This window comes from Clytia hemisphaerica, unplaced genomic scaffold, assembly GCF_902728285.1.
Source record: "Clytia hemisphaerica strain Z4C2 unplaced genomic scaffold, Clytia hemisphaerica genome assembly, whole genome shotgun sequence".
NCBI lineage: Eukaryota > Metazoa > Cnidaria > Hydrozoa > Leptothecata > Clytiidae > Clytia > Clytia hemisphaerica.
Window position 1 is genome coordinate 25,505 of NW_027103749.1, and position 72,089 is coordinate 97,593.

The 72,089-nt window shown below is 35.3% G+C and overlaps 3 protein-coding genes and 1 long non-coding RNA gene across 5 annotated transcripts; 1 reads left to right on the forward strand and 3 right to left on the reverse strand.

Moving 5' to 3' along the window:
• Nucleotides 1–1,017: 1,017 nt before the first annotated feature.
• Nucleotides 1,018–30,830, reverse strand: LOC136805466 (E3 ubiquitin-protein ligase UHRF1-like). The gene is made up of 21 exons (XM_067062039.1): nucleotides 30,630–30,830; nucleotides 30,310–30,534; nucleotides 28,708–28,764; nucleotides 27,810–27,925; nucleotides 27,400–27,478; nucleotides 25,554–25,643; nucleotides 25,305–25,354; nucleotides 23,783–23,847; nucleotides 23,660–23,695; nucleotides 23,477–23,550; nucleotides 22,592–22,936; nucleotides 22,263–22,367; nucleotides 15,895–16,001; nucleotides 15,681–15,768; nucleotides 15,494–15,568; nucleotides 15,223–15,297; nucleotides 14,905–14,967; nucleotides 14,181–14,289; nucleotides 13,840–13,982; nucleotides 12,642–12,740; nucleotides 1,018–1,451 (listed from the first exon to the last, which is right to left on the reverse strand). Exons 1-21 carry the CDS (start codon nucleotides 30,780–30,782, stop codon nucleotides 1,305–1,307), a joined length of 2,301 nt encoding a protein of 766 aa, XP_066918140.1. The 5' UTR covers nucleotides 30,783–30,830; the 3' UTR covers nucleotides 1,018–1,304.
• A 10,735-nt stretch (nucleotides 30,831–41,565) lies between these two features.
• On the reverse strand, nucleotides 41,566–43,245 carry LOC136805463 (uncharacterized). Its single transcript, XM_067062036.1, has 6 exons — nucleotides 43,126–43,245; nucleotides 42,939–42,971; nucleotides 42,631–42,732; nucleotides 42,448–42,517; nucleotides 42,075–42,137; nucleotides 41,566–41,887 (listed from the first exon to the last, which is right to left on the reverse strand). Exons 1-6 carry the CDS (start codon nucleotides 43,207–43,209, stop codon nucleotides 41,592–41,594), a joined length of 648 nt encoding a protein of 215 aa, XP_066918137.1. The 5' UTR covers nucleotides 43,210–43,245; the 3' UTR covers nucleotides 41,566–41,591.
• An 816-nt stretch (nucleotides 43,246–44,061) lies between these two features.
• On the reverse strand, nucleotides 44,062–46,713 carry LOC136805464 (uncharacterized). Of its 2 annotated transcripts, none has more exons than XM_067062038.1 (5): nucleotides 46,056–46,713; nucleotides 45,123–45,345; nucleotides 44,905–44,970; nucleotides 44,602–44,643; nucleotides 44,062–44,299 (listed from the first exon to the last, which is right to left on the reverse strand). In XM_067062038.1, the coding sequence occupies exons 1-5, from the start codon at nucleotides 46,238–46,240 to the stop codon at nucleotides 44,081–44,083; spliced, it is 735 nt and encodes a 244-aa protein (XP_066918139.1). In that variant the 5' UTR covers nucleotides 46,241–46,713; the 3' UTR covers nucleotides 44,062–44,080. The 2 variants fall into 2 exon arrangements, with proteins under 2 accessions (XP_066918139.1, XP_066918138.1); XM_067062037.1 differs by having other exon boundaries at nucleotides 44,899–44,970.
• A 6,163-nt stretch (nucleotides 46,714–52,876) lies between these two features.
• On the forward strand, nucleotides 52,877–54,710 carry LOC136805465 (uncharacterized). Its single transcript, XR_010846405.1, has 3 exons — nucleotides 52,877–53,114; nucleotides 53,610–53,780; nucleotides 54,306–54,710. It is a non-coding gene; the product is annotated as an uncharacterized lncRNA (long non-coding RNA).
• Nucleotides 54,711–72,089: the final 17,379 nt, after the last annotated feature.

Here is a 72,089-nt window from a genome sequence, read left to right on the forward strand (position 1 = left end):
TCCACGCGAAAATTTATCCACTTAAGGTATTATTAACAGAAATAGTCAGAATTAACAGAAGAGGTCAGATATTTAGTCTAATTGTTAGTAATTAAAAATTTGAAACAAAGCTTTAACGATATTTTAATTAGCTAATTTCTGTGTTCAGAAAGGGGGGGGGGTTGGCCCTTTTTTAGTACGGTATTACGGGATTTCACGAAAAAAAAGACGGGAAAACGGTATTTTAAAATCAGACGGTGACGGTATTTGGCCTTATTTTTTGTCATTATGCTGGTATTTGAACCTGTACAAACCGGTTGTGACGGTGTTATTATTTTTTAAATTTTCGGGATTCCGGGATTCATCAAAAATTTTGACGGGAAAACGGTATTTCGAACCCCTACAAACCCAGAAAGGCAACACAAGTTAAATGAAAATTATCCAAAGGTTGATTTTAATAATTAAAAAATTAGGGCTTTAGAGCATGGGAAATTTTAAGGCACTAGGGCACTTGAGGCACGTGAGACACTAAAAAAGCTGTCAATTACCGATACCGAGTACCTATTTTAGGGCAAGTGGAAATTTTAGGGCAAGTGAAAGTTTTAGGGCACGTGAAAATTTTAGGGCACGTGACAATTTTAGGGCACGTGAAAATTTTAGGGCACTAGGGCACGTAAAATTTTAAGGCACTAGGGCACTAGAGGCACGTAAAAAAAGTTAAGGCACTAGGGCACGTGATTTAGCAGACTCCTTTGAAATACAACCTGTGAAAGGAGACAGCAAGATTTCTTTCGTACTGACTGCCAGCATGAACAAACAACCCAAACTTCTTTGAAAACAATTTCAGATGAGGTGTAGATTATCCTAAATCAATCCGATTAATTTTTTTTAATAAGAAAGCTCTTCAGATTAATTTTGCGAATCAAAGCAAATGAAAAAAGTTCGACAAAAATTTGTTGAAACTGGCAATTTGAACGCTAAAAATATACTTACAACTTATTTTACTCCAAAAATCTGGTCTTGAGAATTTCTCGTGGATTTAATTTTGAAAATGAATTTATTCCGTTAGCGCATTATTGTTTCAAAATTTTTATGTCTCACTCACTTTCTTAGAAAATAACATTGAAATATATCTTTTACAAATGTCCCTTGAAAATTTATAACATTATAATCATCACTGTGCCTCGTGTCTCGTGTTTCCATTAATCGACTGGTACCGCGTGTATAAATGAATGATATCAACTGCAAAGCAGGGTGTTTCGACTGTAAATCTAAAATACTTAAGTTCCATCAAATCATATGATCAAATACTTTTGTAGAGATAGTTATCGGCCAGCATCGTAACCAGGAAACAGCGTTTTCAAAACAACATACAACTCTTGATTGACGCTCATTTTAAAATCTTTTTCCAAACCAAAACGACAAGAAGGACAAGACCGTAATTCCGCTTTGAAAGCCCTTTGCAAGCAAGGCTAAAAGATAAACAGAAGAACAAATTTATAAACCCTCCTAATTCGGTTATCATTTTTTTAATACTCAAATAAAATTAGTATCATTCCGATTGTGGTAAAGATTTAAGGGCAAAGGAAAAAGTCTGTCTCAATACATTTCGGATACAGTTAGCCATCAAATCATTATAGTTTTTTCTGGATCACACGGTGATCGAATTGAAATGTAGTTTTGTGCTTGTCAAAAAGATAAACAGGAGTGGAACATTATCAAAAAAGAAATAATATAAAAAAACTTAAAATGAAGACCAAAAACGAAGAAGAAAAAAAAATTCAATTTCTTCAATAACTGTGCTATAATTGGCCCAGCGCTAGCGATAGGGCCTTTCATTTGCAACTTTCCGTCCGTCTTTCTGTCTGTGTAGTGTTTTTGTCTGAGGTTGCATCATACTTTCTTACATGATCAAGAGACTTTGAAATAAAGCATATTTTGTAGTGAATTTTGCTTTCAAGCCTTCTTTTCAACATTTGTCAAATCTTGTAGTCTTTGCTCAAGTTATATATGAGTGATAACTCTATTTCTCAAGCTGCTTTCTTCTACTTATGTTCTTAATTTAAAAAAACTTTTTAGACTTTATTTTTAGTGAGTGACTTGAAAGAGATGGTACATAAATACAAGTCAAGAAAAAGTTTTTCAAGTATGGTGCATGGTGTGGTATGATCGACGGATTGGATGGAATTGTAACTCTATTAGTTAGGGTCAAAATTATATGTCAACATGGGAGATAACATGGACTGTGCATGATTGAAACTGGAGTTGTCGAAATTTTCTGGTTCGCATAAATTTGACCATTTAATAATTGTTATTGGCGGACCTTGGACAACAATTACGTCAACAATTGTGTGCGTGATGGACGTGTACGTTTTTCACGATTTGTCAGCAGAGGGACTATGGTTTTTGTGAAATCAACTTTTTGCTTGTGGCGAATTTTCAAATTGATTTATGGCAAACCAATGGATTTTGACAAAACATAACTGAAAATAGCATATATCCAGACTGTATACTTTTTTTATCCATTTTATTTTTTATGTTTCTGGTTTACCGCCTGTAAAGCAATTTACATTCCACCATTAGAAGTCCGCGCATGCGTACTTTTTCAATTTAAATATACCTTTCGCTAGCACTTTTTAAGAAGCTCAGTGAAGATTAACATTAAACGCGTGAAAATTGATCTACTATTGGGTTATCATTGGAGTCCTAAATGTTTTCACCGCTTATTTATCATGGAATCAAAATGGCATCGCCGCTTAGGAAAATGTTAAAGTTAAAAAAGTTTTTTGACCCTTGGTTTTCAAGCATTTACAGGTAAATTTCAAAAACACGAAAACAAGAAAAAAATACGCCCTATGGGCTTCTTGTTATCATTTTCACACGAGTGATTCTTTGATCATTAACATGAAACTGTCGAACGTGCTAACCGCACTGGGCTCAACTTCAGTGTTTTTAAATCATTCGAAGGCCCAATTGTAAAATTGTAACCAATTTCAACTAAAAACTCATGAACACGCCCTTAAAATGGAAATTTTAAAAGAATTAAAAAACACCCACAGGGATTCGCCCAAGGATCATGTGTGCCAAATTTCAGCCAAATCTGACCATTTTTGAAGTCTCCAGCCTGCCTCAAAGTTTTAGCCTTGTTTTGGCGAAAACTCGTGACCACGTCCTTAAATTTTGAAAAAAGAAAAAACCACCCCCAGGGATTCACCCAAGTATCAAGTGTGCCAAATTTTGGCCAAATCTGACCATTTTTGAAGTCTCCAGCCTGCCCCAAAGTTTTAGCCTCGTTTTGGCGAAAACTCGTGACCACGCCCTTAAAAACGAAAATTTTCAAAAAAATGAATGAACCGCCCCCAGATATTCACCCAAGGAACAAGTGTGCCAAATTTCAACCAAATCTGACCATTGTTTAAGTCTCCAGCCTGCCCCAAAGTTTTGGCGAAAACTCGTGACCACGCCCTTAAAAATGAAAATTTTCAAAAAATGAAAAAAACACCCCCAGATATTCACCCAAGGAACAAGTGTGCCAAATTTCAACAAAATCCGACTATTTTTGAAGTCTCCAGCCTGCCCCAAAGTTTTAGCCTCGTTTTGGCAAAAACTCGTGACCACGCTTTTAAAAATGAAAATTTTCAAAAAATGAAAGAAAACACCCCCAGATATTCACCCAAGGAACAAATGTGCCAAATTTCAGCCAAATCCGATCATTTTTGAAGTCTCCAGCCTGCCCCAAAGTTTTCGGACAGACACACATACATACACACACATACATACATTGTCAGATTCTAGCTCAACTGAAGTTGAGAAAATTCATCTAATTAAAAGATAAAGCCCAAGGTTTATCACTGATTGACTTTAAAAACCATTAAAAAACAACAAAACAAGTGATACTTTTATGGACAAACCTGGTTATCAAAACTATGAAACACAAAGACCATGGAGGTATACAGAAACAGGATATGTATGCTTTTGTTCAGAGAAATCTTGAGTTCTACTAAAAAGTCGTATTTTGTCAGGTGAGCTTAGTATTTTCTTTTGATATATTTCATAAAAGAAATCAAAAGACTTTAACGAACAATTACCGACAAATTCAACTCCTGTTTTTCTTTATACCTCCATGATAAGACATAACTGGTCAAAATAAAAAATAATAAGGTTTCTTTGGGTTAAGGTAATTTGTTTATTTATAAGATAGAAGAATATTGATCTATGCTTGTAAATAGTGATTCTTTCATAGCTAGAAATTCATTTTTTGAATGATAATGATAAAACCTCGAGAAAAACACACATTTTTGAGCATATTTTGGCCAAATTTCCAAGCATGTGCTTATAAAAAAGTTGAAAACAAGTGATACTTTTATGGACCTACCTGGTTATGCATTTAACACATTTATAATTGATATCTACGTGACGTGACCATTAAACAATCATTCAGAACACAAATAGTGACGATCTATTAAAATTAGTCGTTTGTTTCTTATAAAAAAAACGTTTAGAAACCAAAATTTCATGCTCTTGAAATATTCTTTCATATTCAAGACTTTGTGAGCAAAAACAAACATCTATCTCATCAAAAAATTGAGTAATTTGGCTAAGAACATTGATGTATGCTTATTAATAGTGATTCTTATAGATACTTACAAAAATCTGCTTCAGCCATCTTTTACCTACTTTCATGCAAAAAATCAGAAAAAATTAATGATCCAATTTTTCACAAAGTCCAAAAAACCCTTTTTTTAGCCGTTTTTTGGCCCAAATTTGCCAAAAAACATTTTCTTTCGAAAATCGGGCTCCGTTACATTCGAGGGTTTATAGCTATGCATGTTTGTGCAATAAAGAATGAAAGAGCCAATCTCTAGAAAAGCTAATACCTAAGTAATTGATAATGTGCTTATAAAAAAATATCGAATTTGGCCAGTTTTTTTATAAAAAACACGCCAAGCAACCCAAATTTCCTGTCTAAACACACATACTCTTCAACAGTAAGGCCTCGTGAGCAAAAAAAAACATCTTTCTCATATAAAAATTGAGTAATTTGACTAAGAACATTGATGTATGCTTATTACAAGTGATTCTTATAGATAAACATGCGTTTTTTGAGCCAACAAATTTTTTTTGCAAAAATCTGCTTCAGTCGTCTTTTACCTATGATGGTACCCTACTTTCATGCAAAAAATCAGAAAAAATTAATGATCCAATTTTTCACAAAGTCCAAAAAACCCCGTTTTTTGGCCCAAATTTGCCCAAAAATTTTTTTTTAGAAAATCGAGCTCCGTCACATTTTGCCCACCACCATTTTGCACCTTTGTACCAAAAATCAAAAGATTCCTATGATTCATTCCCGAGAAAAGTTGGTAACAGACGGACGGACGGACGGACGAACACAGGTTAATTAATAGGACCTCCAGGTAGGTCCAAAAAACAAAATTTCCAAATAATGAAAAGTAGACCTGTAGAAATTCACCCAATCAAAAAGTACACTGTGTTTCAGCGGAATATGACAATTTTTAAGCTCTTCAGGCCAAGTAAAAATGTTTTTTTTTTCCAATGTGCTCATAAATAAATTAAGAATTTGGCCCAGTTCTCATAAAAACCATTTTAGCAACTCAAAATTTCAAACCTCCTGCTGGTTTGAAACCCACTTTGTACCCAGTCCTCTGTAGAAAGACAAATGATACTTTTATGGACCTACCTGGTTATCAAAACTAATCAATGAACATTAAAACAATGAAACACAAGACATATCTGGTCAAAACAAAAAATAATAAGGTTTGTTTGGGTAAAAAGGTAATTTGTTTATTTATAAGATAGAAGAATATTGATCTATGCTTGTAAATAGTGATTCTTTCATCTAGAAATTCATTTTTTGAATGATAATACCTCGAGAAAAACACACATTTTTGAGCATATTTTGGCCAAATTTACAAGCATGTGCTTATAAAAAAGTTGAAAAAAACATTTCCAAATGATGAAAAGTAGACCTTCAAGTAGAAATTCATCCAATATTTCAGCGGAATATGACAATTTTTAAGTTCTTCAGGCCAGTAAAAATTTTTTTTCCAATGTGCTCATAAATAAATTAAGAATTTGGCCAAGTTCTCATAAAAACCATTTTAGCAACTCAAAATTTCAAACCTAAACCCCCATGTGACTGTAAAGGTGCAAATTTCAATAGCAAAACACATCCATCTCATGGAGAAAATGAGTGATTTAGGTAAGAACATTCATCTATGCTATAAAATAGTGATTCTTACAGCTAGAAATTCATTTTCTGTGCTGAAAATTTTTTTTTACGAAAACCATTTCTTCCCTATAATGGTGCTCTGTCTATATGCAAAAAATCAGAAACATTTAATAATTCAAACTCGAGGAAATCTCAAAAAACTCATTTTCCGTCACATTCGAGGGTTTAACATTTTGATTCATTGTGCAAAATTGAATGAGCCAATCTGGAGAAGAGCTCATAAAGAACGAACGGATGAACAAACGGACAGACCTCATTATAGGACCTCAACCGGGGTAGGTCCAAAAAGCCCTTTTTCAAGTCAACCAGGAATTTTGCGTGATGATTCCAGATTTGAAATCGTTTTATGAGGGGGGTTTCAGGAGTACCCGGTTCCGAAATTCTGCCAATTTTTTCTCCAATTTCAGTCACACCGTCTTAAAAAGGACCAAAATCCTGACACCGAATATTCCTTTGAACTACAAAATTTTTGTCGAAAATTCCTCGAATCTTGAAGATTTTTTACCGATTCCGAAATTCCGGAAACCTTTTGCTAAATTTCGTTTTTCCGCACTAAGATTCTCCAATTTTCCGTCTCCGTCATAGGGCCCAATGTCCGAAATTGCGTCTAACTTATCGTCAATTTCGGCCACTCCGTCTGAAAAAAGGGCCAATTCCGCTCCTCCGCCAACCATAAACCCCCTCCTTTATCATACCTTACCATATTCGGCGGCTACCCGAAACCCTTTTTAGGAGAACCACCTTAAAGGGGAACTAAACATTTTTTTGACAATCTCTAAATCACATCACATACTTCCAAGGAATGACCTCTGAAAATATTTTTCTCTAAAAACTTCTCTATCAAAAGATATAGCTCTTTATGTTTACAGAAAATCTAATCTTTTTAAAGCAATGCGTATTTTGTTAGGGGAATAGGTCGAGCCATCTGTTGACGTAAACACGTTCAGAAAGTAATTGGAAAGCTCTTACTTTTAGTTGATAGAGAACCTTTAACTTTTTTAGTGCAGCCCATAACTTTTTATCCACAAATGGTTTAACCAAGAGACAGAATTCATTAAAAAGCCATTTTTGAGTGGAGTAAAACTATGTTTGAACTTTCGAAAACAAGTGAGTGAAAATTATTTTAGAGTCGATTGAAAAAATTGAACTTTGTATTGGAATAAGCTGAAAACCCCAAATTTAGTCCACGTAAAACTGAATCCTTCCTGAAATCAAAAATGATTTTACTATCTTCCTATTATTTCTTGTTCACGAAATATCAAGCTTTAAAGTCGATGAACATACACAAAATTCATAGAAAATATGAACGATATGACGTCACAAACATGTGTAAAGTGGAGGTTCATTTTAAACAAATTATACGTTTTTTAAAGAAGGTTTTATACAAAATAGGAAAGACATTGAGAGTGAAAATTATATTTTTCGAAGTTATACTGTGTTGTGTAGTTCTTGGAGACAAAAAAGCATGACTTCAAAAAATGTTTAGTTCCCCTTTAACCTAGTAAAAGCCTGTTTCCATCTTATCTGATAATCCGAAGGCGGCCGCCCACGCTAAAGCTTTCCAATGATAAATGACCTTTGATGTGCCGCATCCCTAGTCGGGTTCAACTGCCCTTACCCGTATAGCTTAAGAAAATTGTCGCTCTACCCGACAATCCCCTAAAACGAGGACTGCGCCGGATTGCAAAAACTAATCTTATAACAAAGCAAATTTCGAATTCAAGGAGGACAAGTTGTGGAGGAACTTTCATGTGTAGATTTTGGTTGTTTTTTGGTTTGTTTTGCTGGATTTCTTTGGCAATTTGAATTTCTTTATGCTTTTCTGATATTACTTTTAGTGTGATTTCTGTATATGCACCAACTTTAAAGAGTGTTTTTACACACTAAAATGATGATTGTTTTTCTTTTTGTTTGTTTATTTTGGTGACTGAACTTTTACTGAATTTTCTCAAAAGCAAACTCAAAGACCATAAAGAAACTAAAACAGTTAAGTCCCTTATACCTTTTCAGTAACTTTCATAATCGTGTACTGTCCTCAAATTGACTATTGGCCGCCAGACAACAGACACCAACCGACAACAGTCAAAGCACTGTCAATGTCTCTAGTAGCAGCACAAACATGTACAAAACAGACGTACTTAATTTAATTCGTACTTAGAAGATGCAAATATGGTGATGCATATATGATGCAAACATCAACTAGAACAAGCGATACTTTTATGGACCTACCTGGTTATGCATTTAACACATATAATTGATATCTAAAGTCTGTCTCAAAATAATTTGCAGCTGGAGACAAAATGGCTGTAACTTTTGATAGAATTTGAATCAAGTTGCGATTTTGTGCTCGTTGAAAAGATATTTGTGAGTGAAATATTATCAAGCAAAAAAGAAATTGAAAAAAAAAGAAACGATCATTCAGAACACAAATAGTGACGATATATTAAAATGCGTCGTTTGTTTTTTATAAAAAACACGTTTAGGAACTAAAATTTCATGCTCAAACACAAATATTGTCTCATATTCAAGACTTCGTGAGCAAAAGAAACATCTATCTCATCAAAAAATTGAGTAATTTGGCTAAAAACATTGATGTATGCTTATTAATAGTATTTCTTATAGATAAAGATGCGTTTTTTGAGGCGAAAATTTTTTTTTTGGAAAAATCTGCTTGAGCCATCTTTTACCTACTTTCATGCAAAAAATTAAAAAAAACAATGATCCAATATTTCAAAAAGTCTAAAAAACCCTTTTTAGCTGTGTTTTGGCAGAAATTTACCCCCAATTTTTTTCCCGAAAATCGGGCTCTGTCACTTTCGAGGGCTTATAGTAATGCATCTTTGTGCAAAAAACCATAAAGAATGAAAGAGCCAATCTCGAAAAAAGCTAAATAACTAAGTAATTGGTAACGTGCTTAAGAAAATATCAAAATTGGCCCATTCTTCTATAAAAACAAGTCTAGAACGAAAATTTCATTTCTAAACACAAAAAAACATCCATCTCATCAAAAAAAATTAGTAGCGATTCTTATAGATAAACATGCGTTTTTTGAGTTACCTACGATGACACCCTGCTTTCGTGCAAGAATTCAGAAAAAACTCCCCGTTTTTTAGCCTTTTTTTGTTTTTTTTTTCGAAAATCGGGCTCCGTCACATTTGAGGGTTTATAGTCATGCACCTTTGTGCCAAAAATCAGAAATTTGAATGAGCCAATCTCGAGAAAAGCTGGTAACTAACGAACAAACAAACTAACGAACATGGGTTAATTTATAGGACCTCCACCGGGATAGGTCAAACAACTTGGTTAAGTTTCTGTAAGGTATTTTGTATCATATTTACGATTTGGGTTGGAAACTTCACTTTGTGTGCCAACCAGGCGTATTTTGCAATTTTACACATTGAAAATCTTGTTTTGAGGTCCTAAAAACTATGAAGATGAGTGTAATCTTTATCCAGTATGTTCAGGTAAGTAGGAATTAGCAAGAAGTCATGTTTAAGTTGTAATTTTATGTGAATTAGGCCTAATTAGGCTAAAATAGGGTTTGCTTATATTTGTTTAAATAACTTCAAGCTAGCTCATGATCCCCACCATTTGCACCAGATTTGTTATATTTTCCGAGTAGCATCGGAGGAATTTGCCGCATATCTCGAATTTGGTGCTAGCTTGCGACTGATCCATGCAAATTTTCAAACGCGATCAAGCAATCCATAATCTAAACCTTCCAGATGTTGAAAATTTCATAAGAATATTCGTGTTTCGCGGAGTTCAATTTCGCGGATTTGTCGAAAATCACGAATTTAAATTTATTCCCTTAAGGGCTCTGACCATAGTCGAAAAATTGATTTTAGTATTTGAACATAAAATTTAGTTTTAGGTTCTTTAACACTTTTAACAAAGAATTGCCTTTATAAATTGCTTTTTAATAAAATCCCTTAAGAAATTAAGAAATTAATAGCAAAAATGACGCTATGAACTTTAAAAAGACGTTAATAATATGTTGCATTCCCTTCTTCTATAAAAAGTGCTAAGTTTTAATGGGTAATTAAGCTTTTTGTTTCGAAGTGTTTTCAAACTTTCCGCAAAGAATTTAACTGTTTGAAATTTTTCGGAAAAATTTTCTAAATTAATGCATCAAAAGTTATGGCTGTTTTTCTATGAAAAATTGGGATGAAAAGTTGGTCAAAAAGCACATATTTTCAAGATTTTGAGACAAATTAGTTCGGTAAAAGATACACCATCTACAGCAAAAAAAATAAAAAATATTTTTTCTTCGTTGAAAACAAGCTCTTCAAAGTTGAAATACTCCTCTTTGCAAAAGTCTTCATTTTCCTCTTCATCAAATTTTTTCATTGTACGGTCTAATTGTGTAAAAATTGTGCACAAAAGCGTACAAGCATGAGACTTTGCACAATTGTAGTTTAGGGGTCAAAAAATGGATTTAAATCTCAGACCCAAAATAAAAAATAAAAATAAACGTCTTTGGGTGGTCCTGGAGTTTTTGCTGACGTCAGCAATTGCGTCATTTTCTGCATTTTTCAAAAAGCCTTCCGCAATAACTATTTTTGGCTTCATTTTCAGATATGGGTTGTAATGTTTTTCTAAACGAGCATGAAAATTGCTTTCCAACGGTATGTAATATGACATACTTTGGAGAAAAAAAAATTCATTTTAGCCTGGGAACCTGTTCTGGTCTGTAAAATACACAAACAGGTGCCAATTTTTTGGGTCTGAGATGTAAATCCACTTTTGACCCCTAAACTACAATTGTGCAAAGTCTCATACTTGTACGCCTTTGTGCACAAAGTTAATGACTTTTGGCACATTTAGACTGCACTGCAATTTTCAGACTCAAGGATAATTGGCATAACAGAAAAAAAAATATCCTTAAGGTATATTTAAAATGGAAAATTTCAAAAGTGGGTTTTTTTTGGCGTTTTTCCTAAAACAGATTTCAAATACGGAATCAGCATGAAAAAAAATTTAAAAAAAAATCTTTAAACGTTAAGAAAGTGAAATTTTTGACCCCTCCTACTTTAAATCCCCTTGAAAAATATAAGTCGGCGCTCCTCTTATGCTGTCAAATTATAATTGACAAAAGTTGTTCTTTATTTTGTTTGAAATTACTGTATGAATACATCATTTTGACAACAAAACTCGTCTAAAAGCCCGAGAAAGTTAAAATAAAATGAACAAGCTACATGCTGAATGGACCTACCTGAAGAGTGATGTAATAAGACAATTGAAAAATGACAACAATAGTATGAAAATGCAGAATAATACAAGAACAACTCGAGAAATTCAAAAAATCCGGCGATTCTCGGCTGTTCTGGCGATTTTTGGAAAGTTCCTGTACCAAAATCAGTTTCATTGAAAATTGAACCATGCTTAATCGTGGACATTCTTATAAATAATTTTTTTGTCTGAAAAAAACAAAGACATAAAACGAAAAAATCCAATGAAAATCTGCAAACAATTTTTTCTCAAAAATCGAACTCGGCCATGTTTTGAGCATTTCGAAAACGCATCTCTCTGCAAAAAAATAGAAAAAAATACGAATGAAAATTCGAGAAAATGTCAAAAATCCGGTTTTTCCGGCATAATTCCGGCATTTTCGGCCGGAAAGAAATGTTTTTCGACAATCGGGCTCTGTCACATTTTAGGTATTGTCATTTTGCATCAGTGTGCAAAATTTCATAAAAAAATATAAAGTACAGCTCGAGAAATTCAAGAAATACTGTCTTTCCGGCGAAAATAGGTTGTTCCGACGATTTTTCAATAGTTCCGGCTTCGAAAATCAATTTTATTGAAAATTGAAACATGCTTGATGGTTAGCATTGCTATTAATAATGTTTTTGAATGAACAACAACCAATTATAAGGAAAAAGTCCAATGAAAATCCAGAAAAACGGCGATTTCCGGCATATTTCCGGCATTTTCGGCCGGAAAAAAATTGTTGTCAAAAATCGGACTCGGCCATGTTTTGGGCATTGTTAATACACATCTTTGAGCAAAAAATCTGAAAAAACTATTGATAAATTCTCCAGAAAATGCCAAAAAAAACAGTTTTTCCGGCATATTAAAAAAATCGGGCTCCGTCACATTTTGGACATTGCCATTTTGCATCATTGCGCCAAAAATCAGAAAAAACTAATGAGCCAATCCTGAGAAAAGCTGGTAACAGACGGACGAACGGACGAACGGACGGACGAACGGACATCGGTTAATTTATAGGACCTCCACCGGGGTACCCGGAGGTAGGTCCAAAAATAACCCAATAATATTCATCCATGTATCAAGTGCACAAAATTTTAACCGATTCGGATCATTTTTTAGAGAACAGACACAAGTGATCCACATATTCTACCCCAACTGAATTTGAAAACAGATTTCTTTCAAACTCAAAGATAAGTACCTTGCAGGTGGAATGACCGCACTCGATGGTTACAGGCTGGTGGACAACTTCTTGACAGCAAATGCATAAAAAACGATCTTCGATTTCTTGAAGAAATTGCTGAAACAACAAATAAAAATTATTTTGCAGAGTAATCGAAAGGTCCCTTGCAAATTGTTCCACAGAAGTTGTCGAGAGAGATTTTACAGATTTTTTATTATTTTAAGAAGTAGAGATTACAAAAGAGAATTAGTCTGATAACTTTAACTATCGTTCATCGCCTAAATTAAAGTACAAACAGATTTGCGATCCGACAGCAAGCATATGTCAATCCATTTTATTTATCAAAAGGTCATGAATGAACAAGTAGTTTATGCAATAAAACCGTATACAAGTTTTTTTATAAAAACTTTTCAAAATGAAAGCCTTAAAATGTTTTTATATTTACCGTTTCGTGAGCATTTTTATTCATTTTCCTAGGAAATCGAATGTTTAGAGTTCGAAAAGTCTTGAAATATTCTTAACTTGTTCTTAAAGTCTATTTCAAATTAGAAGAAAAAAATTCAAAAAATGGAATTAAACGAACATGAAAAATGAAGAAGAAGAAAAGCAACTTCTTGTAGAATAATGCTACGATCTTCATTTTTGTATCACAAACTTTTCAATCTTAGAACGTCATAAATGCGAAAAAAAATTAAAAAAATATTCATTTAATCAAAAAATACAGCTTAAAACTTTGCCCTGGTTGACTTAAAAAAATCGCTACTTAACATTCGAATTCTATCAAAGGTTAGTAAGGTTTGAAAAAATACTGCCAGCTAATTTGAAATAGACTTTGATATTTTGGACATCAAAAACCTTATGTTCTTATAAAAAATGTAAAAAAATGTGTAATCAAATCTAAAAAGTCAAATCATTAAATTAAATGTAAAAAATCTGTAAAAAAATGTCACGGAATTATGAAAAAACGGAGACTGAGAACATATTTCCGGTTCCATAGACCGATCAAACTTTCTTTCAGGAAACTATTTTCGACACACTCACGGTAGTACTGATACGCATGTAAAAAAAGTCTGGAAAAACTAATGATAACATTTTGAGAAAATCTCAAGAAACTTCTCTTTCCAAGACCTTTTCGGATCTGATAACCGGAACGAACGAACGGGTTAATCTATAGGAACTCTAGAACAATATAACAATAGAACAATAAGCAACATACACGATGATTTGCGACATTCTTAACCAGTTCCAACCAGGTTTTCTCATTCAGTTGGTCACTCTTAATGAGCTTCATGTGTTCACTCGATACTTTGTAATCGGCTTTCACTTTCTTTGATTTCTTGTCTTGATCTTCAGTTGAAACTGAAGATAAACGAGACAAAAAGATATTTAGTAAACTATCGTACGCTTTCATTTTACAATATTGATGATTCATTGCGGTACTAAAGCAAACTAAAGTGGTCTTATTTACATTGTATTAAATTTCAATTTCATGTTGGTGGTACTCATAAAAAGCCATAAGACTCTTGTTGTTATAAATCACGGGGTAGCAACTCAAACCTGTCCCAGAATCAGCACTCTCTTCGTCATTTTTTCGTTTCCGTTTTCCTTTATTTGCGTTTTTTTCCATCTCCTTTTTAGCTTGAGCTTCCAAATAACCGTCAGGGTACTGAATATGCAAATAGTATACCATTGTTCTAAATGCCTATATCTAACATACCTACTGTAGTCGGGGGTAAATCCAAGCGAGCAGCAAAAATGAAAAAAAACTTGACGAGAACTAATTTTGGTAGTGTAAAAAAGACTATTTTGTAAGATGACAAATTTACGAAAAATGGGTAATTTTAACGTGAACTTATTTTAGCGAAGGGTGTATGTTTTGAAATTTAATGTAATTTTTCAAATTTTGGAGAGGCAGCGATTCGCCAAAGTATTAAAAATTAGTTCTCGCCGAAATTGGTTCCCTTAAGGTAATTCTTATTTGAAATTAACTTAAACTCATTAAGTGCCACTGGCATGAGATGAGATCGCTCAATTTGTTCGGTTTTGTAGGTGTACTACCTAGGAGCACAGCGACCCTGTTTAAATGATTGGAGTTTGGACGCGCATTTGAAATCAAAAAATATTTAAAAATTTGACGGCACTTAATGTGTTAAACGAAAATTAAGTGCCATTGGCATCGTATGAAATCGCTCGAATATTTCGGTTCCGTACGGGTGGGTCTTGAACTAGAAGCGATGCGATTGGCTTTTTTACTTAGTTGGGGATGAACCAACCTACCTACCTGGATTTCAAGTCCAAGTTCAGCAATTGTCTTTTTTCCAGCTTCCGTCCAAGGTGCAGGATTCTAAAAGAATGTTATTGTTGTTGTTGTTGTTGTTGTTGTTGTTGTTGTTGTTATTACCGTTGTACCGTTGTAAATTCAAGATCAAAGTAGTTTCAGTTTTTTTAGTTCCATAGCACGAATAAAAATCATTCAAGTTAAATTTTGAAGCCAGAAGACACCTTGCATTATTTCCCACTTAAATTGGTTCACTGGACAATCACAATTCTTCGCAAGCGCTTTAAAGTGAAACGATCATACCTTAAAAGATTAACATACCTTATCGTCCCGACGAAGACGATACCTCCAAACGATGAAACCAGATTGTCCCTTCTCGGGCCAATACTTTGTCACCTAAAAAACGTTTCACACGGAACTTTAAGTCTGAGATGACCCTCCTGCTCCTCCAAAACTGCTCAAAACTAGTTTAAATTTGCTGAAAACCTTGAGCTAACAAGGAACAATATTGATGACAGCAAATATCAGTAATAGAAATACAAACGAAACAGAACGACCTAGCTTTATTTTCAACTTGGAAATGAAATCTCACCTTATAGATACCATCGTATCTGACGCCTTCGTCTGGAGCAAACTCTGAATGCTTTGCGAACTTGTAACTTCGTAACTAGTGTGTAGAGTAAACATTTATATTAACTTGAACAATGAGTAGAAGCCATAATTTCACATATTTAATAAAAAATTCTTCATCGCTAGCTACTCAACAGCTAGCCACCTACCACTCGAATAGGCTTTCCTTTCTTCCAATCCTTAGCTTCGCCACCTTTCTTTGCATCCACTGGACAATCACAATTCTTCGCAAGCGCTCTAAAGTGAAGACACAACCAACTGTAAATTACTCCATTATTCCTTTTCGTAAGCTATTATTAATATTGACAAATGAATTTAAAAAGTAAACAAGATCAGGATGTAATGTTAAGCGAGATCATTTACCGATTGGTCTTAGTCAAAGTTTGATCAAAAGATTGTTCAGCTGTTCGTTTGTTTCCAGAAAGATCACGTCCGCCACTCCCTGTGTAAGTGAATTCCTCTCCGTCATCCTGGTGGTTACAAAGAAAAAGAAATTTCACATTTTTTCATTTTGTTGCACTTTTCCCATCAGCTAAGAAAAAGGTTCCTCTTTGATCGATCGATCGATCGATCGAGACTTGTCAGATCGTTTACCTATCGCCTCTAGGCCTTAAAATCACTATCGACGAAAGTTTGTCCTACACAAATCCTGTGCGTCGTATATCCTAAGTCTTTTCACAGGGTGTTCCCTTACGCTAAGATCGGAGACAGGGGGGGGTACCAAGAGTGGTACTGGACCAGTGCCGAAAAGTTGTACTTTCTTGTATTTTGAAATTTATCCACCACCACTTAGTACCCTGGTACTAAGTTGAAATTACATCTTAAAATAGGTATACCACCCCTTAGTACCCGGTACAATCTTGATATCACCATTGAGAAACGACACACCACCGTTAAGTAGCCTGTACTTAGTTGATTTTTCCCCCTCAAAATAGGTATAACACCCTTAATTCTTAGTAATGGTACTTATTGGTACACCTCTAAGTTTTTTAAAAAACTTTACAACTCTGTATTAAAAAACATACCACACCACTGTACCACCCTTAATATCTCAGGAAAAATTTCTGTCTGGTTAGGTCAAATCAAATATCATTTTCAAGTCAATTTCTTTTAAATCAAATAAAATAAAGTTTCAAATAAAAACAAATTTAGCTCTAATTAACTAATTAATTAATTAATCTTTAATTTGAAACATTATCAACATAAACTTTAATCAAGCAAAGTTGATAAATACCTTATTACACGAACATTACTAGTCATTTTATTAACACGAAGTGAAAAATTTTGTGTTAATAAAAACCCCCTTGATTAAAACCAGCCCCTGCTTCTTTGAAAAAGCAGAAAAATTTGTGTTAATTTCAGATCGTGCAAATTTCAAGGCCATTGAATACTTGCCTACAGTAGTAATATTCGTGTAATAAAGTAACTGTTTTTTCAGTTATTCAAAGGGTATGTATTCTAGCTATCACTGCAAACCGAATTATAACCAAATGAAAATTACTGAAATAAAAACAATTGACCTACATCAAAAAATAAGTTCGCTGGAAAAAATTTATTCACTTAAATAATTAGAATTTACCTAAAATAAAAAAAACAAATTAAATCAAACAAATGGTGACCACAGATAGCATGCTGTGAAAACAGCAAAAACCTTTAAAAACTTTCTCTTCAACTCATTTTCTTGCATTTTCTTAAAAATTGGATGAGTCAAGAGAAAGTGAAAGAACATTTTTTGTGATTTTGCAGGATTTTGAGTACCAGATACTAACTTGATGCCTCATATTTGGTATTGAGACCACCATTTAGTCCCTTGATACAAAGTTGCAAAAATGTTTTTTTCAATTAGGACCACCACTTAGTACCATGTACTAAGTTGTTTTTTACTTACCTTATCAGACCACCACCCGGCACTGGCCCCCACAACTTAGTACCGACCCCCCCTGTCGGAGATGTAGATATATAACATTACTAAATCAAAGGAACACTTAATATATTTTATCTAGTATATGTAAGATACCCCCTCGGTTTTTTGTGATCCTTTTTTCTGCAATTTTTATATAAAATATATATTTTTATAAAAAACGAAAAACTTTATTTCGTAAAATAACAAGAGGGATCATACTTTAGGCGTACAAACTTTCGCGAGCAGAAACTTTCGCGAGGACGAAAAATCGCGAAATTCACGACATTTACTTTCGCGAATTTAACGGAAAAATATTTTTCGCGAGCATAAACTTTCGCGAATCAAGACGTAAAATTGAGAATTTTCACATGAAAAAAATGGCTTAGAGACACAAATACTTCTTGGGTTGGCTTGAAACATTTGTCCTTTGACTTATTAGTCTTTTAACAGGCTAAAAAGTGCCATAAAAGTTACATTTTATTCAAAGTTTGAAGTTTTACAGATTTTCTATTTTGTCAAGAATTTTTCGCGAGCATAAACTTTCGCGAATGGCCCTTCTTAGAATTTTTAAAGATATTTACTTTCGCGAAAAGAGCCAAAATTCGCGAGAATCGCGAAAGTTTCTGCTCGCGAAAGTTTCTACGCCTAAAGTAATTGGACCAACACGATGAAAACTGTCAAAAAAGACAAAAAGTAGAGGAAAAAAGGCTCAAATAAAGAGCAATCAACCGAAATCTCGAGAAAAAAATAAAGAGAAACGAATTTAAGGGCGATTATCGGCTTTTCCAGCTACTTTGGCAACACAAATCGATTTTATTGGCAACTGAGCCGCTATAGCGTCAGCCTGGGTTTAGGTCCCAGCCAAATTTAAGTCCCCCTGAGTTTTAAGTCCCCCCAAAGATTCATAAAATTTTTGGTAGCCCCCAAGCGGGCTTTCGACCCTCGACACTTCTAAAAGTTCGTTCCACGAAAAAAATGGAAATTCAATGTCAATTGTGTTGCAGTTTGAAGTTAAATAAAATGTTTTACTCATTTTATAAAAAGATATTGCGCCGTGGCGAAGATTTTTCAGCTTCATGAGCTTTAATTGGAGTAAATAAAGCCAACCATGATGAAGTATTCAGCCCCTATGTTAAATGATGAAATTTTATCAGGGGGGTTAGGGTCAGAATTCGCCGGAAATTTGGCCGTCGAAATAGTTCCTCGCCCGGCGGAATAGTCGTCCGGCCGGCGGAAATGTTATTCCAGCCGGCGAAAAATTGCCCGTCGGAAATATTATCCGGTCCGGAAATTGAGGTAGAGTTATTTTTTTCAGAGTTATTGTTTTGAGCTACGAAAAAACGAGTTATGATAACATTTTTCGTAAACTCTGGTTTAATTATGATGTCATCATTAATTTCATTACTCGGTTTTCCTTTTGCTTCCTTTAATTATTCGAGTTGTTTTCTGTTGGTAATTCGGTTATTATGTTAACTCGGTTATTTCAAACAACTTGTTAGATTAGCTATTCAAATTTCCTTTTAAACTATTCTATAAGTCAGTTCCCTTTAACTTTTCGATTTACTCCTGTTTCATAAAACTCCTATTTCATAGCCCATATTCCTCTCAAACTCGAGCTATTTCATAACTTGGTTCGCACGCAAGAACTGGTTTTTCATAACTCAAAAATAATAGCTCGGAAAAATTAACTTGGCCTCAATTTTCGCGGACCGGATAACTTTTCCGACGGCCAATTTGCCGCGGGCCGGATGACTGTTTCGGCGGCCGGATAACTGTTCCGACGACCGGATGACTATTCTGACGGGCAATTTTCCGCCGGCCGGACGATTATTCTGCCGACTGAAGTTTAGTCTAGCAAACTAGACGACTAATTCAGATATAGTAGAAATAAAACAAAAAGCAATTGAGAGAAAAAATTTTAGTCGTCTAGAAATCTTTGTGCAAGCCAAAAGCTTCACATTAATATTGGTTTGCTATTGTTAATGAAAAAAAATCTAGGGGGCTTGTTCGGAAAAAAACGGTTTGTTTTGATTTCGTAAATCGATTTGATTGGTTTAGAAAAAACAATCGAGACGCACACCGTTGGTCGAAACACATAAAAGGAGAAATCAGAACACACAACAATTTTCTCTCTCGAAAAATTTTTCTCGTTTGTTTTAAACTAACTCCAAACAAAAGAAAAGTGTCATGTCTATGGTGGCATGTCAATATTGCAATTATAATTCTTTTCTGTTCAGTTGTTGAGGTTGTTTGGGGGGCGTCACTCTCATTGTGAGAGTCTTTGCCCATTGGGGATTTAGATAAATTTTGGAGTATAGTTCAGTTCTGTATCCAGCTTACTGAGCAGAAAAGAGAGCTGATTGTTTATTAAAGACAAAGATGGGAAGAGGTTACATAGTTTATTTATTTATTTAGAAGAACAAGGTATAACACTAGAACGTGTAGAAGAGAGAGGTGTCAGTCATTTAACCTGGATTTATAAAGGTTATAAGACAAAAGATGATTATTTATTATAAGAAAGAAAATTATAGGTTAAAATAAAGAGAATCAGTTTTATTAAAAAGGGCAAACTTAATATAAGTCAATAAAATATGATTTATGAGCTATTTCTTAATTATATATGACCATGAACATATAAACGACTGGACATCTATCTTTTATTGTCTCTTTGAAGCGAGCTTCGTTGCCGCCTGTATTTCAAAACTGCTATAAAAAAATCCGACAATAATCCGTCGTAATTTTATTTCTTTGAATTGTTTAGGTAAAATGATTGATAGAGCTTGAACATTACTCCTAATGCACAAAAAAATTATTTTCAAATTTTTTCACGAGTTTGTAATATATTTTATCAACATTTTCAACTCTGAAATGCAGAATTTCAACTGCGTGTATACTTTTGAATCCCTTTTGTCACTCCAATAATTTTTTTTATGACTTGAAAAAAATAGCTTGCCAAAGTTGAGAGCCTGTGTCATAAGAATATCGAAATTAGAATGTGACACTCTCTAAAATTATTAGACACTTTTAAGTCAAAATTTGGAAATATTAGTCGGAGTTTTGACAAGCTGACGATGATTTTGCCTCTGTTATCTTTGTTATGATATAGATAAAAGACTTGAGAAAAGTAGAACAACAGAGACTTTTGTCGAAATGTTGACGTTGTTAGCAAGGTATTCCCAAGAGGTATACCATCAGAATTTATTGTTTCATTTGATGATTTTAACGAGGCGGCAACGAAGCTAGCAGTGTTATCTTCAAAAATACAAAGGAGATGGATGTCCAGTCGTTTATATGTTCATGATATGACTTAATGTAAGTCTATTACGAATTAGGAAAGAACAGAATTATTAAAAAGGTCAATTTTTTTTAATTAGATAAAGACTTAATATAAGTGATTATAATTCTTTTCTCCGCTCAAAAAAAACTTTTCTTGAAAAAAAAGTGTGTTGATTTGTTGTGTGCTAAATTTTTTTTTTTCATCTTTCATTTTGTTTTGAGAGTTTGTTGTTGCTTGATCAAAAATTAATTTCTCCTTACCTTTCGCGCGCCAAATTCTTACGGAAGCACCCCCGTCCGAGAAAAGCTTTCTTTTGTTTTCAGAAAAAACCCTTTGTTTCCTCGCTACGCAAGTTTCTGCGTAGCTAGCCGGGGATTCTATAAGGCCGGAACACCGGATTCTTCCAGTCGTTTATACAAACTAATATTATCCAGTAACAGTTATCGTATTATCATATAACGCCTATACTACTGTATTACACGCATTATAAACGACTCCAGTCTAACTGAAGAACTATTTTGACGGCCGAATTTCCGGCGAATTCTGACCCTGACCCCCCCCCCCCTTGCTAATGCCTTGCAATTCTTTGGGGTTACCTATTCATTAAGGGTACCTAGCTGTCTTGATGGAAGCTCTGGGGGCTGGTTATATTTTCCAAATTTTCCAATATTTCAAAATATTTCAAATTATTTAATTTTTTTAACCCAGCACCTAGTTTCCCATCCAATTTTTCTTTCGTTTCCCATCACGCCATCTTTTGCTATATTTTTCTAATGTGGTTGTTTTGATTTACAGCCGCCATCTTTATAGCATAACAACAAAGTTTTATTAGCAGGCGTTCATGTGTGAGCGCTTCCCACGCTATAATAGAGAAGCTAAAACGTCAGGACATAAGAGTAAACAAACATGGTAGCTAGTTTTGTTTTTGGTTCTGTTTCACACCCATAACATAACTGATAACAATCTTCTGTAGACGTTTTGAAATCTTTACTGGTACTAATATTTATTCCTTGCTGCATTCCTGTATATTATATAATAACACTATAGTCTTGTTTCTTTTTCATCATTAGAAAGATTTAAAAATCATTAAGATTTTAGGAATGACAAAAGAGCAAAAAGGGTCAATTAAAAAATTATCGGCTGAATAGGGGTACATAACTCAAAGCAATTTCTCAAGGGGACCTAACTCGTTGGGGGCACCATGCTTCAATGGGGGCACCTGAAAAGTGGGCTGAAACCATGAAATAGAAAGATTTATAAGGAGAAATTTCATATTCAAAATTCGCAGAAAAGGCGATTTTCGGTATATTTTTGACATTCGGGGTCGGGAACTCGGACTCGCCAATCATATATTTCCTGAAAAATTGGACTCCGTCACATTTTCGGCGTAATTTGCATATTCGTGATAAAAATCAGAAAAAGTAATGATAAAATCTCGAAAAAAGAGAACCGATTTTTCGGCATATCTCCAGCATTTTTGACGAACGGACGAAATGACAAAAGTTCATTTATAGGACCTCCAGTTAGCTCAAAAAATAGATGAAAGCTCACCGTATCATCTTCATAGCCACCTGCCAAAACAATGGAATAAGCACCTTCTGAATCTCGTCCATGCATTCCACTAACGTGCGGTCGATGGACACCTGCCTCGCTTGCCTAATGGATAAATCGATCCAAATTTCCTAGAATTCCTTCTGAAGGCTCTTGAAGACAACTAAACTCGCATATGATAACTATGATGAAAAATGCTTTCAAAATTTGACTTCCTATATTTCAGATATATTAGATTTTTCTTAACTGAATTGCAATTTTACGAGGCGACAAGATCTGTAATTGTGAGCAGAAATCGTAAGCAATTAAATAACACCACCCGAAATCACCTGTACACGATATTTCCAACGAGAGCCGACAGGAACGCCAGGTATAGGTCCAAAGTGATTAGGGGGGACAATAGTACAGACTTTGGTTCGGCCGACACATGCCATCCCTTTGCCCCAATCTCTATTACTCTTTGAATTAGCTGAAGCCATTTTTGCCTTCTTTGAGCTTTCCTTGAGCTTTTGACCGGCTTTGATGACAGCTGAGCCGTCGTTTTTACACTTTGGACAATACCAGTCATCTTCTTCGGGAAGACTAGTTAGAGGGGGGTTGAGACATTTCATATGGTATGGCAGGTCGCATTCATCACACATCAATTGACGCTCGGGCTCGTCTTTTTCTCCACACTAGTAAGAAATACAAAATCAGGTTTGAGTTGGAAGCACTTTGAAGGTAAGATAACTACCTTATCGGCCCTTTCTTACGCCGGCCCTAATTTAACGCCGGCCCCTTTTGAGAATGTTTTGCGAACATAGTCTAGAGCATAACGGACAGAGAGACGATCAAGAAGCTGATATGATTCAAACCAGTATGATTCTAATCAGATGTCAGTTATAACACACAGCATTAGCACTATAGGAAGACTATCTATACTAAAACATTTATGAGGAAAAAAAACAACAAAAAACCCAGTTTTTGGGGCAAGTTATTTTTGGACCCAAATATCTCCCAAGACTTTTTTTAGAAAATGGGGTTCCGTCATTTTCTGGGCATTGCTATTTTGCATCATTCTGCAAAGAAAAATAAAAAAAAACTTATGTGCAAATTCCGAGATAAGCTGGTAACAGACGAACAGACAGACGAACAGACAGACGAACTGACAAACATTGGTTAATTTATAGGACCTCCCGGGAAAGGCCCAAAAAAGTAAAAAAAAAAGGACTAACCACATGACATCCGCATTGTTTGCAATTTTTTGTTGGCTCGTCTTTACAGTAATCACAATCTGGCTTCACCTTCCCTAAAAAATAAAGATTCCCCTCCCTTCTTAATCCCTTTGGTGTCAACAGAATCTAAAATTGGGCGAAACAAGTAATTTGAATAGTATAGGGGGTAGGAATTATGCTTACTTTTTTCTGGAGCAACCTGATTAACATCTTGCTCTCCTAAAAGTAAAAACCAAATTGATTGTTACTGCTATTCTTTCTCAAGAATAACACAAAGTTTCGAAAATAATTTCCGTAAGTTTATACCTGTTTTTTCAATTTGAAATATTTCATCCGTGAAGATGATTTTGCATTCTTCAGCAACTGCTTTGCTAGAAATATCATAAAGAAAATCCAAATTAGGTTATTCCGGGTAGGCAGCGAGAAAATTTTAGGAAATTGGCCTAAATCCTAAATGATAAGTCAATAAATTGATGAATTAGATCCACATTAATATGTATTTCCACAGCGGAATAGGTAGGCATAATCTAAATTGTGCCATTGATATAAATAGATTCCACAAGTTTCATTCATTAGCTATAAATTTGTTTGGTGAGCTGTCAGTTAGATTGAAATAAACAACTCGTTGCCACCCGTATTCAAAGAAATAACGAGGACATGACTCACTATCTTATTCCCGAAAAGTATTACTTAAGAGTTAAAATAACTCACATTAACACAAAGCAAAAGCTACCGGGATCATTCTACAAAAATGTGGCATCAATGGTTCGAAGGGTAGTTTGCAGTGGTCAAAATCAAAGGCATCAAGTTCAAAGGGTAAAAACAATTAAATATTGTAAAACTTAAGTCTTTTTTATCAAATATATGACTATATAATTTTAGGTACCGGGTGTCTCTGAAAAAACTTCCCCCTGTTTGATTCAAAATTGCGAAAAAGTGAAAAAATATATTAGCTTGATTTTTTCGAAATCGTTTAGAGGAGGGTTTAACTTAAATTTTGGTATATCAAACTTTAAAATTGCTTCATTAGATCAAAAGTTATGGCAAAAAGAGTAAAAAAGTTTTTTTCAAAAAGAGCGAAAAAAGACGAAAAAACAGGGTATCAAATCTTTTGTTAAGAAAAAAAACTCAAATAATCTTTTATTCATTTGGAAATGTATTTCCGTTAACTGTAATACATTTATTTACACGATCAATCATACCAGCAAAAGCAGACCTTATCATTTGAGGGTCAAGATTGTTTGCAGTAAGACGAGGCATGTTTTTCTTCAGCTTACTCAAATTTTCTCTTCTCCACTCAAATAGAGTCGCTAAGCTTTGGAAACTTTTGGAAACATTTTGATAAAAGTTTGTTGCTTGTTGAAACTTCATGCTCATTAATGAATCCCAAAGGAGCTCTAAATTGGCAATAAAAATCATTAAAAACGAATAATGAAACAAAAAAGATGCACAGAAGCTCAAAAGTAAAACTTTACTGCCAATAAAGTACAGTGTTTTCTTGTATAATTTGATACCCTGTTTTTTCGTCTTTTTTTGCTCTTTTTGAAAGAAAATTTTTTACTCTTTTTGTCATAACTTTTGATCTAATGAAGCAATTCTAAAGTTTAATATACCCAAATTTAAGTTGAACCCTCCTCTAAACGATTTCGAAAAAATCAAGCTAATGTGTTTTTTCACTTTTTCGCAATTTTGAATCAAAAAGGGGGAAGTTTTTTCAGAGACACCCGGTATGATGGTCTTAAAAAAGAAATAGTTAAATAGTTATTGGCAAGCAAACGACAGCCCATAGTTAGTTAAACTTATCAGAGCAGAGAGACTGCAGACTCACCCTAGAAGAAGTCTACCATAAAGTTCGTTGTTTCGCCGTTTGTTAGTTGGCTAAATATAAAAAAAGAAGTTTCTAAACAAAACCATAATTGTTTTTCTAAAATAGAAAATCTAATAAAACCAAATAATGACCCCTATGTCGCAAGATTCTCACAGCCCCTTCGAAACTGGTATCTTACTTCCAAATATTAAGTGCAGATTTTCAGATATATAATTGTTGTTTTAATACAAAATCTATGTGATTGCCTACCTTTCTTGTGACCTCTATATCATACCAAAAGCCTCTTTCTTTAGGTTCATCGCAATTATAATTGACCATAACGATTTGACCCACCTCAACCTTAAAAAGGATATCAACATAATCATACTCCTCACTGACATATTTTACAAAGAATTGCACAACATTTCTTTTACCGTCCTTTTCGATAGAAAATTCGTCCTTAAAAGAATTCGTCGGCAAAAAATATTTGTCGACAAGAAACTTGCCATGAAATTGTCCGGCGAATTATTTAGCAATATAACTATGGCTTGAGGGCCATCCAACGCTTTTTCATAGACTGGATAGCGCTGATAAGTGACCTGGTGTAATTTTGGCAGACTTTATTTTAGCTTTGCTTAAGTATGAGCATGTAGCAAATCCAGACCACTAGATCCAGTCCCTTTTTGGAGAAAACTAAACAGAAAACATTGAGCGATCTTTTCTTCAAATTTTATATTTTTAAATGTAAATAGTTTAAAACAAGTGTGGTAGATCAATGCCATAAGAGTTCTCAATTAGTTAACAACCAGAGCCATGTATCAATATTTTAAAAAGTTATCTTCCATTAAAATACTAAAAAGTACATCATTCAGAGTTTAGTACTTACGCACTAATCGACGTAAAAAGTTAGAAAAACTGTGCAATAAAACAAGGTAATGAAAACAATGATGGTAATAAAAACAATGATGAAAGCATTAAAAAGTATTGAAAATAAAATTCATGATTTGTCCGGGGGGACCGATTTGAAGTTCTTTAGAATAAATTTGTTGTTATGGCGACATTTGGAAATAAGTTCAGTTCTTTTGTTTACGAGATCGAGCTCTGACGTAACCTCTGTGAGACAGAGGTTGCATTTTTTCGAGCCGTAGACATACGGGAGGGTATGGTCGCTAATTTCCCAAGAAGAGTTTTGAGAGCTTTCGAATGGTATGCATGATACTGTCTGAAAATGAGTTTGAAATTTTCAAAAGATTTTGCCCTTTGGGTTTTGCCTGGGGAAAAAAGAAATTGCCCAAAAAAGGGATGTTCCACCAGTGGGATTTTAGGGGATTTTTTCCTGAGGCATAAGCATCCTATAGAGAGGGTCTGGAGAAAGTTTCAGCTATATGTTATTTTTTTCCTGTAAATTATGCTAAACGACCCCACTATATATACATAACTAAAATACCTTGAAATAATCTGCAACATATCTGTAGAACTGACAAAACAATTATCTGGAGCCAAAGTGATCAACGAATCCAGTGTGGTAAAAATTATACACTCATACAAGTCAAAATTCAAGCATCAAAATTTAGTTTTATGAAGCAAAATTTTGTTGGTGCACACAGAAGATACATCAGAGCACTTAAATTCAATAAATCTATTTTCTAATCGTTTACAACATCTCCACATTAAACAAGAAAGGAGGAAGAAAAAGAAGCAAACTTCCTTCCGCCTACTTTTTTTTCGAAATCTAAATATATTTTCCAATCCATGATTTGGTGCCTCACAGAAAATTTAACCATTACATAATATTAAATTGTAGACACTAGCCAGCTAAAAATATCTTTACCCGTATATCGGCTAAAGGCGGCAAATTTATTGGATGCCAGCACGGGAAAAAATAAAGGCGCCTAAAAGAAAGAGGAGACTCTAAGCTATCCAGCGAGCTATGAACAAGCTTCTAACTCCTTCTAGATCTGGAGCCTTTAAAGTTTGAACTAGCGATTTTCTTTAAAAAAAATTAGAAAAAAATGACTGTGGCACTTAAAGAGTTAATATAGTATTACTACAGGCTGAAAGAGAGTATCCAAATCCTTTTGAAACAGACTTTAAGTAAGTAATCCAAGAAAGAAACCTTTTCAATTGGGATCTTTCTTCGTGCTCTTGGTCGAACATCATCTTTACAAAGTTGAACTATTTCATCCTCATCATACCTAACAATGAAGGAGCATAAAAAACACAAAGTTCTGGAATTCTTTTGCAAATATAAATTATTGCAGAACCATGAAAAAGACGTACTATTCTAGGACGCAAAGTTTAGCTGGAACTTCGAGCAAAATTTCTGAAGAGTTTGAATGATATTGTTTGTTGATATTTATTTGAATTTATAAAAAAAATTCACGCATTCACGCAGTTTTAAAAAAAAATTCAGTGCTTGTGCTTTTCCTCTGAGCTTTTATTAATTTATTAATCATTGAGCTGTTAACAAGAGAGTTTAAGGCAATAAAAAGCCTTAATCCCAAACAAGTCAGCATAAGGACTCACCCTTCAAATACGACATAAAGAATGACGTGGTTATTTTCATCAGCAGAAATCTTTTTTACAATTCCTTCAAACCATGCACCCATAGTCAAATCTTTTGCATCTACAAGATCGCCAACCTAAATTGTAATTCAGTATTAGTCTCGTTATAGATACTAATAGAATAATAATAAAACAAGTTAATAAAAGTTTATCATTGGAATCTCCGTTGTTGACCATGTGGATGGTCTAGGTGATTGTCTGGTCAAGTGGTTGGATGCTAAGACAGATCCTGTTCGATACTGTTACGTGCTGATGCTGTGAAGGTTGGATCCTGTTACATTTGTGTTGATGTGGATGCTGTGCCCGACAGATCCAGTCGCGATTGTGTTATATAGACTGTTCCTGTTGGTCGTGGCTTCATGTTTTCATGATCTTCTGTTTGGTGTTGTTGCCGCATGCTTTGTTATCCATTGGATCGCATAATCATCAAGAACACCTACATCTGGTGAGTCAACCATATTCAACATTCAGTTAAATTGTAAGTAGATTAATTGGGCTTTCCCAGAAAAAAACCGTACACCCCCTGTTGAGGAGGTCCAACTTTTTGTATGAGCTACCCCTGGAATTCCAATTTAAAATATTGTACCCCCCTTGGAGTTCCAAGAAACTTAAGGGTCAAAACCCTCTGAATTCCGAATTTTTGTGGGTTTTCAAACAATACCTCATGGAATTCCGCTTATTTTTAATGGATTTTTGTAAACCCCTATGGAATTCCGCAACATTTCAAACCTTACCCCCTAGGAACGGAAATTGACCTCCTCAACATGGGGTACGTACGGTTTTTTTCTAGGAAAGCCCATTCCACCCTATTTCCACCACTCTTTTAGATAAAAATTTGAATGATTCATGAATATTATACCTTCCATGCACCGTGCTCTTGTAATCCTTCTTCAGGTTTCGATTTTGGTTCATTGACCTAAGACGGCAAAGTCAGAAACATTTCCATATAGATACTTTGTACAGAATTTTACAGCATTGTGCAGCATTGTGTACAAAAGGGTCCGAATCTCCCATTTTGATTTCATCTCACATAAATATACATATACATGTTAAAAAATCTTTCTCAGTAAAAAGGGTTGTAGAAAGGCACCACAGGCAAAAACTTAGCCATTGACGTTGCAACTTAATTTACTAATATACCAAATCTTTTAAACAAATATGACATATGATAATTTTTTACTATGACATTATTTCTAACCTCCTTATTTTATAAGCAGTATAAAAATTCAGTCTCCCATATAAAGCTTTCCTTAATAAAAGGTTAGCCTTTGATTGTTCGCACTTTTCTTGTGGAAAATTTATATGCCTGAGTATTTACTGTAAAGGTTCACTGTTTAAAATTTTTAAGTGATCACCGCTTACACTTTGCAAATTCTGTAATCAAACAAAAATTGTGTGAAAACGTACAGAACATTATTCAAGATCTGATGATCGTCTCTGGCGTGAAACAGCCTATAATGTTTTTAATTTTTTGAAGAAAAATAAATTTTGAATTATAGCTCTATCTTGGTATAGAGCACTTTGTCACCGCAAATTACTGATGTTGGTGAATTGATTGATATATATTATGTCGGGCAAGGGTCATACATACAACATACATACTACGTGAGCACTATGATACTTATTACCTGGTGGTGTGACATAGAAAAATGAACTTTCTATCCTTTACTGCTTGAAACTTTGTTTTTGGTACGTACTTTGAAGCCTCCTAATTTCAATCAGATATGCTATTGTTATTAATTATTGTATAGAAAGCTATTAGCTGTAGAAGCAGTGAAAAAACAGCATGAAACAATCTTTTTCGACTCAAAAGAGCCATCTTGTAAAGGCTGTAACCCTCGATACAAAAACTTTGTACAGGAAAAATAACTACAAAGCTGAAATCACAAGTCTACAAAGTACCACAAAAATTGAGTTTCTAGCACCAAAGTATAAAAAAATTAATTACTTTCTTTTCCACAAAATTGGATAAGAGTGAGGAAAATCCTTTTCGAAAATCCAGAGAGGAAGCATAGGGCCGGGGGTAGAAAAAGTTGCTTCAAAAAGTAAGACAGGGGAGAAAAATTATGTGGAAAATTTCTATATCTCTTCTCTTGTAACACAAAATAGTTAACATTCAAGTTGCAACATCGTTAACTTTTTATTCTTTACATAAAAAACTTTTTCATTTCATTCTGTGGAAGTTTTTTAATTTTTTCATTGTATTTACAAAGATACTACTACTCACGTTAGAAGTAGCAAAGATTAATAAACACTAAAAAAAACTAAAGTGGGGGGATTTTTTTCAATTTTCAAGAGGGGAAACCAACCTTTGAGTTAATTCTTTTACAATATAAATTGCTCTGAATTATTTTTTCAATGGTATAAAATGTGTTGGAATTGAATAATTTGTTTAAAAATGGCGAGCAAAATAAAGGTTAGTGCACACTTTAGGGCAAACGGACTTCAATAATCTCAATACCTGATTTGTGTCTTTGTTGTTTTTGAGTTCTTCTTTGGTATCTTTATCTTTGCTTTTTTCATCATCAGTGCTGTTATCGCTGATATTTGTTAAAGTTGAAATTTCTTCGACCTTGTCCAACTCCTTCTCTTCAACATTTGCTGATTCAATTGGGGGCAGGACCATCACTTGGATCAAACAGTTTAGTTTGACATTGTAATCGAACAAAGTGTGGCCATCTTCAAGCTAAATAAAAAGAAACGACATAAAAAGTATACAAAGTCTAATTTTACTTTTAAGCATTGACAGTAAGAAAAATTCTGAAAATTCATTCATCTAACCTGCTTCCCATAGAAGAACAGCTTTTGTCGAGAGGGAGGGACATTCAAAGCTTCTTCCAACTGGATTCTCAAATCTTCTATTTTAGTTAATTTGCTAAGGTTGTCAACTTGGTGGCTGCACTTGCCATCCATCGTTCGAACCCTTATCCACATGGTTATTGATTGAATTGACCTTTTTTAGTAAAAACACATATAATATATATATATATATATATGATTATAATGACAATAATGCCTGATCACAAGCCCTGTTTTCAAAACTAAACTTCTGCAAGCAATCAAATTGTTTTTATAATCCATTTATGGTAATGAATTATCTCTGTAACTGTAATAAATTCACGGATGAAATATTGTTAGGGACCCTGGTAGACTTTCCATACCAAATATTGAACAGTTTAGTTTAGTAACCATTATAATGTTTGAATATGCTTTGCATATTTTCCTAAAAAATATTACCTGCAAATTTGCCATCATTTTTTTGCACACAATTCAAGATGGCAAATAGAAAGGTGAAAAAAACCCAACACGCTAACCACTAAGCTACCAAGCTGTAACTGTTTTCGGCAATAATTGCCGAAAAGAGCAATAATTGCTGTTTTTATCTTAAACACCCAACTGATAATGAATAACCAGACCTCACAAGTTATGATCGCAAATCCTCCAAATAAGCCCCACCCATTCATACATTCTTGGAGGGTAAACCACCAACCAGGTGTGGGGGTTACTTGTTTCTTCCAGGTTGGGCAGCTCTGGGGCAGCTCTAACTCTAGGGGTGCGCCTGCGCGCTCTATATTATTATGGGGATTAACATGAGCTATATTATATTAAAAAAACTCAAAGGGATCTATGCAATTTCCCAAACTGACATGGCCAATACGACACATCACAACAGTTAGTCACACTAGGAAATCTAGCTTTCAGAAAAAACAACATCAGTCATCTACAGGATGTATTTGCACAACAAGGATGAGAGTTACCTGAATCAAGCCCACAAGACAATCAATTAAAACTTGAAAGTTTGAAACAAGATAAAACGTGCAGCAGCAGGGCTCGAAATAACGGTCGGACATCAGACATTGTCCGACCCAAATAGCTTAATGGCCGACCCAAAAATCATAATTTTCAAGCTAAAGTAACCCTGATCGGACATTTTGTCCGACCCACTTGAAATCGTTATTTCGAGCCTTGCAGCAGCCAAAATCAACCAACCAAAATTTGTCATTCAATTCCCTAGACAGCGCTTCGATTTTTAAGGCCTTGTTTGTACGCTAAAGTAAAAATAATTCCGCACAATGTAAATGGGTCATTGTTTGAGGTCCGGCAAAATTTCAGGGAAACAGCCTATCCGGTGGTGCGCGGATCTAGGTGGGTTCCGCCTCCCCCATAGATCTTTTTCTTGGGAAGTTGATCTTCCAATTAGTTTTCAAGGTTGGCTTGGCTCAAATCTTTTCATCTATGGCTCAAATTTTAGGCAATTTCTCAAAGTTTTTGAAAATATAAATTTCATTAAAAAGCGCCGGGGTATTTTTTCATGAATCTCTTTAGAAGTTTTGCGGCGCATTTTTTTGCTTGAGAGTCAAGTAAACGATATATAACGCTTTCGCAGCATTAATCTTTGATACGCATTTTGGCGGGACGCTAGTGTGACTAACTGCACAAGGCCAGTATAATTAAGGCATATTTCTTTATCTATACGGGCGATTTGCACTAAATCTGTACCGTCCCGTCCGAAATCATTATTTGCATATATCTCATTAAGGTTAAGTGTTAATGATTTTTTTCTTTTTTCATCAGATACAGCTTGGTAATGGTACACTTTCTGCAAAATTTCATGTTTTAACTGTCTATCATTAGTCTGCAATCATAAATTTTGTGTCAATTTTTCCTCGTTTTGGCAATTTTTAGCAAAAAAGTGCTTCAGTTTTATGGTAGCACTTTCTTTCCAGGAAGGTATTTGACCCGTAATTTTGATTTTCCATATAGGCAATTTATTCATGTGTTTTTCTACAAAAAAAGTGTTTTGAAACCTTTTTTTCATCTTGCTCTAGCAGTGATTTTCTGTTTACGTCCATTTTGACACCGAAATGTGTCCCGTCCGAAATCATTGCACATTGCCCCTATTTTAAGAGTGTTTATTGAAGGTTTTTTAAGTTTGAGAGTAAGCTCAATCTGTATGTGTTTGAAAACCTGTCAAAAAGTATGATTTTACCATTAGGTTAACATTCTATAGGTCCCAGTGCATTGGTGATTGGAAGTGACACCAAAAAATGTCCCGTCCGAAATCACAATAAGATTGACAATATTTCTGAAAATCTGCAGGGTAGAAATATTTGAATGGCTGAATGTTGTAATCTTGGATAGAGCATATTTTAATTGAGTAAATCTAAGATTCAAAGCTCTTCAGATTTGATTCCAGGGGTACTAGAAAAAATGTCCCGTCCGAAATCATTTGTCCTGTCCGAAATCATAACTTTTCAAATATGTTTCAATTTGTAATAAAATGAATGTTTAACATTCAGGAAGTTATTAGCAGGACCTAGTGGTAAGAAATATGTTCAAACAGGCCAATTGAAGTAAGTTTTTATACCTTTATTTTAACCTTGAAAATAGGAATTGATTTCGGACGGGACAATTTTCCTGTAAAAATAGGTATTGTATTAAAACCACTACTGGAACAAAAAGAGTGGAATATTTTCTATTTGGAATAGTAGTATATTTACTTGTATACTTTCTGATAATATGTAGAAAGAAAAAGTTTAGCAAAACTTGAAAGTAAACAGATTTTTATGAAAATGATTTCGGACGGGACAGGAAAAATTTAGTGCAAATCACCCTGAAAAAAGATGAAAAAGGTGATTACAGATTTTTAAGATCTATTCTAATTTGAGGAAGGCCTTTATACAAACAATTTCAGGCTGTTCTACAGCTTCCTTACTTCCTCAATACATTTTTCTGATGTATTCTAGCCTTTAGTTTTGCAAATTTTGTCCGTCCGAAATCATTTTCGATATCTACATGCCAATCAAAAGAATGCAACAAAAAAAGGATTTCACCTAAGTTTAGTGATACTTAAGTATCACCTGTTACAACCCTTATAATATGTGATACTCTCTTCAGTGCAAGTTAGTTTTGATTTTTTTTTACCACAAATTTACCATTTTCATACGCTCTAACAGCTCCATGTGCCCCTATATCTTTATTATTAGGCCTTAAAAGGTGGTGTCAAGGTACATTTCCATGAAATATAGGCTATAGACTGTCATAGAAAAGTAGAGTTATGTTTAAAAAATGAACTTTATTTTTCATGATTTCGGACGGGACACGGTACAGATTTAGCGCAAATCGCCCATACGTACTTTACGCGAACAACGCACCAAGTCTCGGGGCGTCTAGGGCACTAAGTTTCAAAATACCGGGTGGGCAAAAAAAAACAAGTCCATATTTCATTCTTAATTGACGAAAGATCGAAAAAAGATGTGCAATCACGATTTTGCACTTTTATTCTATAAGTATTTTCCCGATTTTTTGCCAAGTTTTAGCATCGAGTCTAAAAGTGAAAGGGAGATATTAAGATTTTACGATTAGTGGTATTATTCGACTTGTTCAAAATACCTAAAAATTGACGTCAAAATAAATTTTAGAAGTAACAGCATAACCTATTCATCTAATGTAACCAAGATATACCGTATATTACAAAAGTTAAATAGATATCGTAGAAGAAGGCACAATACAGGTTGTTTTACAATAAACAGTTCAACCAAACAAACATTTTTATACAATGTCCTTCTTTATCATGAACAGCTTGCAACCGGGGGACAAATTGTTTGAATGCTCTACGGATCTCTTGAACTTCTCCTGCAACAAGTTTTTTTCATGATACAAACGTTTATCAGGGACATCAGCCTTTTTTACTTGGCTATTTACTCTGCTATTTTGTGAATTAATGGGTACATCAAGAGTAAAGTCTTTTTCGTCTTGGAACACACACTTGTCTACGCTTCTTTTGTGGGAAAACCGTTCAGCCAAGGCACCAGATCTTTCTGTTCGTCGTTTCTTTGTTCTTCGGTAACTCTCGGGGTCTTGATTCTTTTATACTGCTTCCATCCATTTCGTTTCACCATTCTTCGCACTGACGATCTCTTTATTCCCGTTATCTTTTCAATCTCTCACGGTGATTTGTGTGTGTTCCAGATGATTCTTCCTGCGAGCAAATCCGTTGCTCAACAATTTCTTCGTTTTCTGCGGTTGTTACAGTTATTGGGCGGCCGGAGCCGGGTTTTCTGTCCATGGTCCCGCTTTTTTTGAATCGATTAATGAGATTTTGCACAGAACCTTTAAACCACTTCATCATGGGATTGCTCTTTACAAATCCTGTACTCTGACCAGCCTTTTTCGATATAATCATTCTTTATGACAGCTTTATCTTCGTTGGAAAAAACCATCTTTACGCAAGTAAAACTGCTTTTGACTGAAGGTCAAAGTTTCAGAAAGAAAAACGCCGGTTTACTTTTTCGAGCGCAATGGAACGACATCTATTGAAAAGAAGACCTTCAATTGCAATTCTCTCGCGTTCAACAAGACCGCTCGAGCTAGCAAAAAAAATTTTCATGGTATTGTTTAGTTTCTCCCTTGTTCTGAAAATATTTTCACTTGACGTCAATTTTCAAACAATTTAAAAATAGATAGGTCCCTGAAATATCTTCTAACTCTCTTTTGAATGCGTGAAACTTTCTCAAACTTTCACAGAATTAATATAATACCTTTATTTTTTTCTATCCAAAGACGCCAGCTAAAAAAACGAATAGCGCGTCAAACATCCTAATTTGAAATTTGGACTTGTTTTTTTTAGCCCACCCGGTAAATGGTAAAATCCTTGGACATTTGACAAGAAATCCCTGGACTTTCTGGGGTATCAGCACGGTTGTCCTCATGGTTGGACTTGAAAAATGAACAATTTTTTTAATAAGATTTTCTCTCTTTTTCTAAACTTTGAGCGAATTTTACAGTATAAACCAGACCTGATCAATCAAATGTAATTTTCTGATTTACATTTTGAATTTGGCATTGAGAAGAAACTAAAATACGATGGCGGAGTGGCACGAACTTGTTGAACAAAATTGGATTATCGAGCGAACTGATCGAACCGCAACCCATTGATCGAACTTAATCGGACACTCACAATTTTGTTAAAAATCTTAAAGTTTGATTAATTTTTTTAATCGAACTTTAATCGTGCGATCATCGACGGAGTTTGATTAGTTCGATTGTTCGATTGGTTCGACAAGTTCTATTGATCGGGTCTGGTATAAAGAAAAACCATCTGAACTGACGATTTATTGGTACATATGAAAGCTGACACAATGGCATATCTTTCAAGTTTGTTTTTCTAATCAGATTTTTCTCAAAACATCTCTAACGTCTACGTACATCAAAATTATAATTTGGCTATACTGTAAAACATCTTTCTACAAACTTTGCCTACAAAACAGTTCCTCTATCGAAAAAAAAAGTCCAACGATGACGTCAGGAAACCCTCTTTCTTTCAATTAAAAGAGAAATTTTAAACATTGACAACTCAATTAATATGAAAGATTTTAAACTGGTTTCTTTTTGCAATGTTTTTCTTATTCAAGAACCAGCTAGACCTGCACTCTGTCTGTCAAAAAATAAGGTGATAAGGAAATATCCTCGCCTCAGGCACAGGCGCTCAGCTCAACTGACTCCATCCAGCATCAATAAAATAATATTACTGTTATGAATGATTTGTTTTTGCATGGAGAAAGCATGGGATTGCTCACAAAATTTACAATGCTGCATAACCATACCCATCCACCCATCATTACAGACTATGATCATCCACATCCATCAACTTTGGAAGATTTCCCGCGCTTTTTAGACGAAAGCATTTTGAGTAGGGCGGTTATCTGATATTCCGATGGCGGATTGGCGGCCTCCCGCTGCAAAATTCTTGACGCAATCTCGCAAAATTCCGTAATGTAACATGTAACATCCAGATGTAGCGAGTACTTCACTAGCGAGCACCTCACTAAAAACCGGGATTTTTCATCTCGTTTCTTAGTGAGTTCCACTTTGACGATTTTCGAAAAATAGAAGCCTTTCAAGTGTTTTGACGCAAATTTGTTTGTTTTTATGCGATGTCAACGAAAGGGAAAAGAAACGCACGTACGGCTCCCGTATCCTACAAATCGAACACGGATCATTCACGCCAATCGTTTTCACCGCCATGGGCGGCATGGGAAGAGAGACAAAATGTTTTTATAAGAGACTTAGTGAACTTCTGTCTGAAAAACGTGACGAAAACCTGTCAGTCACAACGACTTGGGTAAGAAGAAAGGTGAACTTTGCACTATTGAGCACAGGAAAAAATGATCTTATCCCAAGGTTGGAATTTAGAATTTTCCGATGTGCATTTTTCGGTTGACTTCTCTAGCCCTGGTATTTCGGAAATTGGCGAAGCGGCTTGTTTCGGAAAAAGCCAATTCCCATTTGGAATTTCAAGAATTCCAATTTGTTAGTTAAAGATTGACAAAAAGTTCCATTGCGAATATTGCCGGTTTCCAAGGTTGGAAAATTCTCAAATTCGGACTTTGGGAAATGCGGGTCGGAAAATCGTGTTTCCCTAATAAATTGGGTTTTAAATGAAAAACCTCATCATTAGGAAACATTGTATTTTTCCAAGTCGAGATTAATTTGCTGGGACTTGCGAAAATGGGTCGGAAAATCGTGTTTCCTAACAAATGGGTTTAAATGAAAAACGCTCATTCCATTAGGAAAATTGTATTTTTCCAAGTCGAGATTAATTTGATTGGGACTTGCGAAAATGCGGGTCGGAAAATCGTGTTTCCCTAACAAATTGGGTTTTAAATGAAAATCGCTCATTCCATTAGGAAAATTGTATTTTTCCAAGTCGAGATTAATTTGATTGCGACTTGCGAAAATGCGGGTTGGAAAATCGTGTTTCCCTAACAAATTGGGTTTTAAATGAAAATCGCTCATTCCATTAGGAAAATTGTATTTTTCCAAGTCGAGATTAATTTGATTAGGACTTGCGAAAATGCGGGTCGGAAAATCGTGTTTCCCTAACAAATTGGGTTTTAAATGAAAATCGCTCATTCCATTAGGAAAATTGTATTTTTCCAAGTCGAGATTAATTTGATTGCGACTTGCGAAAATGCGGGTTGGAAAATCGTGTTTCCCTAACAAATTAGATTTATTTATGAAAAACGCTCATTCCATTAGGAAAGTTGTATTTTTCCAAGTCGAGATTAATTTGATTAGGACTTGCGAAAATGCGGGTCGGAAAATCGTGTTTCCCTAACAAATTGGGTTTTAAATGAAAATCGCTCATTCCATTAGGAAAATTGTATTTATCCAAGTCGAGATTAATTTGATTGCGACTTGCGAAAATGCGGGTTGGAAAATCGTGTTTCCCTAACAAATTAGATTTATTTATGAAAAACGCTCATTCCATTAGGGAAGTTGTATTTTTCCAAGTCGAGATTAATTTGATTGGGACTTGCGAAATGCGGGTCGGAAAAATCGTAACAAACCATTAATGTTAACATGCTTATCAGCTTTAAATTTACAAGTCTTCTTTACAAAAATAGTGTACATTTTGTGATATCAAAATAATTTTTTTTAATAAGAAAAAGTTAATCTTTGTAGAGATCCATACAAATCTCAATATATTATTATTAGGGATGGTCAAAGAAAGTTCTTCAGAAACTGAAGGAGAATGCTCAGCAACCCCAGGCTTTCATCTGTGTCTGTTTCTGTAAATTTCATTATCAATCTCCTGTGAAAGTGTTAATCTAGATTAGAGTTAAAGTCAAGACTGAGACAGAAAAATCAACGGTCAGAAATAAGCAAATTCGAATCAGGTAAAATACTACAATAAATAAGTGCTATTTTATCCAATATCAATCGAGCACTTCAAAATCAAAATGAAAATATGGTCTATGAACATCAATACATAAAAAGTCATTTTCATTTTCTTGATAAATGATAACAGGGCGACTAATCGCGTTTACATTTTTCACAGCCATCGCATTTGAGCGTTCAAAAATACGAAAATCTTTTTCCATTCTCCCAGTGAAGATAAACTCGTGTACTTTAAGGTATTTGGAAGGGTCGCCATTTGCTTCCTTCGTCAGGACAAATTCCTCCACCATACCCACGACACAATCGGTAAAAAGGACGAAAGACCCTTTTTTTACATGCAGATCATTCCCGGGGAGGTAACATGACCTAAAGCTTTGGTAAACTTCAACATCTAAACCATCGGTTTGGGCTGCAACAATTACGAGGTCATCTGCTACATGTAAATTTTGGTCACCTCCACAACCAATGAAGATGACAAGCGATGAAACATCATCTCCTAGCTCAACGCATTGTTTGGCATATATCTTGGCACCCTCAAGACTCGATACAACCTAGACAATGAAAGATCATAATCCAATAAACTTTTTTCTGAATTAGTCTTGCTGGTCTTTCTTTATAACGTTTTTTCTAAAGACACTTACTTGACGCCGCATATTTGATTCTATGAGGCTTTCCAAAGTTAACAATTAAAACACTGTAAAAAGCTTGTTGAAACCTTTTCTTTCCATTATCGAAAATCACGATTTCACGTAGATTTTAAGTAGAGTTGTCAAAACTTTACCCAAACGAAGAATTAATCTTACCGCATTTCTGTCGTCTTCTTTGTGTCTCCAACGCAGCGGAACTCCTTTCAATGATCGAATCTCGCGTTCGATTTCATGCTTAGCATATGTAGCCTCAATGTTTTTGAAATTTGTTTGGATTGCAGTGTACCTGTGAAAAAATATTTAAAACTCAATATCAGAGTCAATAAAAAATTATCGGCAGAACGATGTATCCTTAGGGAAGAACTGAATTCTATGCATGCTTTATAATCAAGGAATTTTCAATATGATAATTGTACTAAGTGTGCGAATTCATTCGGAACTTTATACAATAATATTTTTGTTTGTTTGAATTAAAAGAACAAAATGAGAAAGTTTTGTATTTCTATTATATCATTATAATATCCACAGGAAAAAATCATTGAATCACATGCGTGTGAATACTAAATTCCAGCCATGTGAAAGTATATGTTTCACACGCGAGTTACACGCGTGTGATCCTGCACAGATTCACATGGATGTGAAAATGTCAATCACATGATGATTTTTCACACGTGTGAAACCAAGTTTCCCACTTGTTAAACCTTAAATTACAAACTTGGTATTTCTCCTTAAAATCGAGAATCCCACGTGTTAAATCGAAAATCACAGTCAAGAAGCCCCCAACAGGTTCAATTTTCCGGCGTGTTAAATTGAAAATCACGGGCAAGTTGCTCAAAACTGGTTCATGTTAATTTGATTTTCCGGCGTGTTAAATCGAAAATCACAGAGGAGGAGCCCCAAAACTGGCTCATGTTCATTTGGTTTTCCGGCGTGTTAAATCAAAAATCACAGAGGAGGAGGCCAAAACTGGCTCGTGTTAATTCGATTTTCCGGCGTGTTAAATCGAAAATCACGGGTAAGTTGCTCAAAACTGGTTCATGTTAATTTGATTTTCCGGCGTGTTAAATCGAAAATCACAGAGGAGGAGCCCAAAAACTGGCTCATGTTCATTTGGTTTTCCGGCGTGTTAAATAAAAAATCACAGAGGAGGAGCCCAAAAGTGGCTCGTGTTAATTTGGTTTTCCGGCGTGTTAAATCGAAAGGCACAAATGACGTGTTAGATCAAAAGTCGCAACCAAAAAAATTCTAAAATGTCGACCTGCTTGGAAATTTAAGACAGTTTTCTTTTAGGTAAAAAAAGCTCTAGAAGCTTTAACAATAAATATTTAAGAGATATCCTACAAAAAAGTATACAGACTATCTAGATAAACACAAAGTGACGTGTGGTAAAAAATCACAAAAAAAAAAATAAATATCAAGCTAGATTTTCGTTTTTAAAAATCTTTAAAAAATATATACAGTATTTTTATAAATATAAACAAGATCTCGTAAAACAAAATTTACACACTTTTTAGAAAAAAATAAAACAGTATTTGTAAAATACATGAAATGTAAATAAATAACCATTTTTTCGTTTTTAAAAAACTATTTACCTGTTAGCCTTTTTACAAAGAACAAGATTGTATTCAATCTTTACGAATTGGCTTGATTAATATTAAGTAATGAACTTGAAGACTAAATTTTATACAAACTGAAGAAACCTCACAGTAAAAAGGAGAATATAATTTATAAATAGCGAAGCGAATTTTGACTGGTTTTCTCGATTTTTGTTGACGGACTCAAGGAAAAACGTTCCAAAGAATGTCGAAGGAAAAATATAGATATATCATGTTAATTTTTCTCAATGGTATGACCCAAGTCTGGTCGTTTGAACGTGAAGAAACAAAAAAGTTAACATTTAAGCTTAAAATTCGATATTATGTGTATTCATTTTGGCAGGATTAAATTTTCGCCAAAATTTTAAAAATTGGCCGTCCGCCAAATTAAATGCCCGCCAAATTTAGGGACAAGCTGGAGTTTTTACAAGCTCTTATTTGATTTGGTAAGTCGTTAACCTGTAATAAAACAATTTTGTTACTTTTTCTAAAGAACGCGTCATCTCTGTTACTTTTAATGACCAATTAGTGAAGTATCTTATAAAAACTCCAGAACATCCCCAAATTTAACAAAATCTTTTTAGGATAGAAATTCTATTGAAAATCAGCATTTTTAAGTTAAAACCATTAAAATTTTAGATTTGCTAAAAATTCCCAACCTGCCAAATTAAATACCCGCCAAATTTTACAAAATATACCATCCGCCAAAATTTACCCTTTGGCCAACCGCCAAAATTAATACACTTAAGGTATTTAATACCAATATTGCTTTCCCGCTTTCTTTTAGACACATCACTGTACTGTATGTCAATCATATTTTACTTTTTACCTTTCTGACGCTTCAATATACCAGATTTCAATGCCCAAATTTTGTCGATGTAGAAGTCTGTATATTCCTTTATATGTTTCGCCAGTGGGAGCACCTTCTTCTGTTCAATTAGCCATCCTCCAAATAGTGTTCCAATCGTATCAGTGGAATGGCGCACCGACGTTTTGAAATCCGTTTTTGAAATGGTCGATAGTAAATCTTTCTTTGAAATAGGCTCTTCGGGCAGGGTTGGCTTCATAACGGTCATGAAAAAAGCAATGTTACGCAAGTCTTCGTCCGATAGATCTGAAATAGATAAAGCTATAGTATAGAATATTTGACAGGTTTGATGAACACTACATAAAATCACCTTCGCCTTCTGATACAATATGACAGCCTGTTCTTTTTTTAGAAAACAGGAAATTGAAAAGAAAACCTCAAACCAGACACCAATTTTCTCAGCAAGAATAGAGTGCAAATATGCCAATATTACCTTTCACTCCGTATTGCTCCGTCAGGCTTTGCGTCATGGATTCAAAAGGATCTTGTGACTCTTCTAAAAGCGAATTAAGCACTTTAACTTTAGCATAAATTTGAGCTATGTACTTACATGCATTTTATAAGAATAGAAGGTGTAGCAAAAATCTAAGAACAAAACAATCCTATATTTTAGATTAGAAATGGCTTAAAAATGCTGATTTCAAGACCCCTCTAAGTCAATAAAGTGAATTCCTGTGATTAAGTGAATAAAGTAAGCATTTTAATAACATTTTAAAGAACATAAAAAAGCCTGAAAATCGTGAAAAATAAGCTAACAGAGTGTAAAATTGTTAAAAACTTTAGTAAATGAATGAAATGCATTTTACCTTGCAGTTTTCTTTGTTGGGGTATTGGAGGGTAATCAGGAGACCCAACATCGCTGATATCAGATTTTTCCTAAATGGTAAATTAAGCATTACTTGAAAATAGAATGATTGTATTTGCAAAGGAGGAAACTTAAAACTGTCCAAAAAAGAAGGCTAGAAATAAGAAAAAGTTAATGATCATACCTTTTCTGGTGTATTCCTTAGTGATTTGATCGGTGATTTGATCGGTGATGATGTTAGGGAAGCTGTTTCATCAGGATCAATTGCTTTATATTGATTGCCAAACTAAAAAAAGGAAAGAGTATAAGTATTTGAATTATAAACCTATATCATGAACTTTTTTTAAAGGGAGAAATTTTTCACTTTTCAAATCAAATTAAATTTGGAAAAAACTGCATTAGCTTTGCTAAGTTGAATCCCAATATTTGCCAAAATAAATGTTCTGTCACATTCCTTTCTTTATGGTATAACAAAGATATCAAATTTCTTACTAAATCCTGAGAGAAAATATCAACTCGGTCGTCCTGTAAAATAGAATAATAAGAGTAATTAGCCCTTTTCGCTGTTATTACATTAAGGAAAAATTATATTGAATATATAACCTCTGCAAAGTCTGCAAAATCAAACAATATCAAAAGAATAAAAAAAGTGGATCATATTTAGGATTTAAGTTCTTACCTCATCATTTTGAGTTGAAGTTTTCCTTTTCTCCTTCCTCTGTTTTGGTGTTTTCGGATATTCTTTCTTCTCTTTTGGATCCATACTCTATAAGGTTATGAAGGCAAGATATTTTCAGAAACTTAATCTAAACAAGCTGCTTCAAGTTGATTTAAAAAATCATCATATATCGTTTAATGATAACGCAAAAATCAAAAATAAAGTTCTGGTGCAAAATCTATTGACAATTGAATCATCAATGTTATCAATAATGTTTTTGTGTGAACTAGAAATCAAGAATAAATCAAAGAAATTTTCAAGAAATATCGAACTCCTGAGCATTGCAAAAATTCTGCAAAAATCAGAAAAGCTAGATGAAAAATCGAGAAAATGTAAATAGCATTTTGAAAAAATATTTTTAGTACAATATTGCCATTTTGCATCAGTGTGCAAAATTTCATGAAAAATATAAATAAGCTCGAGAAATTTACCGTTTTCCGGCGAAAATATCCGGCGATTAGAAAGTTCCGGCTTAAAATTGACAATTAAAATGCTTGAATTGCTACAAATATACGAAATATAAAGTCCAAGAATCTGCAAAAAAAGTCGGAATAGAATCAAAACTCATATAACAAAATGAATCAAAAAAGAAATCTCGAGAAAATGCCAAAAATCATCATTTTGAAAAGTATAATTGATCATATTTATTGCCATTTTCCTTTCATTCATTTTGAGATTTTTGAAGTTGTTTTCTCTTTTCTTCTCTCTTCAATGAAAATCTCGATTTGTTTATTTTCGGTTTTTCAAAAATTGGACTTCATGTTTTTTCTAATTCTTTGTCTCTAATGATTCTCGAGAAAATGCCAAAAAACCGGTTTTCCGGCATATTTCCGGCTCGGCCGGAAATGTTCGAAAATAAATTTTGGGAAGTCAAATAATTTTAACTAATCTAAAAAATCTCACAAAAATTTGATTTTTAAAGACGATTATTACAAGTTTGTTGTTTATCTTGCTTTAATTCAAATTTCTTCAAAAAAGAAATGACACAATATTGCAGATTACAAAATCTGGTAACACATGACTTGCAAAATAACATCTTAAAACACAAATATCTACTTACACTTTTCCTTATCTTTTTATTAGGACTACTTTCGGTTTTTTCTTTGTTTTTCTTTCTTTTATTAGCTGAATTAATCTATGGTTGAACAAATTCATTAAATTAGAAATGGCCAATGGTCAAGTATACCTGTCATAATGAGGCCTGGCAAGTTTCCCAACAAGAAACACTAGAACCTTAAGCACAGACCTTATTTTAAGTGGAAACAGTGTACAGTACTTAGATATGACTAAGCAAAATTTCTTTTGACATTTCAAGAATTTTTTTCTTTATGTCTGAAAGGTTCAACACCTTTGTTGAATCAGCCAAGATAAGAAGTAAATTTTTGCTAAAGTTTCAAAAACAGAAAAATGAGCCACAGCGAAAAATTGTCCATGTACCTGAATATCTATGCCATCATTTGCTGTAGTGTTTGCATCTCCCTTTAAGACAGAAAAGGATAAAATTTCAACTCAAAGTGAACTTAGCCGATTTGACGTTCCCATTTCTTCAAATGAGTCAAATAAATTCAAATATGGTGTCCTTCCAGTGTCTTCATTAAAAATGTCCAAAGTGTAGTAATTTAAACACATTTAAGGCAAAAATAATACAATTTACCCTGACATTCGCCAAAATTAGTTCTTGCCAAGATTGAAGAAAGAAAAAGAACTTTAAATTTGATGCAAAAATTGAAATACCGTTACATTGTTTCCCAAATCAAGTTTTTTCCTGGCTTTCTTTTCGGGCTTTGATGCATTCTTTGTTGGAGCCTATAATCCAAGTAAGTACATTACATTACATTAACTGTCAACTTGTCCTTATTAATCCTACAAAGAACAGTAGAGACCTAAAAGGGGACTTTGAATGAATTAATTGAGCTGCTAGAATACATTGTTTAAGAAAAGCTGCAAAAATGGTTTACCTCATAGTCCCTCCCACCACGAACTGCTCTTCTTCTTTCGCTCATGATTTTGACGATTTTCTTCCTGATGGTCTTCTCTTCCAGGTATTTCAAAATTGGAATTTTTTGTAAGTCTTTCACAAAATCAGTAAGTTCTTCAATATTGCTTTGGCTTTCCTTTGAAAAAGTTGGCAAAGAATTACCAGTCCATTTTCTAGCAACTTGATTCCTGATAGTTGTTTGTCTAAAAGAAAAAGGTAGAATTATTCTTAATTTCACTTTAATAATTGGGTTCAATGTATTCATTATCTGTCTTTTATCTCAGTCAGTGTCAATAAATATATATAAGTAAAAAGTATAAACAATGACATATTTTTCTTGACAACAAAGATGGGATGACAAGAAATCTCAAGAATCTTTAGTTTTTGCAATACATGGTGGATTTGAAGAATTTTCCTAAGTTCAGGATAAAACACACTAATTCTTTTTTGCTAATTTGCTAATTTTGTCTATGGAGAATATGGCCTTTCTAAGATCACAGAATGTTGAAACTAAATTACCTACCTTATTACACTTATATATCTACTCATGTTATTAACACGAATTGGTTACCCTCGTGTTAATAGACCTTTTGCAAATCACAAAGTCATGTTGAATAATTAAAAACTCCAGCATTAGAACAATAACACATGGAGTACATAATTAGTAAAACAGTGTAATAAATTTTTCTTGTCATTGTTTTGATGGTGGAGTTTTTAATTATTCAACATGAAATACAAAATTTGAGCTAAGGTAGTTTTCAAAAATCCTGCCTCTTGCGTTAATTAATTGTCGCACTCATTTTCCCCGCGTTATATACTTGATAAGTTATATAAGTGTAATAAGGTATCTTCAATGTGATCCAAACTGTTACAATATTGCAATTTGCAAAAAGGTATACAATCATCTACTTACTGCATATTCTCAATGTGATTTTGCACTTTTGCCCTGCATGGTGTCATTGGCACAGGTTTATCAGTTGTCAAATTTGGATAAACAGATTTAAATACAAGTATCTGCCTGGCAGTGAGCCCCATTTTGTCCAGTGTAAGAAATTGATCATCTGTTGTTATCAATGTGTATAGTAATTGTCCATCCATTTGTTGTGCTAATTAGATAAAATTAATGGATAATAGTTTGGCATCAGCGGAAAATAAATATCAATATAGAACTTTGGCCAAAAGCGAAGGTCTATTGAATAAGAAATTACAACAGGACACATTACTTGCCCTCAAATGAGCCCCCCCCAGCAAAACCCCTCATCACGCCAAAAAATTCTCCATCGCACATAACAAAAATTGCTAAAATTTGTCATAAAAAAATAGCCCAAACCATGCATCACTTCTCAAATTTTTGCCTTATCATGAATCACGCCGAAGTCTTGATCATGTCAAAAAAGTTTTCAAATCACGCCATCACCCCAAAAAAAAGTCCCAATCACACCATCAATCACGCAAACTGCTGGGGGTGAGTTCTCAAATGAAAAAAAAAAAGATCTTTGGGAGCAATTTTAAAAATTATTCTACAATGTTTGAGTCTCCTCAGTCTTTTAGCTGCTCTGAAAAAAAGCCAGTGTGGAATACATGTTTTTTTTTTTATAAGCAAGTGTATGCCCCTTCGTCAGGCTCGAGTATGCTTAAGCTTTCAAAGCATCCAGACATAGAATATGCTTATTATATGCTTAAGAATTATCATGCTTTTGATTCACCCAACCAAATTTTTTAGTAAAATCTTTAAAATTTTGTTAATATTCGATTCAAAAAGCATTTAAATTTTTGAGCAGTGGAATGTGGCTAGCCGTGGAATGTCTTTTTTTACTTGACCACTTGCAAACCTTTTGAATAAAAAGAGATTGAATACTTGAAAAATATTTCAGGCTAGCGTATATGCTTATGTTATGCTTAGGAAATCTGCAAATCTGAGCCTTCATATGCTTATAAGCGTTATGCTTATAAAAAAAAAACATGTATTTGTCCAATTTTTCATTATTTCCCTATTATCCTACATTTTCTCTGCATAAGATGGAGGATAGAATACGAGATATAGGAGAATCTATTCTGTAAGACTTACATTTTTTTAATAAAAAAAGTAACTTACCAACAAGGTGGTCTGCCACGTCGGGGGGAAGGACGTCTGTCAACATGGTGGAAACCTCTTCAGTATTGAGGTTTAGTAAATTTTCAGTAGGCACTTTGTTTCGCATTGACATGTTTGGTGCAATTTTTTGTCTTCTTGGTTTGACTTTTTTCTTGGTACAAGTTAAAATTAAAAGTCAAAGCCGAAAGCCGTGCACGTGTAGCTGAGCGATGTTTTGATAAAATCTATAGAAACAAATTCTTCCCGATATTTAAAAATTACAGACCAAAAAAGGATTCAAATAATTGTGTCAATTATTGTGTGAAGTGCTTGTTCGGAAGAAATTTAAAACTTTAGAATGACAAAAAATCATAAAACAGATCAATTCTAAACATAATGTTAATTTTCTGGGTTTCATTCAGTATAATTCTCAAAATCATTTATGTTTGCAGCGGTCTGTAATTTTTATCTTGAAATTTTTAAACGTGGTCACTTTACTCAGTCTTTCGGATGAATATTTAATTTAGGAAGTAAAACCATTACAATGAATTTGAATTTGGCGCTTTGAGCCGCTGATTGGCTTATTCGGCTTGATTGCATCATATTTTCGACATTTGACCAATCAAATTGATTCGAAATTTTGTTTTTGGTAAAGATAAGATGGTAGGGTATTTTCATCCAAGATTTTCTGTTGCTGGTTTCAAAAAGTCATCGTTTGCTATTGAAGATTGATTCGATTTTTCATTACACAATTAACTGTCATTTTTATAACAACACAACCACAAACAATCATCATCATGTCAAAACGAAAGTTATCTTGGCAAAAACACGAAATTCTACCTTGCTGGTGCTCTGATTCACTAATGCAGCCTCACAAACACTGCCCATGTATCAATTGTGGAAAAAAAGCTGTGAGTAGGTCAACAGAGGAAAGACATCGCACACAATATGCTTTGATAGACAATCAGAATAACGTTAATGACGAGGAAACAAGGACTTCTTCAGATGGTTCAGACGATGAGGCAGTCGAGGAAGAAGTTCAAAGTGATTCTTCTTCTTCTTATGTTGCTGAAGAAATACAGGCTGATTGCCAAGAACTTATTTCAGATTATGATTCTGTAGACAATAATGCTCAAAGTGAAGATAATACTACCTTCAGTTGTGAACCAGAAGATCATCTGGATGATGATGATGATGATGATGACGATATCAATGTCGATAATGGGATGGAAATAGAAGGCGATGGTGCAGAAGAAAATGGTTATCGTAGGTAAATCTATTATGTATTATATAATTCTTTTTGTTTCATATCCCAGTCTGGGAAACAAAGGCATGTACGCGGTGTACGTCCGATGTATACCCCTTTTGCTATAAAATCACGATCAATGTTTATGTCATGTTGGATAATTATTTGAAGTATGTATCCAGACGATCTCAGTCGAACAGAATCCACGATCGAACCAGTCGAACCAAATCGAACCCAATCGACCGATCGAAATGCGATTGTCAAACGCAATCGAATCTCAATCGATAGTCAAAATTCTGGGTAATATTCGATTGGTTAGATTGTTGTTCGACTACATTCGATTATTGCTTCCTAATCCTAATCGTTTTATAGGAGCAAATTACGACTGAGAGCAGTGAAATTTAACACAGACACCCTTGAGAGAATAAACTCTATTGGCTTTCAATAGACCTTTTTTCGAAGAGGAGGTCCTGTTGAATATATAATTATGTAGTCCAGCCATAAAAACAATGATAGAGCCATGCATAATTACTGTATCATGCAAATTGTAATAATTATGCATGGCTTTATCATTGTTTTTCTGCTGGACTACATAATTATTCAACAGGGTGGGCTCTTTGAAAAAAGGTCTATAGTCAGTGAAGCTGGAACCTCGATTTTTGAGGATTACGATTTTACCAGCTTTTTAGCGATTTTTGCCTCGCTAACCCAAATCTCGCAACCTCTTTATCTTAAAGGATGATCGAAATTAGAGTTTTTCAGCGTTCCGAAAAAAACGCAAAGCAGAAATTTTTTCATCTTCACAGGATCGATTGTCAACAACAAAATACATCTTTTGGTCTTTGGGTTTGTTTCTGACGTTTTTCCTTCAAAGAATATCGATCACTTTCCTTTTCCCCTTGAGCGCGCGAGAAAAAAATGATTAGCTCTCATTCTCGCGCGGGCGAATAAAGATGAGGCGGCAATCTTGCACTGAGGGTGCTACTTAGTTTCCGCCCTATTTTACGCCCACCATAGAATGGTCCAAATACGGGGGTATTCCAAATGATAAACGATGTCGTTCTGTAAGTGTTTTATTTTCTGATAGATACAAATAATATATTGAATACTATTAACTTATTTATTTAAAAATTTTTGAGCCCAAATTTAAATATCTGGTTAAATAAAAAACAAATGACAGCAGTTCTGTTTTTCCCTCAAACCCCCGGGAAAAGTTTTTTTGCCGACTCAGCTATTTTACAAATTTCGGAAAAGAACTCCCATAGGAATTCCGATTCATAACCCGATTGGTTCATTTCAGAACGGCTTCAAGAAAGTCATAATGGCAGATAATTTTAAAAGTTTCTCTGAGTAAATGTGTGTAATTTATTGATGTTGATGGCTTGTTGATTCTTTAAAGAAAAAAGATAACAGGTATAGCTTTTTCTAATCCTGGAATATCGAGGTTCCAGCTACACTGATAGTTTCCAATTCCAAAAGTAACCACAGAACTTCCTAATCCTAATCGAACGCAATCGAACATCAATCAAACACAATCGAATATCAATCAAATCTTAAAATTGCGGTAATATTCGATTGAGATTCGATTGCGTTCGACAATCAAATTTCAATCAGTCGGTTGCATTCGATTTGGTTCGACTGGTTCGATCGTCGATTCCGTTTGATTGGGATCGTCTGGATGTATGGATAATGGGTCTTAGGACCTTTTGATACTTAAAATATAGATAGATAAAATTAAAAAATCCAGCTGACTCCAGCATCAAAACAATGACAAGAAAATTTAGCACACACTTTTACTGGCAGCTAATTATTAATTAGTTAGTTAGTTTCTAATATTATTCAACATGAAATTGTGATTAGGCAGCCATCGAAAAATTGTTCTGTTCGCGTCACCACCTCTGCTCTCAAGAAAAATAAATTGAGTTCCTGGCACAGTTTTCAAAAACCCAGAAATCTTTCCGAACGCCCACCCGTCTGCACTTTTAACACCCTTTGCGACATGAACAGAGCAATTTTTAAATGGTTGCCTTGGCTCAAAATTTTCTAATAGTACTACCTTAAAGGAAGAAATTTTGGCGGGAATTTAATTTGGCGGATGGCCAAAAAAGTTTTTTCAGAGGGAATTTAATTTGACGGATGGACGAAAAAACTAAATTTGGTGGGAATTTAATTTAGTGGTCGCTTAAAAATTTAACCTTAAGATGGCGTCAAAACAGCGAAAAAATAGCAAAAACACCTTAAAAGAGATCATATTTTCAAAATGTTTAATTTGGCGGGAATTTAATTTGGCGGATGGCGGGAAAAAGAAATTTTGGCGGGAACTTAATTTGGCGGATTTCCGCCAAATCCGCCAAATTTTCTTTCCGCCAAAATTTCTTCCTTTAAGGTACTTTTTTAGGATCTTGCACAAGAAATTATGTTTAGCGGACTGAATTTTATCATACTGATTTTCTACCAATGGCAGCAGCCAAGAATGGTAAAAGTATGCTAGGAAAAACAGTTCAAGTTACTGACAAAATTTAATTTTGCTGCCATCCCCCAAATTAAAAAATTCAAGATGGGTTTGCCCTGTGAGTCAGAGATATTGGGCTCAAAATTCTGATTTCAGCACTGTCCCTTACTAAAATAAAAACAATTTTAGAAAGTTGTGCATTTTATTTCCAAAAAAAAAGTGACAAGTGAAAGAACAAACATAAAAAAATTACATTGGCTGTTTTATCAAGTGTCATTTGGAGGCAGGGGGGGGTTGGTACTAAAGTCTCAGACATATATGAGTGTTATATGAGGCCCCCCCCAGTGGCACCCCTAATCACGCCATCACGCAAAAAAATTTTCTCCATCACGCATCACGAAAACTGCTAAAATCACACATCACGCCTCAAATTTTTGCCCTATCACGCATCACGCCAAAATCTTGATCACGCCATCACGCCAAAAAAATCTCTCATCACGCAAGAAAAAAGTCCCAATCACGCCATCACGCAAACCGCTGGGGGGGCCTCTTATATTAAAAGGTTTTGGAGAATTTTTTGCATAGCACCACCCCAATGTGGTATTTTAGTACACATGTACAAAGAAATTTTAGAGATATTTTGACTTGATTTTTCAATTTTTGCATCTTAAAATTCATTTTTTGCACAAATTGATACTTTTGAACGGTACTACTTAAAATTTTGCAAATATATATTTCAGACATTTGACTGAATGGAAAAATAATTGAAATTTTGTTCAAAAGAGAAAAAGGATTTTTAAGTTTATTTTACCACCACGTTGCTAAACGTCATGATGTCTGAGATTCTAAGACCCCCACCCCGTTAGAGGTGGCAAATTCAAATTGATATCACAAACCATGGTATCAATTTGATCATCATTATATAAAAGAATAACTCCAGAAGCTATGCTAATAGGGGAACTGGTGAAAAAATGTAGTACCTTTTGGCCTACTACTTATCCAAATTTCCTCTTTGAGTAAGGAAGTTCGAGGGACTGAAGAAAAGTGGTAGCACTACTAGTCGTAGATGGTATTTTTCAAGCACTTTTTTACCACTGTTTTTCGGTGGCAAAAACTCAATTTGAAATTGAGTTTTCAAACTCAATTTTGTGAAGAAAAATATGTGAAAGGTAAATAATGCAAAGAAGAGAAATTACGGTACAAAAAATCAAAGGAAAATCAACTCGATCTATTGCAATGAGTCTAACAAGTAGTTTTCGAAGGTAAAATTTCAAATTTATCTTCTTTCACGGTATGAAAATGAGTTTTGTTTAGTTTATTTAGTTCAAAATAAAAGTATTGCTTTTATCAAAAGATAAGGATTGACAACAACGGAACCTAAATTTTTCAGAACAAAACGGTGGTAAGGAAAAGTGCTTGGAAAATACCCTGTAGTACTACTTATCAAGCTTCAAATGAATATCATGTTTTCAATTTTGAAATTTAGTGTTATCATGGAGAATTTGCTTCAAACGCTAACCATTGCATCAGAGATGAATGCATCGATTGGAAACACGGAAAAACTTCTGGCATATGTTGGAAGTTTGATCAACAATTTCATGGATATAGAAAATGATTGGCCGAAATCTTATGCTTCTGCAATGTCCATTCTTAAACAGACAGGGCTATATGCTAATCCGGAGCATACCAGAATTTGTTTTAACAATGAGGAGCATCCAGCACATTTTTATGTTGTAAATGTTGACCAAACTTGCCCAGATTGTGACGAGCATCCTATAGTCAATTGTTATTACCTTCCGTTGAAGGATAAAATTAAACGTTGGTTGATTAATACAGAACTAACCACTAAGATGCTTGGTCATTGGAAAAATAGAGATAAGTGGCTTGGAAAAACAGGCGTAACATACCCCTTGAAAGAATTATGGGATGGGTATCGGTTTAAAGAGTTACAGAGTGTGGTTTTGGGACCCAGAGAAAACATGGCCACTCCCACACAAATGTATTGAATGCAAAATATACATAAATTTGATGGAGTTAAACATTACCAGTGACCAGCCTTGTGAAATTCAATGTTTCAATTGCAATAAAAAGCAGCATGTTAGGCCAGAAATTGTCTCTGGTGACCCAAGAAACATCGGCTTAATTGGGCATTGGGATGGCTGGTCTCCCAAATTTGGAAGAGGTGTCTCTTATTCCACTGGTAAGTTGCTTAAATAAACCATAAAGATTAACTTAATGAATGAAACATAAGAATTGTGTTTTCAAGCCTGTCACTTAGATTCTAATAAGCCACAATCAGAAAAGTTATAATTCTATAGAATGATGGCCAAAATTACTCCCTAAAGTATAAATGGAAAATCTCTTTATCAAATAATAATAAAAATTGAAAAAAAGAAAAAATTAAGAAGTTTTTTATAGTAAAAGAGCAGAAACCTTTTATGCTGTTATTACCTCTATAACTGTCTATAAACATTTTTGGAAAAAGAGGCAATCGAAATTTTACTGGCTGGAAAAAGGTAAATTGTGACACAAATTCAGATTATGGTTTTTGTCCTGGCTATGTTCATCATCTTTTCAAAAATTTCAATTCTATCAAGAGCTATGGCAGTTTATGGACATCCTTAAAGGAAAACTAATTTTGAATCTTTACCTGTTTATACTGTAATATAACAGAATTTCATCATACCCTTTTAAGGTTCAATAGAACTGAACATTGCAAACATGGAAAAAGAAGACCGTTGTAAAAATGACCATGTGTACACATCAACTTTTGTCCCAGAGCGTAATCTACCAAACAGAACTCCAACTTCTTTGGACCCGTTTTTGTTACCTCTTGTTACAGAGCTTGAAGAGCTTTTCATTCATGGTATGTCCTTTTTTATAAGGTTATTGTACTTTTAGAGGATATTATTAAGTATTATTATACACAACTTCATGGTAGAAGGTTAAACAGCAACTGGTACCTGATTCTAGTCTAAGGCTAGGGGCCACTTATTCAGCTAGAGGTCACCTAAAGTTATTCAAGCCGAACTGGGGTATGTTCCAAAAAGTGCATTTTTGAAAATCTTCTGCTATAAATAGTAACCCTTTGTTATTTGCTTGTACAAACTATTTCAGACCATTGTATTACTTTGATTATGCTTGACAAAAAGATGGTAGATGATACTTCTAAAAAATTATATCTACAGTATTCTTCAAATTTTCTTAGTTACTTAAACTTAGGGGCGACCTAGAGTATTTCTCAAGTAGGGGTCACCTAAATTCTTGAGGGGGGGACTAGAACATGCTTATAAGCCATGTTATACTTTATTATTTGTTTTTAATCCCCCAGATAATATCTTTTTACAAGTTATTCTTATAATAAAGAGCGTGTACTTTTTTGATTATTCAGGGACAGAAGTTGACTATCCGATTGATGTTGGGCCGATTAAAGCAGGGAAAGCAACCCTGCGCTGCATGCTTTTGTGTTGGACAGGGGACTACCCGGCACAATGCCAGATTGGCAAATTTTCGAACAAGGGTACTTTTGGTTGTCGTGTCGATGATTGTGAAGGTAAAAAGAAGTTTGTTTTTCAAGTTTACTGTTTGTAACACTTGTAACAGAAATGTCTTTAAATATCTTTAAAGAGAGAGTTTTTTAATCTCATTCACATTGAAGGTGAAAGAACATTTGACAGTCTCTAATAGCACTGCAACTTTTAATCATCCAATTTATATTTCTAGATTTCTATAAAAAAATATATAGAAATATATATTATTATTATATTTCTTCTTTCGTAGAATACAATTGTGTATATTTTCACGAATGTAAAGTAAATACTCTTAGGTTCCAAATAAACGGGGGGGGGGGTTGGAAAATTTTCTAGATTTTAATAAACGGAGGGGGGCCTAATTGCCGGGGGGTTGGAAATTGTACTTCTGAAACCCAAAAATAAGGTAAAAATAGGCTAAAATCAGGCTATTTAGAGCAAAATAAGGGGCCTTCTCTTTGACAGCTGAAAATATTCTTAGAGATTAATAAACGGGGGGGGGTCCTAATAAGGTCCGGGGGGTTGGAAAATTTTCGAAAAATTAACAAGTTTATTTGGAACCTAAGAGTAAACAGCTACAAAATTTAAAGTATCAAAAATAAGACAAAAGGCCAAAAATACTTTTTTAGAGTATCAAGCCTGAAACAAAGCAGAGAAGTGCAACTGCTAAAAGGCTAAGAGAGTTAAGACTTAAAAAATCTCCTAAATAGTTAACCAGTGTATGATAATAAGAAAACAAAAATAAGTTTAAAACACTAAAATTCATTGATAAAATAAATTAAATGAATAAATAAATTAGCTCAAGATTTGGAAAGATTGGCCAAAAACCCTTAGAAACAAGGAATCGAATTAGTTTGAAATGTAAGGTTTTAATGAAATCTGAAACTTGTTTGATCCAAGTTCATTGTCAGCAACAAAGCCGAGTTCTGTTAAATTAGGGTCATGGGATACAGTAAAATAACGAATGTTCTGTGCGTGACGAAAAACAAGTTACGCGAAGCTGGGGTCAGCCGTTCTATTCCTTCACAACAAGTCATGTAAGCAAGTTTCTAACTTCACTTGTCCTCGGTCGGGATAACACAGCGGTTGACCTTGATTAAGCTCTTGTCGGTGTATTGCCAATGGCGGGGAGCTGATGTTCATCGATGCATACTTTCCTACCGATGAAATGCCTCTCCCATGATCTTAATGTTGTGTAACACATGCTAGTCATGAGTTACCATAACGCCTTATCGGCTCTAAAACCTCACTATTTCATACAGTCGTTGTGCTGGGTATTAACCAAAACGTATCATTTCAAAGTCTGACGAATGGTTCACCAGATACTGAAAACATATTTATCAAGTTCTAATTTATTATTCATCATTTATTATGTTGAACTTAGTATATATGGCTATTGGTGATTCTTGATAGTCTAAAAATTCCATATTCGGAGCAAAGACCACTCCAAACCTTGCCATTTTTTTCAGTCTTTTGTATTTTACATTCCTACACGTGTGACATTGAAAATCTCTAAGTTTGGTTGAACTTAATTTTCATTTTGAAACTGCAATTCCCATAGCTAACAAAAACTTGACTTTTTAATTCGTCTGGGCAGTTTTAGAGGTGTGAATAGTAATTTCACACGTTAAACTAAAATTTGAAAACAAGTTTCACACGCGTGGCTTTTTTTATTCTTCTGGGCAGCATTACAAGTGCGAATTGGAATTTCACACGCTAAACTAAATCTGATCATTTTTACAAAAAATACTGCGTGTAAAATTAGAAATCCGAGGTTTCGTTAAAAATCTTTTTTTAATCACGGAAAACTGATTTCACACGCGTGACTTTTTTAATTCTTCTGGGCAGCTTTATAAATGTGAATTGGAATTTCACACGCTAAACTAAATCTGATCATTTACGAAAATTACTGCGTGTGAAATTAGAAATCCCAGGTTTCGTTAAAATTCTTATTTTAATCACGGAAAACTGATTTCACACGCGTGACTTTCTTTATTCTTATGGGCAGCGTTACAGGTGTGAATTGGAATTTCACACGCTCAACTAAATCTGAGCATTTACGAAAACAGCTGCGTGTGAAATTAGTCATCACAGGTGTAATTTGAAATATTTTTAAATCACGGAAGACGAGTTTCACACGCCTATTTTTTTGATTGAAAATTTTTAGTAAAGTTACACATGTGTTTTTAGATATCACATGTCTAAGTTATAAAATAAAATTTCTAATAGACATACTCCAGTCTGTGATATTGGAAATCCCAAGACAAAAAAAGTAACAGCCCGTCATTCCAGAAAAGTCACATGCCAAACTTTTTTTCTCGAAAATTCCGGCGTGGGAATATGGGTTTTCACACGCATGTGATTCGATGGTTTTTTCCTGTGTATACTGGACGGCGATTTCAGGATATTTTTCCCACATGGAACTGAATTCAGGCAAAATTTTCCAGTAGACTGTCCCAACGGGGCAATTCTAACATACTAGATATCTCAAAATGGTAAGGCGACACTGACAAATCTTTTTTGGTTTGGTTTGGGTCTGCAAACATTTGAAATCAAAAAAAATCTTTGATTCCGAAGATACGAAGTAACGGCATACATAAGTTCATATATGGGAATTAGAATCTTTTATTTAGGGCTAGAAAATTTAGTAAGGTTCTAAAAAAAACGGTGTGCTTTAAACTTTAAGTGTTTTAGAGTGTACTTGGAACTTTGGAAGATTTACCTGCTAATTTTCCAATGAGAAGGGGTCCCTAAGGGTCGGTGACAAGGAATGTTAAGCCGTAAATGTTCTAAATATAAGGCCTTATTATAATCAATTATCTAATGTCATAGTGTGGTCCCGATGTTTGAAACCATTCAAGCCCTGAGGGAACTAGCCAAAACAGAGTGGTAGACATCCTGAATCTTTATTTTTCTATGTTTGAATTGTGGTAAATGGAAAAAAAATTGATTTGACCCTCTCGATGGGCGTTTCCAGAAAATATTTGAATATGGGGGGAGGTGGAGGATATGAAATTTTTGGAAATTTACCCAATGGACATTGAGACTTTTGACCCCCGGACAGTAGGTCTAACCCCCGGGCAAGCATCAGTTGACCCCATGGACAATCAAAATTACCCCTAAACAGAGCAAGTGTACCCCGGACAAGGAAAATTTTGTAGATTTTTCACTACCCCCCGGACACAATATCCTCCACCGCCCATGTACGGGGATTTTCTGGAAGAGCCCAATTGGCTAAAAACTCCCTTTTTGAGACAAAGATTTTTTTACAAAAGCCAAAAACCTCAAATCCTACTTTTTGAGGATGGATTGGTAAGGTGGTACGGTTCATACGCTAGTTTGAATGAATATAAAGGGCGCGGATGTCTTAAATTATAAAAGAGACTGTGTCAAATGAAAGCCTTAGAAAGCAACCGAAATTATAGTATATTGATGAGCTGGATAGATAGGAAACTACGATAATGTGCGTCAGAGGATCTAAAACAACTAGACACTCTCAAGTCACAAAATGATATTGAAATAGCCGTAGCTTTTTCCTTCTACCAACAATTGAAATTGTTTGACTTTAGCTCATGTTATACCCTTATAGCAAGTAGAATTGTTTCATAGCGTACCAGGAATGCCTCCGGGCTTTGTAAAGGTATGTGGAAAGCCAGAAACGATTGTAATTTATTTTAAAGTAAAATATATTACTCGAAAAAATCTTATATCAGATTTTGCTTCGTTAGAGATGGAGATGCTTCATCTAGTGTTTTATATAAGATATATGTGACGCAGCAATGGTAGCTTTCATAGATTGGATGTTGGATAATATTGCTTCAAGGATCTAACAACGTGGATTCCCCGTGAATGATTCGATGTCGAACAACCGGAGTGGATAGTTACGAGTGAATATTATTGTTTCAAGGATTCAATAACGTCTTTCGTTGATATGGATGAATTATACGATATACGGATTAATAGTAGTTTGTTCGGAGTGGATAGTTGAAATGAACGTAAATAAGGACGGATTTGATTGGCTGCTGAATTTCTCTCCATCTGAAACGGGTAAAAAATACATATCTGAAGCATGGCAAAGCTATTGAAAATTGAAGATCAACCAATACGAGAAACACGAGGAAATTGCATCAAGTGTCGAAAAACAGATTCAGAAAAAATGGAGCAGTACTATGATTCGTAATGCGTAAATGATTCTCTAGACTCTATACCACACGGTAAGTCCACTATAACGTTCTGAAATGACCATATGATCCATTCTGTTCTAGTCTACAATGACCTGCAATGGCAAGTGAATATCTAGAAGAGTGAACGAATCGAATCATTGAATTGCGTACCTTGTTATAATTGAAATAGATTTGCTTCGCAATTACATTCATTCGTTGGCCAAGCATCGGGCCTTTTATTAGCATGTTGCTGTCCCTGGTGCTGTAAGTTTTTGTAGAAGCAGCACTTTGTCAATCCGAGTTTGTTTCGGAAGAAACGGCTATTTGTAACATTGCGAACAAACATTCGACTATTGTTATGCCGCTGGGTCTTCATTCCGCTTCGGCTTCTTGTTATCTTTCAAAGGAAAGGACGGTTATCTATTTTTCATTGATGATGATGTTCAAGTTAAGAGTAACTTTACTCAGATGTTACGATCTCGTTTTCATCTGCTCGATCACCATTCCAAGACCATTCACAGACCAAACATTAATTTTAAACTAGATTGCATTTTACTTATTTCACTGAAAAAGAAAGAAGAAGAAAATTAAGTAAGCTAGGGAGTTTTAAATTTATGGTTAGTTCTCATGAGTTTGACAATTATTTTTAAAAAGCGTTTTAAAAAAGGATTTAAGGAAACAAGGAAAAAAGTTCCCGAAATTGGAATTTATTTCAGCCAATTTGAGAAAACAGGAGGGATTGTGAGACTAAAAATTTCTCATGCGTCACTGAGACAGCGGTGTAATAAATGACAACGAATTACAAATTCATTATGTTTGATCCTAGAAATAAAAAAAAACACTATTTCCATTAATGATACTGAAGACAAAAATTAAAAAACAACCAAACTTATAAACCTAGAAATAGAGTGAAATAAGTACTAGTTATCGCATGACTTCGAGTGCAATACGAGAAATATTTTACGAGTTCCGAGATTTTTCCGTAGTATTTTTCCGAGCCTTTAGGCGAGGAAAAATATCGGTAAAATCTCGGAACGAGTAAAATATCGAGTATTGCACGAGAAGTCATGTGATAACTAATTTATTGTCGACTCAAAAAAATTGTCCTGATATAAATTTCTTTTTGTTTTTGTTTTAAAACTTACTTCCGCCTTGTCCTTGATTCTTTCTTCTGTGTAGTTTCGAATGTTTTTATTCGAAAATCTAATTCGAACGTTAGATTCGAACAATAAAACATTCGATATGTTCCCGCCGACAATATTCACACAAAAACAAAACAGAGGAGCATTTTCGATCATTTTACGATCGAGAAGTTTTGTTTTGAAGAGTTGCAGATTTTTCAGAGATGTATTTGAAAGTTTCTAGATTGATAATTCAAAATGCAGATGGTGTACAGTATTGTTTCGATAGAGAAGGAACCCTTCATCGTTGGATTAATCAGATTGATAACATTCAGTCTTTTTCTATGTTTTTGTTTCGATGCATGGAAAAGAATAGCAGAGGAAAGGATTTCCATGATGGAAATGTATGCTTGTAATAATGGTTAAAGAACAACATTTTTTTCAAGAGCAAACAATTTGGATACTTTCTTGATTATCGTCAAGCTTTAATTGTTTCGAATTTTAGAAGGAAGATGTATAAATGATTGTTGAGTTTACAATTCAAGGACGTACCTCGTCAAGAAGGAGAATTAGGAGAGAACTTTTTCAAAAATCACCACTTCCCTTGCTATGTTATGAGAAATCTTACTGGCAAACATTCAAGAATCTCAAGTTTTTTGTATGCATTGATAAAAAACTGTTTGGTTACATACGGACGAATTTTATACCAAAAGCTGAAAATATTTGGGTCGTGTCAAGTAGTTTTACAATTTCTTAGTTTATCAGATTTGATTTTAGTGTCTTTTATGGAAGAACTCCAAAGTAAAATTTAATCTGAACATATTTTTCTTGCGTTTTTCCCATTGATTCCCAAGCCAGTTTCTCCGAAAGTCACTTCTTTTCGGCTGTTTTGTTTTGATTTTTCTCCCGCCGCTTACCCAGTCCCCCAAAAGTCAACGCGGTCATATTTCCAGACTAAAGAAATATGAAATATCGTAAATATCTCGATGCTCTCGACCAATCAAAACGCTGATATTTTTTTGGGTCGGCAATAAATGACAACAATTACAAATTAAAAAAACATTATTTCCATCGATGATACTCAAGACAAAAATTACAAAACAACCAAATTTATAAACCTAGAAATAGATGAAAAGTTACAAATTTAAAAAAATATATTTCCAAGTCTTAGAGTACGTACTGTACCATTTTTTCACGAAAATTCAAATTAAAATAGACCTTCAACAGACTTATTAGGTAGGAGGATCCTTAGCAAAATTTAAAAAAGCGAGAAACTCCACTTTGAAGTGAAAGCACCACCTAGTTCTTCCTTAAAAGCCAATGTTTGAAATTCTGCGAGTCAGGCATGGTGGAATATAGTAAATATTTGGCTATTATAAAAAACTTTTTGGCAATGCTGGGGAGTAACTGATGGCAATTCATAAGGATTACAAATATTTTCCGTTCTCTAATTAAAGGTAGCGACTCGACTTAATGATCAACGGACAACGCTAGCAACACGTCTATCTGGCGTCCATATTGCCCTTAAAACGTTAGACGAACGTTTAAAAACAGTCATTACATTTAAAGCTTTCTTAAACACCCCTGACTCAGTGCCTCGGTGTGAATATTTCTACTCTCGGGTACCTAATAGCCGGTGGGTTTGAAATAAGCGGAGGGGTTGGAAAAATCTCCAAACTTAATAGGCGGGGGGCGGGGTTGGAATAAAAATATCCTGGGTGGAAAATTTTCGAAAAGGAGGCTAATACAGCAGAAAAATTAATTAGCCCCCCCCCCTAAGGTACCCGAGAGTAGTTAGTTGAGATGAAATGAAAAACAATGGGGTATTGTTTTGTGTGTTTGGATTGTGAAGTAATGATGCGAAAGGGTAGCTTGTAAAACAAACTCATGATTATATGGAGAACCGAAGATCAACAAGTCTCACCCTCCGGTGAGGCGAAAATTGACTTCACGAAAATCATTGAACAAATCATCCCCCAAGACCGGGAAGTTAGAAAGGAGGAAGGGAAAGGCCTTATCCGCCAAAGAAGAGACTTTTCAGATGACCAGGAGACAATCTCCAAAAGAGGGAAAACGGAATCGCCAAAACAGGATGACCCACCTGGGCTGGGGGAGGGTGTCCAGGAGGCCGAGTCTGCCCTTGAAGGGAAGATCCCCCTGAGTCTAATCCGGAAGTTAACTTAGTGGAACCAAATCTCGAAAACATGGCAACCCCGGTGATCCCTGAAACTCCCTTGGAACAACAATCACTAGAGGAAATTGACCAGAGGGAGGAGGAGGGAGAAGTGGAACTTGACTACAATGAGGAAAGCCCAACTCGAACACTCTCTCAAAAATACGAAAGTGAAGGGGACACAATTATCTCTGACGAAACCTTCTCAGACGCTGACTTTGAGAAACTTCAGATAGATGAGGGGGAAAACTCTGACAAAATTGAGCAATTCGAGGACACCCAGTCAACACCACCCGGTGAAGACGGTAATGTTGACGAAATCAAAGAATTCTCAAGCACTAGTTCAAAACCCGATGCTCACTCAGCACCTAGTTCCACACACAGTCCAACCCCATCTTTTTCGCACTTTGAACCAACACTCGACTTGAAATCCTTGGGAGAAGAACAAACCAAAATTTTCATGAGGAAGATCCAAAATAGGAATAAAACAATAAAGGCTGACATAAAACGGGTTAGACAAGGAAACCCTGTAAATTATAAGTCAAAGGAAAACTTTAAAAATTGGACCATCGAGAAAACAAAAATTCAAAAAGACGTTGAAAAACTTAGGAGGTTGAAACCCAGCTTGTGGAGAAAGGAAAACCATCTGGGGTCCGTCACTTTTAAACCATCCTCCGGAACAGCGGTAAAATCCCCTCCCAAAGTCATTCGAAGCAAAAAAGCTGAAGAACTGGCCAAGGCATCTGTGAACACCGGGGGGAAACCAAATGCTGACAAAAGGGAAATGCTTAACCGGGTGACCCCAAATCGGCTCCCAAACGTCCCTTTGACGAAATTTGAATTCAACAAGCTATGGCAAGAATTGAGGGAAAAACACAAGAATACGGAAACCTACCCAACACTGGTCCCCAGAGTAGTAAATGGGAAACTTGTCAAAATGGGGTCCATCACATCCTTGATGTGTGGCGTCGTTGCACCAATATATATTCAGAACGCTGCAAAAAATGATCTGTATCAAGTTTCCATCATTCGTCACAACTCTTCAAAAAGCCCCAGCGGAATTAGCGGAAGCTTTGATCACGAATGCCTGTGTGACCAAAATCCCTTACAACGACCAGAATGCGGATATCGAAGCCATAAACAAATCCCTCAAAGTCAGCTTAAACCGAGGTGGGCAATGTGACGATAGTCTTTACCAATTATACACCAAATATCCAAATCTTTTCTATATTCCAAATTAAAAATGATTGAAAAAAATGTTTGTATCTCAAAAAAATTTTCTTTTTTATCATAACATAAACGGTACTTATGCGGGATGCCCACGGGAGAGTGGTTCAATTTGCTGAGCTAGTGAGGTGTCAGGCAGACTTCATTTTTCTTCAAGAAACCCATCATGTTGGCACAGACAAGTGGGAAAACCGGTGGCCTAAAGAGAAATCCTTTTGGTCAGATGGGACTATTTTCTCACGTGGATGTGCAATTTTGCTGGGTCCCAAAATTAACCAAAAAATTCTTTCTCAAGAACGAGATGCACAGGGTAGATACGTGTTTTTAAAACTTTCCCTTCAGGGGGAATTAAACTCAATCTAGCCTGTATATATGCACCTGATAATCCCATGGAAAGGGTGGACTTCTTCGAGAATGTAAGATCCCGCTTAACCATCTTTTGTGGGAACGACCCCTTGATTTTAGGGGGAGATTTTAACTTTGTGGAAGACCCCTTTCGTGACAGAGTGGGAGGGGATGTGACCCTACCCCAGTTCACCAGGGGAGGGAAGAGTTTCAAGAGATTACACGTTCCTTTGACCTCCAGGATCAGTTTTTAACTGTGGGAAAGAAAAGGAACGAGTATACCTGGAGAAAATCAAAAGGCACTACCAGGAGTAGGTTGGATCGTTTTTACGTCAGCACCCGTGGGGCCATTCATCCTCTGGAACTTAACACTATTAATAAACCTCAAGATCATTCACCTATTTCTCTTAAATTCAAAACTACTTTTGAACATCCCTTCTAGACTCAAGCTCCTACAAGGAACTCGTCAGTGGAGTCATACAATCTTCACTGGCCCAACATTTGGAGAATATTTCTGTATGGTGGGATATTCTCAAGGAGGCAATTAAGGATGAATCCATAAGGGCCTCCAAAGAAAGAAAATTGAGAATGTCCGACGCCAAGAAAGCACTACAGAACAAACTCGATGGCCTGATTTTGAAATGCGGGAAAGAGGACGTTAATGCCCAGATAGTGGACTTACTCTCTAAGCTTAAACTACTCCAACTCGAGAACGCGCGGGGAGCGCGGGCTAGAAGCGGCCAACAACTGGCCGAACAGTTCGAACAACCAAACTCCTACTTCTACGCGGTCGCGGTTGAAAAAAACGCGCGGACGGAAAACGCCTGGATGCGCTAATGATTGAAAATGAAGTCACTCTGAAAGAGAAAACTCGTCGAAAAAAAAGAAAAAGCACAAAAAATAGATGAGTCATTACCACCAGAAGCAGTTAAGCATACAAGGCAGCCAGGAGCATCAGCCTGTCTAACCGTTTTACCCCTGAAAGAGCATGGGTTTTCTCCGAACAAAGGAGAATTTAGAGACGCAGTTGCACCTGAGATACGGAAAAAGTTTAAAGGGACTTCTATCAAAATGCCCATGTACAATGTGAATCACGCACTCAACTGCAAAAAGGGAGATTTTGTAACAATCCGCCGCAACAATGTTAGAGATTTTGAAGCGGGACTCCTTGCAAAAGTGCATGCTGACGTCGAAACTGAACCACAACTCATAGCAGGAAAAACCATCAATGGCCTTGCTGGAGACAACGCTAGGCCTGATGTCCAAGCCAGGGGAGTCTGGAGGCCAGCCCAAAATGCTTATTTTGACATCCGTATGAGCAATACCGACGCCGAAACACAAAAAAATAACAAGACAGAAACTGTGTTAGCGAAACAAGAACTCAAAAAGAAACGCCCGTACAACAACAAGATCATGAGCGTCGAACAAGGAACCTTCACGCCATTAATTTTCTCCGTAACAGGTGTGATGGAAAAGGAATGCTCGACTTTTCATAAGCATATTGCTGACAAAATTGCCAGAAAAACTGAACAGGGATAAACTATCTATGTAAACTATCTTTTCTCATCCTCAGACCTGTCGTCGTGTGTGTCAGAGGAAGCAGGTTCCACACGAAAAAAACTGAGCATATACCTTTAGAGGACTTTGCACTTGTACATACGAATGCAAGATTCTAAATTATTTTTTCAGTGTTAGATTTATTAAACGGAAATTTTGATACAATAACTATAGGAAGATATGGTTTTTAGGCCCAGTCAACTGAGGCTCTGGGAAATGTATTCTAACTAGAAAAAAAAGTGATACATGACCCGACACTTCTGGAAAAATCGAATGAGTGAATTAAAGGGCAGAATTTCTTACCTAATCCAACTCTGTTCAACACATTACATAAAGCTGAAAGTTTCCTCAAAATCTAATTCCCAATGAAGTAAATGGTGAACAATCGAAACCCAGGCACTTCAACAAATCGCTGAATTCATCCCATGGGCCCATGGCTAATTAACCTGAGAAAAAAATGAATCAAAAGGGAAAAAAGCTGAGGAAAAACAATTTTGGAAGCACGAAGAAGAAATGGATGACGGTCGAAAGTCTGGAAGTCTAACTAGAATAAAGAAAAAAGGGAGTAACACACAAATTGAATATGACCTATACCTACCATCAATAGGTCACAAGAAAGTCACGGACCTAAGAGAAGCTTTAAACAAAATACATCTACAAGGAATAGCACGAAAAAACGTATACATGTGCGTAACATCAAAAGATGTCGAAATACTCAAAAAAGCTGAAACCAGAACCACCAAAAAGTATACTAAAGAAAACCAAAAAGAAAAAGAAGAAAAACAAAAACAAACCTACAAATGAGAGATTGGAAAACAAAACAACACCATCTGAAAGATTTGAGAAATCATCAAATGTGACCTTCAATCCACCTCCAGTCCCAACACCAACAAAAAACGCAAACTCTGATGTTGTTGACTTTACAATGGATGAACCGATGGAAAAAGGACAAATCTTTTTAGCAAGGCCTTACGAACAGAAATAGAAGAACAACCGAGCCTGAAGAGAGGACGTTCCGAAACCCCACCACCGGAGGAAAGCCAAGTAGGTATGGTAAGTACCGGGTCGAGTGAGGTCCTAAGTCAACCTCTCTTCCCTGAGTTGTCCTAGGCTGAAGAAAATGATTTAAATAACACATGAGATATTATTGATGAACCAGAAGGAGAGGATATTGATCCACGTCGAATCATAGAAAATTATATTGAAGTCGTCAAAGAAACACCTCCGTTTCCTCCTCAAGTAGAATCACAAATGATCTCTGATTTTACTACAGACGAATCACAACATATATCACAATTTCCTTCACTTCTATCCCCAAAAACATCCACACCAACAAAATCTGAAAACACCACCGATACTCAAATAGTGTCTTTTCTAAGACCAAAAACCAATCTTAGATTACTCCCCGACCACGAGTATAAAAGACACTACGAAGAGCTACAATCATCTGCATAATATTGTGAGACTGACACCTCCCCCCCACTCCCCCAAGTCATTGTTGTTTGAATTCGAGAAGCGTTGATGGTCAAATTTCCTCCAATATCCACAACATTGATTTGGGGAAGCGGGGGACCCTGAATTAACTGGAAAGTCTCACTATTTTCACAAATGATTGTCTGAATTTGGAAAAAAAATTTGAAAGGGGTTTCCCTGTATCTTACATCACATTTTTGAAAAAAATTGAAGCTCCCAGTTGCTAAGCCCACCAAAACATATCCGACGGCCATGTGCAAGCGTTTGAGTGGTTTCAGAGTATACCAATTAGTTCGCCATGTGTTTTGGGTTGTTTTGAGTTATAGCAAAGAATAAAATGACGTCAGAAGCGCGGGAAAATACGAAAATTCGCGCCGAATTCGCCACGTGCAGGGGTCTTGCATGAATTTCTCTCCCATAAAGAAGGTAATTTGACCATGGAATATGGTCCAAGTTTAAAAGAAGACAAATCAGACCATGCCTATTTGCATTCATAAAGCAGTTACATCTACTATTTACAGGTATGTACATAAATAAAAAATACTTTCTATCAATATCAAGAAATAAACATATAAACAATAAGAAGCTTAAGTAAAATTTCTAAACACAAGAATGTTTCCGTTGAACTTTGGCAAACCTTAAAGTCTTGACCTGTGTATTGTTTACTGCCTTTCAGAATGAATGGAAAGGGAAAGAACACCGGCACCAAAGCACCGCTAAGCTCATTGCAACCCCGGCAGTTGCGCACAACGTACCTGATAATCTACAGCCATGCCGACCTAACCAGATTCCCCGACCGAGAAGACTTTGCACGACTGGTTGTGGGTCTGTTCAACGAGACGGAGGGTTCAGGACGGGTTGATTATTGGGTCTGTGGCAAGGAGGAACAGCGAAACACTTCTGGCTATCAATACCATCTCGCCCTGAAGTTGACAGACAGTATCCGCTTTGATAGTGTCCAAGCCCGCCTGGTCGAGGAAAATGATGTGAAGGTCAATTTTCGAGATGACTATGACTTGTATGTTTATGCACAACGTCAACGTTATTGCGTCAAAGAGGACGATGATGCTGTCTACAGCCCCAAACACCCCCCAGTTGAAAGCATGAAGTCACCCCGAACAAAAAAGGCAGTTGCGCAGAGACGGGCGAACGCCAGAGCCAGGAGAGAAGCCAGGGAGCAGGATGTCAACGAGCAGGCCACAGTTTCAAGTCGGCCTAGAACCAGGTCACAAACCGCAGCTCAGCGTGAGCCACTCCCACACAAGGTGCAACGTGTCGGTAAGTTTGAGGTTTCCCGTTTCATTGCTGAGAATGGAATTGTCGACGTTGCTCACTTGTGGGTCGCAGGTCGATCACGCATGGAGGCTGGGGAGAATGACCTGGCAAAATTTTTAATTGACCGCGAATTGAGACCCAAAGAGATTTCCTCCCTTTTTGAAGGCAAAAAAAAGCTTGACGAGTCTTTCAGTCCTGCTGAACGCCCTCCCCCTCGGAAAAGAATGAAAGTCCTCAGGGAAGTCTTGCGTGTCAATTGCATTGAGGGGTGTGACGGCCGTTGGTTCACTTGCGCCATTGAGATCTTGGAACACAATAGGATTACGGTCGGCACGTACGCCAAGTCCATGAGGTTGCTGTTTGAAAAGGGAAGGGGCAAGAGGAGAAACATCATGTTGACTGGGGCTAAAGACTCCGGCAAAACTTTTCTAATGGACCCAGTCCGAAAAATCTTTAAGACTTTCTTAAAACCGACCGAGGACAAATACACATGGCAAGATGCCGAAGATTGGAAGGCCATGTTCTTTAATGATTTCCGCTGGTCTAAAAATATGATACCGTGGAATGATTTGCTTGTACTGTTCGAGGGCCACCCTGTCCGCTTTCCCGTTCCCAAAAATCAAAGGGCCAAAGACATTTTGTTCACGCGGGATGTCCCAATATTTGCAACCAGCCAATCTACTGTCAGACTCGGAAAGGGCGGTGGATCTTACAATGACGACGTTGAGGAGGACGACAACAACACCCATATTTCCAATCAAAACAACAACAACAACAACAACAACAACAACAACAATAACAAGGCACGCTAATTGCTTTAAGCAGCCTCATTCTTAAGTGTTCACGGCAAACAAAAAAAATTCTCCCCCAGACACCATGTGAAATTTAGAAATGGAATCCAAGTCTTTTTTCCAAAATGCTCAGACAATCATCTGCATAATATTGTGAGACTGACACCTCCACCCACTCCCCCAAGTCAATGTTGTTTGAATTCGAGAAGCGTTGATGGTCAAATTTCCTCCAATATCCAAAACATTGATTTGGGGGAGCGGGGGACCCTGAATTTACTGGAAAATCTCACTATTTTCACAGATGATTGTAGAAGCAAAAAGAAAAATGGCGGCTAGAGGTGTAAAGTCCTGTAGAAACTCACTATCTCGAAGGAGACACCAAAACACAGTCGAAGATGCCTCTCAAATCAAAAATACATACAATACAAATTGCATGCGTGATGACCGCAAGATATTGCAAGTTTTTACAGAAATTCTTAGTAATCCAGACATATCCAAAGACATTCCCTGTTTCCTGTTGTAGGATTTCAATTGTGTTTGCGGAAAGATATACTACAACATCAAGCAATTTAAACGACACATAAACGGTTGATACAGAACATTAGAAAAACAGTTAAGGAATCAATAAAAAGTACCATGGATCTAAGGTTTCGGAAGGACGACACAGAACAGCGGAGGGTTTTGCCAATCGACAGCCCTTGAAACCGTTTATGCACCGATGACATCGGTCACATGATGACCGGCAAAGCGTATTCTCCATCAATTTTAATGGAGGAATTGTGGGTACAAACTAAAATCCGAAGAAAAGAAATATAGCTGGAGAAGTATCGCGATTCTGCTGATCCTTGCCAGTACGCAAGTGAAGACAATCAAACTGAGTAATTGGGTGAACAAGAAACAAAAGAGGTACCCAAGGATTCAGAGACGTGTACCCAAGGATTCAGAGATTATGTCGCTATGTCAGCATTGTCAAAGATTTCATTACAGCTGAAAGAACGAAAGATTGAAATCTGCATATTACGTACACTTACGACATGCTCAACCTTTTTGCAGAACCCGGGCACAATAACTACGCAAAGTTGTCAATTTGGATAAAGAATCAACCAGAAGTGTATACCGAAGGGTAATCACACTGTCAGAAGAACACTTGCGAGTTGGACTGGCATATGGACACTTTTATGAAATCGTTAAAAAGGAATTGGGAGTGGTGGCCAAAGGAATCACATAAAATGTTTGAGCGTACGGACAATCTCAATGCATCGATGCGCGGAGATATCGGGAGCTGTCAATTCATTCTTTTTAACAAAACCATCGAAGGAGGCAACTAAACACAAAGAGCTGTTTCCTGGCAGGATCAAACGAGATTATGAAGATTTCCGAAAGAATTAACATAACCTTTCTCTTTAAGAATTTCTATCATTATCTTAAAAGCCTATAAATCTTATACAAATAAGAATAGAATAAGAGTTCATCAAAAAATAGTTTTTTTTTACGTTTTCCCATTATTTCTTCCGAGAGTTCAGTTCTTTTCGGCTGTTTTGTTTTTCTCACACCGCTTACCCATTGTTAGCCAATTTTTATTTAAAGTCGTCCTAAAGTCTCATAACACCCCTTTCTCATTGCATTCTGGATATACTTTCCATTCCAAAGAGTGGTTAGCACTTTCCAAACTCCTTTCCAATCTCGAGTTATCGCATTTTTTTTGTTTTGATGAAGTCATCAGCTGAAAATGGTTAAAAATTCAGCCAAATTTGAAAGTCCTACTCATGCCTTATAAACCCTCCCATCTCATTCCCCATAAAATTCCCGATAGAATGAGATGTCAACGACCTCCCAGCTACTTTCCAATCTCAAGTTATTGCATTTTTTTGTTTTGATGACGTTATCAACTGAAAATGGCTAAAAATGTAGCCAAATTTGAAATTCCTTTTCAAGCCTCAAAAATCCTCCCATCTTACTCCCCATATAATTCTCGATCTAATGAGGGGTCAACGACCTCTCAACTTTTATTTAAACTCGAGATATCACATTTTGAAGTTTTTCCCGAACCCGTGACGTCATTAGGGGTCCCTTTACCCCTAATTACGCACGGAGCGAGCGTAAGCGAGCGGAGTGCGACGACTTCTTCTTAAAAAACGCTAATTTTCACGAAATTTTCAAAGTTGAAACATTCCAGAGGCTAAACATGGTGAAATAGCGGCTAGACGAAAAAAAAGGTGAAAAACAACTGAATTTCATTTTTAGGGCCCGCATATTATTGTAAATTTGTAAATTTCTTACGCGCGTGCGTTTTCCAAAAGAGTCACACTCCGCTCGCTTACGCTCGCTACGCAAATATTCTTTTTTTATTGCTCTTGATAGTCTTAAAACTTTATTCATTAGTTTAGTACCTTGGCTAAATATTTGAACAATGCTAAATAGTTACTTTTGGAGTCAGGCAAAACATAATTTTCATTTTTAATTTGTTTTCTTTAAATTTTTTTAGCAACCGATCATTGGAAAAAAATTTGAAAATATAAACCACAACTTTCTGAATTTGAATTCAGTAAATTTTGCAGGGTTATCACTCCACATTGAGAATCACTTAAAAGATGAAATTGAATGTGCTAAAGTGAAGAAAAGGTATATACACCCTATAACCTTTTAAAACTGTTTGAAAAGGACCTGGCTCAAGTGATTTTGTTGATTAAGCCAGAGGAATGTAAAGAGATGGAAAACAGCTTTTCTGATTACTTAAAGTTCAACGATCACTTCTATTGAAAATTCTATTGTAAAAACGTTGATTAGATCATTAAATGAAAGTCCAGAAAAGACGGCTCGCCATACAAATCGGACGGTTCTACACGACGATAAAAATGAAAATTTGTTTTTCCTTTTTTGCCGATTACTAGTTCAATTTTTAAGAATAAGGAGCAATATTTTTACCAATGTATAGCAAAAGAAATTCTTAACGCAATGATATTAAATTGGTTCTTGTAAAACTGTCAGAAGTCGAGTAAAATCAAGATTAAGTTATAATTTTCTCGAGCTCTAGCTTTCCATATTATGGGTGCGGTCATGATGCGGTTATATCAGTAGAATCGCTAGGAAATTCTGAGCAAGAAGATATAGGTACCTTTTCGTATAGAAGAGGTGTACCCAAAATATAAGCCCTAAAAGTTTGCGTTTAATCAGGCTTGAAACAAAAGAATTTTGTCACAGCACGCTAATTATGCAGATTTTTTATAGCGACAACAAAAGAACCCTACTTACTCGACATAAACTCCCTTAAGGGCAAGAGACCTGGTATATGACGAGCCGTTTTTTCTTTTGTTTTCAAGAAGCTGTTTTTCCATCTCTTTACATTCCTCTGATTAAAGCTATTTAATGGTAATCCTAAAATTTATGGAACAAAATATTATAATGAAATTAATAAATCAGAAAACCATCAAAAAATTCAATAGTACCTTTTTCTTTTTCCTAGATTTGTAAAAATTAAACTGAACAGACTAAAACAAACTGCTGATCGTAAGAAAGTTAA

Bases quoted from the DNA above. Each gene is read 5' to 3' on its own strand.
- LOC136805463 (XM_067062036.1), bottom strand. From the start codon at position 43,209: ATGGATCCAAAAGAGAAGAAAGAATATCCGAAAACACCAAAACAGAGG. The intron at 42,518-42,630 runs GTATGATCATTA...TTTACCATTTAG, and splicing joins TAAGGAATACACCAGAAAAG to GAAAAATCTGATATCAGCGA. The intron at 42,138-42,447 runs GTAAAATGCATT...ATTCGCTTTTAG, and splicing joins CCAACAAAGAAAACTGCAAG to AAGAGTCACAAGATCCTTTT.
- LOC136805464 (XM_067062037.1), bottom strand. From the start codon at position 46,240: ATGGATGGACAATTACTATACACATTGATAACAACAGATGATCAATTT. The intron at 44,971-45,122 runs GTAAACCATTTT...CTTGGATTATAG, and splicing joins GTGGTGGGAGGGACTATGAG to GCTCCAACAAAGAATGCATC. The intron at 44,644-44,898 runs GTATTTCAATTT...TCTGTCTTAAAG, and splicing joins ATTTGGGAAACAATGTAACG to GGAGATGCAAACACTACAGC.
- LOC136805466 (XM_067062039.1), bottom strand. From the start codon at position 30,782: ATGTGGATAAGGGTTCGAACGATGGATGGCAAGTGCAGCCACCAAGTT. The intron at 25,644-27,399 runs GTTTCTTTCTTG...ATCCTTTTTAAG, and splicing joins GAAAGATCCCAATTGAAAAG to GTTGAGGTGGGTCAAATCGT. The intron at 22,937-23,476 runs GTTAGTCCTTTT...ATTTCTTACTAG, and splicing joins AACAATGCGGATGTCATGTG to TGTGGAGAAAAAGACGAGCC.